At 43.2% G+C, this 71,820-nt stretch overlaps 5 protein-coding genes across 5 annotated transcripts; 4 read left to right on the top strand and 1 right to left on the bottom strand.

Annotated features, from left to right (window-relative positions):
- Nucleotides 1–2,689: 2,689 nt before the first annotated feature.
- Nucleotides 2,690–5,806, top strand: LOC109735722 (BTB/POZ domain and ankyrin repeat-containing protein NPR5). Its single transcript, XM_020294924.4, has 2 exons — nt 2,690–3,581; nt 4,598–5,806. Exons 1-2 carry the CDS (start codon nt 3,030–3,032, stop codon nt 5,588–5,590), a joined length of 1,545 nt encoding a protein of 514 aa, XP_020150513.1. The 5' UTR covers nt 2,690–3,029; the 3' UTR covers nt 5,591–5,806.
- Nucleotides 5,807–23,189: 17,383 nt separating this feature from the next.
- On the top strand, nt 23,190–24,156 carry LOC109735733 (protein CYSTEINE-RICH TRANSMEMBRANE MODULE 12). Its single transcript, XM_020294934.4, has 3 exons — nt 23,190–23,423; nt 23,571–23,670; nt 23,806–24,156. Exons 1-3 carry the CDS (start codon nt 23,378–23,380, stop codon nt 23,852–23,854), a joined length of 195 nt encoding a protein of 64 aa, XP_020150523.1. The 5' UTR covers nt 23,190–23,377; the 3' UTR covers nt 23,855–24,156.
- Nucleotides 24,157–42,282: 18,126 nt separating this feature from the next.
- Nucleotides 42,283–47,985, top strand: LOC141020765 (uncharacterized). Its single transcript, XM_073495710.1, has 6 exons — nt 42,283–42,934; nt 42,966–43,187; nt 43,274–43,372; nt 44,420–44,538; nt 44,676–46,256; nt 47,752–47,985. The coding sequence occupies exons 1-6, from the start codon at nt 42,283–42,285 to the stop codon at nt 47,983–47,985; spliced, it is 2,907 nt and encodes a 968-aa protein (XP_073351811.1).
- A 6,726-nt stretch (nt 47,986–54,711) lies between these two features.
- LOC120976079 (uncharacterized) lies at nt 54,712–55,425 on the bottom strand. The gene has a single exon (XM_040402896.1). It carries the CDS (start codon nt 55,423–55,425, stop codon nt 54,712–54,714), a length of 714 nt encoding a protein of 237 aa, XP_040258830.1.
- A 1,238-nt stretch (nt 55,426–56,663) lies between these two features.
- On the top strand, nt 56,664–57,751 carry LOC109735732 (uncharacterized). Its single transcript, XM_020294933.4, has 3 exons — nt 56,664–56,836; nt 57,003–57,108; nt 57,198–57,751. The coding sequence occupies exons 1-3, from the start codon at nt 56,794–56,796 to the stop codon at nt 57,244–57,246; spliced, it is 198 nt and encodes a 65-aa protein (XP_020150522.1). The 5' UTR covers nt 56,664–56,793; the 3' UTR covers nt 57,247–57,751.
- Nucleotides 57,752–71,820: the final 14,069 nt, after the last annotated feature.

Here is a 71,820-nt window from a genome sequence, read left to right as displayed (position 1 = left end):
ATGAACACAATTATAAAACACAAAAGTAATTAACAAAGATCTGTTCCTATAGTACTTTATTCACTCCCTAATCATCACTTAATAATGGCCTCCTATCATTTGGCCTGTTAACAAAACATGATAGGAATCTTATGATCAAGGTTAGTCAACAGAAGGAATGATCATGGATAGCTGTATACGTATATACAAACAAACGTATACGTGCACACGCATCTCCAACGGATGCGTGCTCTCTTCTTTCACGTCATTTACCTGCTGGAAGGTGCAGCATCTCTGGCCTATACGTTAGTACGTTACCCGCAGGCTCTTTTGCGGTCTTCCATTCTTTTCTACTTTCGGAAGGTGGGACGCAATTATCACCAAATCAATTTTGGCAGCGTGTCACTGCGTTTGTCATATTCTTTTGACACCTATATGTTCTGACTTGAACCACATCTCTAATTTACTACGATTGTATTGATTTAATAGCTGCAAAATGTGTTGATACACTGAAATTGTGATGTATCACCTACTACTACTGATTTGTTGACCACCGGAGAAAGGAAATGATACACAATTTTTTTTCCTGATGAGCTAACAATCGGTGATAATTGCTCAGTGGAGCTAGGGTTATGATACACGTTCAAGCTGGCTTGGAAGTTGGAAAGACGAGGAGGTTTTTTTTTTTTGAGACAATCTCGCGAAGCTTTTATTCGAACCACCATAATGTTTATAGGGATGAAATGAATACCATCGGGTTGGCCCAACCAAACATGGCAGCCCGGCCCGACGACCAAAGCCCAGAAGCCCAACATCCGGGCCATAGATGGGATTAGCTCTTCCGCCCGAAGCCCAGCCCGAAAATACCCGATGAGGTTAAAATAATTATTTTAATTGAAAATAAGTAGAGTGATGTATTTAAATACCCTGAAAACTATTATATTGACTAGAAAAGTGCATTGTCCACATGGTTTGGGGTGGGCACGGCTCGGGCTTGGCATTTTCACTTCGCGCTTTGTCAAGCCCGGTCAAAAACCCATCCTGACCTTGGGTATGATCAGGTTTAGGCTATCTCATGTCCATGTGTGGCATAACAATAAGCTAGTTTGGAACGAAAGGTGAGGATAAATGGTGCGCTGTGTAAATTTAATGGATGTAAAATGTTGATATTGTTATAGGGTCGTATCACCTACTACTATCTTGGTAACAACTGGAAAAATGATATCATCAGCAAATATTCCTTTCTATGATATAAAATTGTCGGACCAATTGCTCAAGAGAGTTAGGGTTATCATGGAGACGACGGTTGTCCACATGTGGCATAACGATAAGCTAGGTTAATTAGGCCTAGGGGTCGGGTAAGGGAGGAACTCTGAATTAATATAGAGAGCATCTATGTCCCCCACAACTAAGAATAAACTAACTCTTATTAACTTTACAAAATTGTTATTACAAAACAAAAATCAGTTACCGTGTTTAAATATATATTTTCATCTAGGTAGTAGAAAATATACAACATTATCTCAATCGACAAAGAATTAACTAATTCTCATCTGATTTTTACCAATGTGCTCGTACAGATTAAAAATATATATACATGTAATGTAATAATTCAAAAAAATGCAAAATCTTGCAGGGATCTCAAAGTTAAATTGATGGAGTAATTAGAATTAGCAACTTTGACAAATTCAATAGCTATAAAATATGTCTTTCTAAAAACTCTGCACTCACATCCCTTAAATTTTTTCAATTGTAGAAATGGAAGTTGCCATGGCTCTATGAAGGGTATAATTTGGAATTTACAATATTAGCATACCATGGGATGGTGTAACACGACATTGTAGCCATGCATTCTTCTTTTAATTTATGCCCCTCCATTCCTTTATGTAAGATGTATTATTTTCAGCACGGTGACCAAGGCACATAATTGTAGACGAGTTAGGACGAAATTACCCTTGACAAATTTGTCGGTTAGTGACAAGTAAATCAGTTAGTCCAAAAAAGTAAGAGATACATGCAATCGTAAAAAAAAAAAAGATACATGCAATCGACATAGAGATACTTTCTTCTTTTGCTACAAAAAAAGATACAGACAATCGGGAGAGGGATACTTTCCCTTTTCTGGAGAGCTAACAAGGAAATTATGCGGAATTAGAAGAAATGCATCTTACATTCTGAAATTTTATTAAAAAACAAATACACCTTATATAAAGGAATGAGGAAGTATAAAGGAAGACATGCATTGTCTTTAATTTTGCTCTGCTCTCCTACAAGGCAAGCAGACACTTCAATCACACATGATTTATGACTTGCATCAGTCAAAGCATGGCACACTTAATTTTCCCCACCCCACCCCAATTGGAGGGAGGGCTCACCCTCTCTCTGTCCAAATTATTCCGGGCCCCTGAAGTGTGGACACATACATGCTCTGTTTGGCATATATGTAAGGTTAATTTCCACCCTCCCATTTTAATCCCACCAATTATTCATGCATGTCCCCAGCCAGCCACCCGTATTGCCCTCCCTCCTACCTAGCTCCCCCAACACAGGCCCAAAAAAAATCTCAAGCCCCCATATAACCTTTAGAGAGAGAGGGAGAGAGAGACAGGAAGAGAGAGAATGGGTGTGTGCTAGAGAGAGAGAGAGGCACCAGCACGAGCGCCCTTCAAAAAATACTGCATAAATAAAGGGGGCAATAACTGGGGAGAAAGGGAGAGAGAGAGAGAGACAGAAGTGAAGAGGGGAGAGAAGAAGAAGTGGTCACTGCAGACAGAAGAGAAGATCAAAAGAGATCGGGCGATGCAGCACAAGATTGGAGGGCAACAACAAGCGCAGCAGCAGCAGCAGCAGCAGCAGCCGGCAGCAGGAGCAGAAGAGCAAAGCAGCCAGCAGCGCCAACGGCTTCTTCCCCCACTCCTCTTCTTCAAGCTCCAGCCGCAGCTCTCGATCTGATTCATCGAGCTTCTTCTTCCTCCTCTCCCTCTCCGAATTGACTGATAGAGGAGGAGGAGGAGGATTAGCAAGAAGCAGGTGCGGCGCGGCGGGCGGCCATGGATGATACCCTCAAGTCGCTGTCCATGGACTACCTCAACCTGCTCATCAACGGCCAGGCCTTCAGCGACGTGACCTTCAGCGTGGAGGGCCGCCTGGTGCACGCGCACCGCTGCATCCTCGCCGCGCGCAGCCTCTTCTTCCGCAAGTTCTTCTGCGGCGCCGCCGCGGACCAGGCCGCCGCCGCAGCCGCCGCCGGCTCCCCGGGCGCGGTGCTCATGGACCACCTCAGCCCGCGCTCCCCCTCCGGCGCATCCGCCTCCTCCCCGCGCGGCGCCGGAGGCTCCGGGTCCGGCTCGGCCTCCGCAGCGGCGATGGCGCCCGGCGCCGTGATACCGGTCAACTCGGTGAGCTACGAGGTGTTCCTGCTGCTGCTCCAGTTCCTGTACAGCGGGCAGGTGTCGCTGGTGCCGCAGAAGGGGGAGCCGAGGCCCGGGTGCGGCGAGCGCGGCTGCTGGCACACCCACTGCGCCGCCGCCGTCGACCTGGCCCTCGACACGCTCGCCGTCGCCCGCTCCTTCGGCGTCGAGGAGCTCGCCGTCCTCACCCAGGTAATTACTTACTCTTCCTAGCTAATTAATCCCCAATTCCCAATTCTCGCTCTTCGCCCCTCTTTCCCCATGAACCAAAAAATCAAGAAACTTCTAATCTCTCTCTCTCCTGGGGCTGGGGATCGACCGATTGTGGGGATCAAGATGGGTTGGTTATGTTGGGATCGGCGAGCATTCTGATCTCTGCGGCAGCATTGATTTGATCTCTGTCCGTACCTTTTTAAATGAAGTTACTCGAGTGTGGTAGCAGTATCGTCGACGTCTTCGTCGTCGTCGCCGTCGACCCGTCGTGTCGTCTGCAGGCTGCGCACGCACGCGTGCGTCCGTATATGCATATGCATACGTACGTGCGCGCTTTCTTCCTCCTCCTGCCGCTCTTTCCTGCTCTCTCTTTATCCGTCCATCCATCCGTCTTTCCGTCACCCATCCATCCACCCCCCTTGCTTTCAGCTCTCCTTGCTAGCTAGGGTTCGTTAATGGTAAATTTCTCCTTTCCTTTTCGTCACTGTTCCTCCTTCTCAAGCCACCATGGCCGCCACTGTTGCGGCACGAGCAGCACACCACGGCTGCAAGTAGCGGGCGATTCGGCAGCACTCGGAAAGGCACACACTTTCTTGCTTTGTTTTTGCTCCTGATTTGCGATTTTGCGCTAGGGTTTTCTTTGTGAGCCGGTTAATTTCCCTTTTTCCAAAACTTTTTTCGCCAATCCCTTTAATCCTGTCTCCAATCAGCGCCATGATGCTGCTATACATACATACTGTTGCACCCTTCTGTTCCTCCTCCTTATATTTTATGCACAGGGACAATCCACTATGCACACACATCTCATATATGGGTAGAGATCTTTTCCTTTATATCGTCTCCTCTTGCTTATATTACCGCCGCTCTCTCGGTCTCTCGCTCCATGCCATACCTGTGAGCTGTGTGTGAGCTTTTGCAACTTGTGAGTGTACATATGATGGATGTGGAAAAAGTATTGAGCTTTTTGCGACGGTGATGGCTTTGTGGTTTTGCAGAAGCAGCTGGCGGGCATGGTGGAGAAGGCGTCCATCGAGGACGTGATGAAGGTGCTCATGGCGTCGCGCAAGCAGGACCTGCACCAGCTCTGGAACACCTGCTCCCACCTCGTCGCCAAGTCCGGCCTCCCGCCGGAGGTGCTCGCCAAGCACCTCCCCCTCGACGTCGTCGCCAAGATCGACGACCTGCGCCTCAAGTCCTCCATGTCCCGCCGCTCCCCCTTCCTCGCCCACCACCAGCAGCACCAGCAGCACCACCACCAGGGCTCCGTCATCGAGGCCTCCGCGGCCGAGCTCGACGACCACAACAAGATCCGCCGGATGCGCCGCGCGCTCGACTCCTCCGACGTCGAGCTCGTCAAGCTCATGGTCATGGGGGAGGGGCTCAACCTCGACGAGGCACTCGCGCTGCACTACGCCGTCGAGAACTGTAGCCGGGAAGTGGTCAAGGCGTTGCTGGAGCTGGGCGCCGCTGACGTCAACCACCCGGCTGGGCCCGCCGGGAAGACGCCGCTGCACGTCGCGGCCGAGATGGTCTGCCCGGACATGGTGGCCGTGCTCCTCGACCACCACGCCGACCCCAACGTGCGCACCGTCGACGGGGTCACGCCGCTCGACATCCTCCGTACGCTCACCTCCGACTTCCTCTTCAAGGGCGCCGTGCCGGGGCTCACCCACATCGAGCCCAACAAGCTCCGCCTGTGCCTCGAGCTCGTGCAATCGGCGGCCATGGTCATGTCCAGGGAGGACGCGGCCGGCAATGCGCCGGTGCCCATGTACAGCGACCACCACCCGGGCGCTGGCGGCGGTGGCGTGTACAGCGGCACCGGTGGCGCGAGCACGAGCATGAACCTGAGCTTGGACAACAGGATGGTGTACCTCAACCTAGGGATGGACGTGATGAACCACGGCGACGGCGGGGGCGACGACGGCGGGAGCAGATCAGGGCAAGGAGGTCCCTCTTCGTTGTTCTCCCCTCATGGCTTCCCATGAGACATGGCTGCTCTACTATCTCCTTGTAAGGCTTAGAACTAATTAATCATATGCTCTATTTTATATCCACATTATCACAGGAGATCAGTCGATGAGAATGCATGATCAGATCAGATCAGATGATCCTTTTGGGCTGTTAATTAAGTAGCGTCTTTTGTAGAGAGATCATGCATGCATGGATGTTGAATTTCAATAGTTAATTTCCTGGTGAGTTGATATGTGTTCGTTAGGGTCTACATTAATTTTCTTTTTTCCTTAATTGGTGACGTGTTCTTCTGAGAATTTTGAGAGGTGATGTTTTAAAAAAATTGAAAAATGTTTCTGTTTTGTGCATGTGTGTTGGTGTTGGTGGGTCATGTTCTTTGATGCACTGAAACATGGACAAGAAAGGTCGATTGGTACTTGATTTCATATCATGTCTTACTACTTTTTTCTGCTCAAATGATCCTTTTGAAATCACACAAGGTCGATTCGGCTATACTATTATTTACTATATTGTCTTCCTATATGCGCTAGTACTCCCGCTGTACACAAATGTAAGACGTTTTGGTAAATTGTCAATCTTACATTTGTGAACAGAGGGAGTATTACTTATCGTGTATAATATCTTAGTGTACGTACTCCATATTTAGCGCCATTGCAGGACTGGTTTTTATTTTTCCTTACTGGAATTTGTTTGGCCAAAATTCGTATTTTCGGCCAATTAACTTATAAAACTTATTTTACTTATAGCAAAGTGCATTTAATAGAGGTCATCATGTATATGTACTACTTACCTACATACTTTTTGCTATCTCAACCGATAGCAGTACTGTTCTTGAAAAAAGAAAAACATGTAGTGATAATTTTCTCTTTGGGAGTTATTTGAGGCTGAGAAAATTTTGAGATTATTTGGGCGCAATGAGAGGGAGAGGGAGGGGCACACAAGCATGTGGGGGTTGGCATGAAGAGGGGAGACAACGGGAATCTAACTTGAGCTTATGAATGATGGAAGCGATCGATGCTGGTCAATGCTTTAACCCCACAACCCCTCCCATTTTGTTCTTATTGCAAATTCGGCCGGCCTCCATGTTTCTACAACCTATGCAAATGGGCAGAGGGGGGAAAAGGGAGATGAGTGCAAAAAGGAAAATCACCCTTCATTTTTACCTCTCCTTTTTCTCCACTTCTTTTGTTGACCTTGGTGTTGGTTTCCTCAGAGGTGTGGGTTCCCCTCCTTTTCTCTCTCTACAAATTTACCTTGCCTTTTATCTATTGGTGTCTCTTGGCTGGGTGTTGGATACTGGGGTGAGAGAGAGAGAGAGAGAGAGAGAGAGATTGTGTACAAGTATCTAGCTTTGAAACAATGGCAAATCTTGAGTCTTAACTATAAGCCGGAGGCCATATCCTAGTGAGGGGAAGGGCTGTCCCCCCTCCTCTCACACACCAATCTTTCTCTCTCTCATGGATCTATAGTGCATGACTATTGCATGGTATTGATTGTCTCTCTTTCTCTCTCTAGTGCATGCAACGCTTTCCATGCAACAATGGCCTATCTATCTGTCTTTATGGCCCAATAGTGCTTGGGCTGGCCTCACGCACTGCCCCATCCCACGCACAAAATAGTTGTAGTGGGGCTTGCATTGGGCACACAGCGAGGCTGTGGACAAATGTATCCCTTGTCTTGCATGAGTGCAACATTGTGTAATGTCACTGTGTGGCCTCACGCATAAAGTCACCACCTATACATGTGTAGATCAGTAATGTTGTGGTGCTGCTGCATCAACATGGATCTCCCCCTATGATGGTTCCTTGCATGTATGATGGCCCTGCTGCTGATCTATTCTTTCCTGGCCTCGCAACCATTCACTTTCCATTTGTGTGTCTCTTTTAGCGTCTTCGTGCAAAGCCTACATATGTATGTACACGGCCACTGTTCTGGCCTCTGATTTGCTGCTGTAGCGAGCCAGCAGCCAGGTTAATTAATTTGACTGCGTGCATGCGTTTGACTAGATCCATGCATACCCCATTCCCTTCGAGAGAAAAAAAAAATAGCAAGATCAATATGTTCAGGTGCAAGCATGTGCATTGTATATATGTATATATGTGTGAGTATATTCTTTTGCGTATGTGTCTGAATGTCTGATAAGACGACAGCTAGAGAGGTAATAAGACACAGGGTGATTTGTTCTCTTCTTTCTGTGAGTACAAATATTTATTATATAAGCCTAGGTCTTCCCTGCGGTCTCCCAGCTCCTAGCTAGCGACAATATATTATCATAGCTAACGTACAGCTAGCCTATGCAGGCACACAATTGACAGGAATGTTTTTGAATATATACTGGTTTCGAGAAGGCACTACATATTTATATGACATGATTTGATCTGCATGCATGTATGCGCTGTGGCTTTAAACTGATACTATAATGAAATGTTGTCCCCTAAAGATACAAATGCATGTGACCAGCACCTCAATAATGGCCATATTGTTTTTATTATTTTGCTAGGAAATAATGGCAATAACGATTCATGTCACTATATTCAGCTTATATATTTAGTATTGATGTACCTTTTAAATAAAGGTTATGTTGTTTTGGATATATAGTTAGGACAATATGATTAACGCTACACTTGTGTTGTGATGCATTTTATACCAATGTTTTTTACGTCCAACAAAGGACTCACTTCATCCATGTATGCAAAAGGCCTTGAAAGGATTTATTTATAATGCTAATCAAGCTTGAAACGGTTTGGTTTTATAAACATGATCACAACATAAAGGGCGTGAACAGAGACAAGACAAGGCTGAGAGAGAGAGAGAATTTTGATGGAAAATGGTGTTTGCTAGCTGGCTTAGTTGCTAGTGGACAGACATCTTGCATAATTGGAATCATGCATTTAGGTTAGTTGAAGCATAATTTTGTATTTTATATCTGTGATCTTATGTGTAGGTTAGCTGATATCATCCAGTCATATGCTCGCATAGCCCCCCCCCCCCCCCCCCCCTCCCCCCATGTTTGTAATGCGTATTACTCCGTCTGACTCCCAAAAGAGGGCATGCATGTTGTCCGTGTATACCAATGTCATTCCAAGCACACCTATCATATAAGTGTTCACCCACTCAATTCGGCTTGTAATTGCTCCAAATGACCATGAGCCTCGTTTTTGGAGAAAAGAGAAAAATAGTTTAGGGCCTTATTTTTTTATAACAGAGAAAGTACCACACTAGCTTTACTAGCAAGAATGTATTAATTTGCTCTCATGGGGCACGTTCTCCCTCGATTTCACTAAAGAGTGATGTTTTGGACATGATACGGGTTTAAAAACAGAAATTATTACTGTGGTCTGCATATAACCACCAAACTTACTAATACTTTTTTAGGATAAAAAAATAGTAATAGTTGTTGGTACAATGTACGCATATGTTTTTCAAGTTCCCAATCCATATATTTGCAAAAATAATCTTGGTAAAAAGAATTTCAAAACTCCCGAATGTATTTCTATGAAATGTAGGGAGCACTTTGCATTTCTATCCATCATGAACCAAGGATATCCATATATGTTGATCTTCCAATATATAATTGTTAACTGGTATAACACATTTTTTGGCATTTGCTCTTAAATGTGGCACCTATTTACTAATAAGTGCAACCAGTATGTGCGCATACAAAGGTTATTCACCTTAATTTAATTCTCTTTAAAGAAACGATAATATTCCATCTTCAGATATCATATAAGTCTATGTAGGGGAGTGGGAGGGGGGTGGGGTGTGCATATACTTATGTCGCAAAGAACATTAACCCATACTGCTTGAGTTGCATCCTAAGATCTGTTGTCCTATCACTACTATAGAACCATCCTCCAAAGACTCATACCTAAACCCCTCCACTGTGGATTTTGCACCTGCCAATGACTATACATCGACGGAGAAAAAGAAACAACTAACAAGTAGCCTCGTTATCGGTATCTGCCTTGCATGCCCCCACAAACTCATTTTAGCATGTTCCGAGCATTGACACACCCGCCTGGTGAGGGCGAGCTCAAGGACAATGACATGGTCAATTAGGTTGTGGAGGAGGAATGTGTGCAGGACTATGTCAGTAAGAAGGTAGAGAAGAATGTCGAAGGTAGGTGGGGAGAAGGGGAAGTGATCAAATTTGATCAAGGGAGGGGTCATAGTGGGAGAAGGCGAAGGGGTGGGAGTGGCATTGATGAAAGGTGGGAGGGGGTGGCGACATCGACAACAGACTAGAAAGCAGGAGGGGAAGAGAGGACATATTCACTTCTTTACGAATTACAGTGTCATGCCAGTTCAAACGAGGAAAAAAAACTAGGGGAGCTCCCTCCATTTTGACAAAAAGAGAGAGGGGAACAAGTAGTTTATAGGATTTTTTTTAGTGTCCAATTAAGCTCTTCCATTGCGAGATGAAGTCCTTATTGGCCTAATTTGTCTCGGCCTTTTTTTTCTAGAGGAAAGGCTGTGTTGTTGTTACCATGGCTTGGTTTCCATGCTAATATGGGCATCAGTATCACTGAAAAGCTAAATCTCGCTGATTGTGGGATGGAAGTCGCGCTCGGCTCTAGCGCACCCGCTATAGGTCAGTCTAATAACTTGCGGTTATCGAACCTTCCAGGGAATGGTTTTAGGAACATTTCGTCGGTTTTACTAAGCTTTTGGACCGTTTTCTTTTTCATTTTCTTGTTTACTTTTTTCTATTGGATTTTGTTGTCTTTTCTTTTTTTCCTATTGGTTCTTCTTCTTTTCCATTCTTTTTTATTTTATGTTCTTCTTCATTTTCCCTATTTTCTCAAATATATGTCACCTTTTTTTAAAACACGTTGAACATTTTTTAAACCATTCTGCACATTTTTCAAATGGGCATTGAATTTATTTGAAATGCAAGGTCAACAGCATTAAACACACACTGGGCATTTTTCATAAATCGCATGATTTTTTTAAATGTCCAAAAAATATTTAAATCTTACAAATATTTTCTAAAATACACTTTGATCATTCTTTAAACACATGTTGAAACTTTTCAACAATGCATGTACTTTTAGAAAAACATGCCAACATTTTGAAGTGTTATGAACATTTGTTTTAAATGTCATGAGCATTTTTTAGTTGTACAAATAATTTTTTCATAATTACGCAAATAAATTTTCACATTATTCAAACTTAGTTTTTAAATATCATAAACATATTTAAAAATTCGTGAGTATTCTATAAATGTGATGAATATTTTGTTGAATGATATGAACATTTTTGATAAATTACTCAAAAAACAAATATGTTATGAGAATAAAAAATGTTGATTGAACTTTTTAAAAATTAACTAAAGCCTATTTTATAACATATACAATATAATATTTTAAGATTTAAAGAAAACTCAAATAAAAAAGAAAAATTGAATGGTGCAAAGGAACGACACAAGCAAACAAACTAAACCACCAGCTCCCTAATGGGCCAGCCTCCTTGAGGCAAGACAAGCTTTTGTTTCACTAAAAGCGAGACTTAGTCATGGGACCTCGTATATGACGCATTTTGCGTCATACAGGAGCTAGACGCACGGGGCGATGCACGAATGGGCTGGCCCAACATGTTTCCTATTGCCCGACACAAAAAAAGCTGAACAACAAGAGAGTGTGCCAGGTTTTTATCCCACGACCTCACACACCGTTGCAGTGGTGGCGCTAGGGTCTTTCTTGGACTTCCATGGAATACCAAAAATTTGCCCTAAAAATGACTACATATGTTATACGACTTGAAGCCCACGAACTCAAGTCCAAAACGTCATAGCAGGCTAGCAACCCATATCCAAAACTAGCAACGGAAGCCACACACCAAACCTGACGTCTTGGTGCGGCGTGCGGGAACCTCATCTCCCATTCTCCCTCTCCCGATTACGAAATCCCAAATCTAGTTTAGGGCATCTTCAAGGCGGACCCTTAAACCTCCACTATATGTCCGGACCACAGTGTCCGGACCAGTTTTATCAACGAGAATTTGCATATGTCCGCTTAGCTGTCCGGAAGTACGGATTCCGGTATCTAAGAAATAAACGTGGGGGACTTTGCCGGAGTCCAGACATGCACTTGACCAATCACATGCATGGTCCCCGTCTTCCCTCTCTCTTCCCAACTGCACATGCAAGGTCCCCTCTCCCCTCTCTCCTCCCAACCGGACACAAAACCACAAATATCCCACCACATGCATGATCACCACCTACTTTTTCTCCTCCCAACCGGATACTTTATGATTAACATTGGATGGCTCATTCCGGCATCCTGTCCGCGAACCACGTCCTGAGATAAAAGCAGACATGTACCGGAGATATTTGCGGGTCAAGCCCAGATGACCTTACTGCTTATGGCGGCGGCGGTGGCAAGCCATTCCAAGTCCGACGGGCAATGGCTGGTCCTCTCCCTCCCCTCCGGCCCTCCCCACTGCGGCTCTACTAGTTCGCCACCGGCCTTCCCCTACAGGCACCCTCCACGGTCGACAGCTCCACCTCTAGCAGCCCGGCCCCCGTCGCAGTGTTGCCACCGGGCTCCACCTCTGTCAAGTCTACATCCATCCAGTAATGCATCCAACCATCCCCCGTCCATCTACAAGCAGCAGCCACCAAGGTAATTTCCCTCTGTTTTTACACAAATCTGATTTTTTTTCCTGTAAACTACCACTGCTACTGAATTCTAGAAGGAGTGGAAGGCACTGATTGTTTGTGAATTTTAATTGTTTATCCAATGTCCATCAGTCCATGCCACTTTGGAAAAAAAAATTACAAGAATACCGAGGAGCAAATTTCTGGCTCCGCCACTTCAGCGCAGACAATTAACCACGAGCCGTTAGCCACTACACCAAACAACAGCAGCTGGACATCAAGTTGCAAACTGTATAAGAACACACAATAGTATTGATATTTGCAAAACATTTCTTGAAAATTCAGAGCACTATTGAAATGCCACAATTCTTTTTATATCCCAATTTTTTGGAGAAGTGAAGATATTTTGTAATTCTGATTTATAAAAGAAATACGAATTTTTTTGCACATCCCGAACAGTTTTTTAAACATGAACATTTTTTCAAAAATTTAACATTTTCTGAAAAAACAAACAATTTATGAAAAACACGAGCATCTTTTGAAATTTCTGAATATTTGAGATTATGAACAGCTTTTCATTTCTCAACAAAAATGGTAAACATGAATACTTTTTAAATATATCATTTTTTAAATGCGAATAAATTTGTATTGTACGTTTTTTTGGAAATGCGAACAAAATTTGAAACAAGGGAACACTTGTTAAAATTGTGAACAAAATTTTGAAACCGCAAACATTTTTTGAAACACAAACAATTTTCTGAAATTGTGAAAAAATCTGAAATGAGAGCATTTTCTGGTTTTTGAAATGCTAACATTCTTCTGAAATTGTGAATAAATTTTAAAATGAGAACATCTTTTTAAACACGGACATTTTTTGAATTGTGAACAAATTCTAAAAAAAAATATTCTTCGAAATTGTGAAAAAAAATCAAAACGAGAATTGTTTTTAAAATTCCTGAATATTATTTCAAACATGATGTTTTTCGAAATTGTTAAAAAACAATATAACTAGAACATTTTTAAAGGTCAAACAATATTTAAATTTCTGAACAAAAGAAACATCGAAAAGAAATAAATTATAAAGGGAAGAAAAAATGAAACAGAAAAATAAAAAGAAAAAATATATAAACTGAAAAAAGTAAAAAACAATAAAAAAACCGGTTCAAGAACCTTCTAGAACCAATAAAAACCGGATGGGTACCTCTGAAAGGCTCCTAAAACCGGAAACGCTGCAACCCATTAACGGGCCGGCCCAGCTCGCCGCTCGATCGCCAGCCTGTGTGAAATCTCGACAGTTTGGCGCAGAATGCGTCCAATAGGATATTCCCATAGCCACACCTTTACTACCCCCTCCGTTCCCAAATATAAGTCTTTTTAGAGATTTCAACAAGTGACTACATACGGAGCAAAATGAGTGAATCTACACTTTAAAGTATGTCTACATACATCCGCATGTTGTAGCCCATTTGAAATGTTTAAAAAGACTTATATTTAGGAACGGAGGGCCTCCGTTCCTAAATATAAGTCTTTTTAGAGATTCCACTATGGACTACATACGAAGCAGAATGAGTGAATCTACACTCTAAAATATGTCTACATACATCCGTATGTAGTTTGTAGTAGAATCTCTAAAAAGACTTATATTTAGGAACGGAGGGAGTATAAAAAGTTAAAGACCTAACAACCTTCCTCTGTTAACCCGTTATATGCCCTTTTGGTGAGCCCACTTAGCAACTAATTGTCTGTTTTTTTTTCATTTTATAGTATGTTAGTAAAACATAAGTTTTGTATCATGTTATTTAAGACAATCAATTATCATAGTGTTCTGCCATCTATCAAAAATAGTAGTGTATGTTACAAAAATACATTCTTGTCCAATAAAATAATTATTCTCCCTCACAAATTTTTTTATCTGCTTATAAAAAATGAGTGAAAAAAATGGCCACTGTCTATGAAAACTTCTCATGTCTATCAATTCAATTGTTTATATATGTAAATAGAAAATTACACTACTTCTAGAAAGAGTAGTACTACATATTAAAAAAACACGCACTGTTTTTAATTACTACAGTTAAAAAGTACAAAAAGGTTAAAGAATATATACAAGTTTTTCTGTCCATGAAACATGTTAGTTATATATCATAAGATTACTTTATATTAACAAAAATCAGGCACAAACTTTTATTAACTGGAGTCAAATTGCAAACAAAATCATGCAAGAAAACACATATAAAAAAATTAATCCAAAGAAAAACAATTTCTTAAAATGTAACCTAACCAAATAAACATAAGACAAGAAAGGAAAAAAAATATGGCTAGCAGAAGATTAGACATGACGTAAAGATAAACTAAAAAAATAATTAGGAATCCCAAAAAGAATGTAAACTGAAACAAAAACGAGGACAACAAACATAAAATTTGGTAGATCAAGTGTGCATGATATTAATCTAAGAGCCACTTTTTAAAACCGTGGGCATCGGATTCGAGCCGTGGAACTGCGAGCGGGTGCACGCTCCTTCCCTACTAAAATTTAAGATAGAAAGTGAACACAATGTATCTCGCGTGCAAATGCCATACGGTTGTTAAGACCAAAATCAACATTGTGCTTCAAAGGAAGCAACTACGACGATATGCACTGAGCCAGAGGTACACGAATATTTCAAGCCGGGAGAATTGAATCGTTTGAAAAAAATCTATTTTATTAACTATATAAGATCACTATATTACAATATATTTTCAAAAAATCATGCACAATTTTCTTAATGAGAGTCAAATTGTACAGAAAAATCATGTAAAATTTAAGAAAATAGGAAACTAATAACAGAAAAAACAAAGAGAAAACAATTTTCTTAGGATGTAACCCAACAAAAATAACATAAGAGAGAAAAGAAAAAATAAACACAGAGAAAAGGTTAGAGAATTTTCCCTTTACGCGCAAGGACAAAAGAACTGACACAATGAAAAGGAAAACTAAGAAAAATCATTACGAACACGTAAAACAAAGTAAATGAAAATAGAAGCGAAGAGCAACAAACATAAAATTTGCGAGATTCTATTTCTATGAGATGCATCTAAAACCGCCTTTTTCTTTAATGTCGGGCGCCGGATTTGAGTCGCTGAACCGGGTGAGGTTCCAGTCTCCTTAGCTGCTGAAATTCAAAAGATACAGAGAGAACCCAATGTATCTCACATGCCATACGGTTGTCAAAACCGATGAATCTAGTTAGCCAACGTCGTGCTTGAGAGAAAGCAGCTACAGTGATATGCCCAGAGGTAAAAAAATATCTCAAGCCACGAGAATTGAATTTTTCAAAACCAAAGTCTATTTTATTAACTACTTAAGATACTATATATTAACAAAAATAATGCATAATTTTTTTTAACAAAGAGCAAAACCATAAAATTTGCCGGATCCACTGTCCATAAGATTAATCTAATGCCCATTTCCTTTGTCAATGACGGCCATCGGATTCGAGTCACGGAAATAGGTCAGGTTTTCAGTCTCCTTGACTGCTGAAATTCAAAAGATACAGAGAGAATGCAATGTATCTCCCCTTTGCTGCCGTACATGCAAAGCAACACAGGAGCTGCATGGCTGACTTTGGAGGCCCAATAGTTTAGACAGGGCGGATAGAAAACAACTGCGCCAATCAGGACGTGCTTGTAGTTGAACATTTTTTAGCTCTTACGACTATATTCTAGAATACAGTACGATCATTTCGAACATGATTTAAACATTTTCAAAAATACATGTACATTTTTAAACAGTCCAACATTTGAAGTTTTACAAACATTTTTCTGAATGTGATGACGATTTTTAGTAGTATGAATCATTTTTGTAAAATTACTCAATATTTTTCTACATTATATGAACATTTTTTTAAATATGGTTAACATATATATTAAAATGCATGAATATTATTTTAAAATGTTATGAACACTTTCCTAATGATACAAACATTTTTTTTTACAAATTACGGAACACAAAGTTACATTATGTGCAGAAAACATTGTTGGATAATTTTTTAAAACAAATAAAGTAAATTTTGCAAGATATATATCAGAATAATTTAAAATATAAATATAAATAAAACAAATTGGAAAAATTTAACGGAGCAAAGGATCGAAACAAGCCAACCAACCAAACCACGAGCTCCCTAATGGGCAGGCCCACTACAGGCTCCCCTTGAGGAAGTGAAAGCTTCTACTTTAGTAAAAGCGAGACATAGACACTCCATGAGTGTAAAAAAAGGAAAAGACCCTATTTAGTTTTTTTTGAGACATAAAAGACCTTATTTAGTGGGGAAGGAAAATACCTAGCAAACCTCTTCTGTTACCCCGTTCATGCCCGCTTGGTGGGCGGGTTATGGGGCTTATTTCTCTGTAGGCCCATGTAGCCTCTAATTGTCTGGTTTGTTTGCATTTTACAATATGTTAGTAAAACATAATTGTTAAATCCTATTTTGTGTAAAACAAGCGATTATCATAGTATTCTGCCATCTATGAAAAATAGTCCAGTATGTTACATAAATATTATCATGTCCAATAAAATGCTTATTCTCCCTTGTAATTTTTTAATCTGCTTCTTAGAAAAGGGAGATAAAAAATGTTCTCCGTTTATGAAACCTCTCATATCTATCAATTCAATTGTTCATATATGTAAAATAGAAAAAATTAACTCTACATCTAAAAAGTGTTTCAGCATTTGTAAAATAGAAAACTTACACAACTTGTAAAAAATCTTTCGGTATATTAGATTATCCTATATAATGTTTCAATCACTAAATATACTTTACGTTCCATGGTAAATGTTCATGTATGCGTAATAAAATGTGCACCCTATTAATATATGTGTAGAAAGGGCTTCAAATAACATAAGACGGGAAAATCAAAAGGCAGTGAAATGATTAGAGATTTTTCCTTTTTTTGTGCAAGGACAAAATAATAGACTCGATGAATTGGAAAACTAACAAAAATCATTAGGAATCCGGAAAAAAAGTAAATGAAAATAAATGTGAAGAGCAACAAACATAAAATTTGCGAGAATGAATGTCCATGAGATTAATCTAAAAAACATCTTTTTAAAAGTTGGGCATCGAATTGAGTCACAAAAGCGAGTGAGGCTCCAGTCTCCCTAGATGTTGAAAGTCAAAAGATACAGAGATAACCCAGTGTATCTCCCCTGCCATACGTTTGTCAAGACCGATGAATCCAACCAACCAATGTAGTGCTTGAGAGAAGCGACTACGTTGATATGCCTAGAGCTAGAGGTACACAAATATCTCAAGCCACGAGAATCATGTCAATTGGAAAAAAAATTCTATGTGATAAACAATATAAGGTTACTATGTATTAACAAAAATCATGCACACTAATTCTTTAAACTAGAGTCCAATTCTATAAAAAATAATGCAAAAATTTGAAAAATAAATACAAAACTAAAACACAGAAAAAAGAAAGAAAATAATGCAAGAGAAAAAAAATCCTTAAAATGTAACCCAACAAAAAAATAACATAAGACAGGAAAAGCAAAAAAATGGCAAATAAAAGATTCGAGATTTTTTAATTTTTACACAAAGACGAAAAAACTAAGAAAAATAATTTGGTGGAAAATAAAGTAAATGAAAACAGAAACAAAGAGCAAAACCTTAACATGTGCTGAACCCAGTGTTCACAAGATTAATCTAAGGCCCGTTTCATTTTTGAATGACGGGCATCAGATTCGAGTCGAAGAACTGGGTGAGGCTTCGGTCTCCTTGGATGCTAATTGAAAAGATACAGAGAGAATGGAATGCATCTCCCCTTGTCGTCGTACATGCAAAGGAACATAGGAGCTGTATGGACCGACTTTGGAGACCCAATGATTTAGACATGACGGATAAAAAACACGTTACTGGGCCAATCTGGAAGCGCTTGTAGGCTAACATTTTTTAACTCTTATGGCTATTTTTTAAAATACACTAATATCACTTTTTAAAACCACATTCAACTTTCTCGTAAATGCATGTACATTGTTTGAAATATGCAAACAGTTTTAAGTGTTACAGACATTATTCTAAATTTCATCAGTACTTTTAAGTGATATCAATTTTCCAAAATTATTACAATTATTTTATATTAAATAACATTTTTTAAATATCTTGAACATATATTAAAATATGTGAATATTTATGAAATGTGATGAACACTTTGTGACCAGTTTAAACATTTTTTACAAATTAAAAGAGAACAAACCAAACGACCAGCTCCCTAATGGGCCGCTACAATAAAGCGAGACATTCCCTCAAAAAAAAAAAAACTAAAAGCGACACATGGCCACGCCTTGTGTATTACAAAGAAAAGACCTAGCAACCTTCTTCCGTTAACCTGTTACGCGGCTGATTTCTCTATCGGGGCGCTTAGCACTTAATTGTGTGGTTTTTGCATTTAACAATATGTTAATAAAATATAATTGTTAAATTCTATTTTTCAAAACAATCGATTATCATAGTGTTCTGCCATCTATGAAAAATAATCATGCATGTTACAAAAGTATTTTCTTGTCCAATGAAATGTGTATTCTCCCTCATAATTTTTTAATCCACTTCTAAAAAATGAGTGATAAAAAAAATGGCCAGTGTCTATTACAACATATCACGTCTATTAAATCAATTGTTCATATATGCGAAACAGAAAATTAATTCTACTTCTAAAATGCGTTTCGGGATATGTATAATAAAAAACTTACTCAACGTTTATAAAATCTTTTGGTATACAAAATTGTCCTATACAATTTGAAATCAGGTATACTTTACGTTTCATGGTAAATGTTCATGTATGCATAATAAAATGTGCATCCTATTAGTAAATGTGTACATAGGGATTCATCTAAAAAATGTTGAACTTGTTTTATCGTCCATGAAACATGTTAGTGTATTATCAAAGAGTAGATTATTACTTAATATTAAAACAAAAAATGTGCACTATTTTTTAATTAACAAGAATCAAATAGTATAAATATATTTGGTCAATTAATGTTAAATAAGCTTTGTCGTCCATGAAACGTGTTAATTATATACAACGGAATATAAGATTACTATGTAGTATTTAGCACTTTTCATTAACTCAATTCATATTGTAAGATACTAATGCAAGAAATAAATCAAATAAAAAATAAAAAATGTAAAATTAATATAAAATAATCCAAGAGAAAAATAATTTCCTTAAAATATAACCTAACCAAATTAACATAAGACATGAAAGGAAAAAAAAATAAAGGCAGACAAAATATAAGAGATTTTTCCTTTTTTTGGAAGGACAAAAGAGTTGACATGATGCAAAGAAAAACTAAGAAAAATAAGTAGGTACAGTAAAAAGAAAGTAAATTGAACCAAAAATGAAGAGCAACAAAGATAAAATTTGGTAGGTCCACTCACAATTATTTTAAACCCCAGGCATCGGATTCGACCCGTAGAACTGCGTGCGGGTTCAGTCTATTCCGTGCTGATATTCAAGATACAAAATGAACAGAATGTATCTCCCCTGCAAACTTCATACTAGCCAATCAAGGTCATGCTTGAGAGAAAGCAGCTACAGTGATTTTCTCAGAGGTGGAGGTACCCAAATATCTCAAGTTGCTAGAATTGAATCATTTTTAAAAACTATATTTTATTAACTGTATAAAGTTACTATATATTAACAAAAATCATGCAGTTTTTTAAAATAGAGTCAAATCGTAAATAAAAATCATTTAAAAATTTAAGAAAACTGGAAACTGAAACACGCAGAAAAAATTGAAAGAAAACAATTTCTTAAAATGTAACCCAACAAAAATAACATAAGAGTGGAGAGCAAAATAAAGCAAAAAAATAGTAGAGATGTTTACTTTTTCGCACAAGGACAAAAGAATAGACATGATGCAAAGGAGAATTAAGAAAAATCATCAGGAACCCAAAAAATAAAGTAAATGGAAACAAAAGCGAAAAGCAACAAACATAGAATTTGCGAGATCCTGTGTCCATGAGATTAACCTAAGACCATTTTTTCCCGAAAGACGGCATCAAATTCGAGTCACAGAAGCAGGTGAGGTTCCAAGTCTCCTTAGTTGTTGAAATTAAAAAGATAAAGACATAACCATGTATCACCCCTGCCATACGGTTGTCAAGACCAATGAATGCAGGCAACCAACGCCATGCTTGAGAGAAAGCAGCTACAGTGATATGCCCAGAGCGAGGTACACAAATATCTCAAGCACGAGAATCGAATCATTTGAAAAAAAGTAGTCTATTTTATTAACTATATAAGATTACAATATATTAACAAAACAAATGCACACTATTTTCTAACTAGGGTCAAATTATAAACATAAATTATGTAAAATTTTGAACAAATATGAAACTACAAATTAGAAAAAAAGAAAAGAAAAGAATATAGAGAAAAACAATTTCCTTAAAATGCAACCCAACAAAAATAACAAAAGACAAGAATGCTAAAAAAACTAAAGGTAGAGATTTTTCCTTTTTTTTGCGCCAGGACAAAAGAATATGACTTCCAAATACAACACGGACGCACACCTAGCCGCCGCCTCCAAGAACCCTAGCTTTCTGCCTCCCACCGGCGCCGGCGCCGGTCCATCCCGTCTCCGGTGGCCCTATGGCCATGGAGGCGGAGTGGATCTCGGCCCTTGCCGGTGGGAGGGCTCCGTTTTTAGATCTTTTTTCGAGCTTTGTTAGGGTTTGTGTCCTGCTCAGGAAGGCGAGACGGTGGCGGCTCCCTGAAGATGGAATAAAGGTCTCGCCGCCTAGCCCCCGTTCCGGTGATGCGTCTTGCATCGTCGGTGGGCGTGTGGAGTTGTGTCTCCGGCGGATCTGTCTTTGGTGGATTTGCTCGGATTTGTTCGTTGTTCGTCTTCGTTCGTGTGTTTTCAGGTTGGATCTTTTTGATCTACACTCTTCATCCGCGGCGGTTGCTGTTCTGGTGCGTTGGTTCTACGGGGCCTTAGCACGACGAATTCCCGACTGTCTACTACAACAAGGTTTGCCCGGCTCCGGCGAGGGAGGGGCGATGACAGCGGCGCGCCTTCGGCTCGCTTCAGTGCTTGTAGTCGTCGCAGGTGGTATACGGATCTGGATGTAATTTTTATTATTTCTAGTGTTCGTTGTACTACCATGATTGAAGATGAATAGATTGGAAGTTTTTCCCACAAAAAAAGATATCATGGAAAAGAAAATTAAGAAAAATAATTAGGAACCCAAAAAAGAAAGTAAATGTTAATGAAAATGAAGAGGAAAACTATAAAATTTTGCCAGATTCAGTGTCCATAAGATTAATCTAAGGCCCATTTCTTTTTTGAATGACTTGCATCGGATTCGAGTCGCAAAACTGGGTGAGGTATCAGTCTCCTTGGCTGCTGAAATTCAAAAGATACAAAGAGAATTCAATGTATCTCCCCTTTGCTGCCGACACGCAAGCAGCACAAGAACTGCATGGTAGCAGTTATTTAGTACCACCTCGGCTAAAAGATGAGGCACATATACAATTTAATGAAACATATAACCTTTGGCGATGGACGAAGAAATCATATATGTGCGACTGGCAAAAATTTCAGAGAGACGCATCATTCTTTATTATTAATAGATACTACATCCATCCTGGTTTACTAGTCCTTATCGTATTTTGGATGGTTTGACCATATATTTAATTGGCAAAATATTAATGCATGTCACCAAAAATAATATTGTAGGATTCGTATTCGAGTGTAGTTTCCAATGATACTATTTTTGCTACATATAACATATATTTTATTAGTTATTAAAATCATGGTCAAAATAAGACCTAGAATACGAGCGGGACTAGTAAACCAGGACAGAGGTATTATAGATAGAGACAATAGGAGAGATGAGAACACTAGGGTCAAATTGTAAACAAAAATCATGTAAAAATAAATAAAATACAAAAATATAACACATATATAAAGAGAATAAGAAATAATCCAAGAGATAATTTCCTTACAAGTAACCTAACAAAGATAACATAAGACGAGAAAGAGAGAAAAGCTAAACGCAGGATTAGAGCTATTTCCTTTTTTTGTGGAAGGACAAAAGAATAAGAATAGGCATGGTGAAAAGAACAACTAAGAAAAATGATTAAGAACCCGAAAAAGAAAGTAAATAAAAACAAAACTAAGAGCAACAAACAAAAAATTTGCCAGATCCAATGTCCATGAGATTAATCAAAGTCCCATTGTTTCTTAAATGCCAGGCATCCGATTCGAGTCGCAGAACCAGGTGAGGTTTCAGTCTCCTTGGCTGCTGAAATTCAAAAGATACAGAGAGAACGCAATGTATCTCCCTTGCCATGCCCATACGGTTGTTGAGACCAAAGAAACCAACCAGCCAACGCCGTGCTGCAGAGAAAGCAGCTACGGCGATATGCCCAGAGCCAGAGGTAGACGAATATCTCAAGCAGCGGGCGGGAATCGAATCGTTTGAAAAAACCCTGTTCGGGGTTACACGAGCAGAGCAAACCAGAATCAATCGATAGATTGCTGTATCCCGGATGACCTTTTGTTCCTGTTCCCGGTGTGAACATGTATCTTCCACTCGAGGCGCTTGCTTGCGATCGAAGATTTATCTGCCCGCCGGCCGGCCAATCTTTCCTCCCCGGAGAGAACCTGATTCCCAACTGACCCCGATGATCTCACACACACTGTTGGGCAAGGAATATCGGACAGAGCAGCCGTCCTGAAAATCTAGTCAGAAAGCGCCGCCTCTGACGCGGTGCTTTGCATCTCATCTCAAGCCTTGGACTTCTCCGGCCGCCGACGGCGCGACGCGGACCGTCGATCAGCAACCCACCAAACCCATGGGCGGACGTGTCGAATCCCGATCTTTCGTGCGCGTGTGTGTCTATCCGCTCGACCAACTAACCTCGGCTATTCGAGGAGTGCTCGCTTTCGATTTGTCAGCTAATAAAGGTGGCGCTGAGGCGGGATCGAATCAAATTACTTGTCAGCGACTGCGCGGTGTGGTGTCAAAAGTTGGGGGAGAAGCTTCCGTGCTCTGCCTCTCTGTGTGTGCTATCCGTGTGCCTGAGCCTGACACCAGTGTGGCTGGCGTGTATATATAGAGGGTGCTGGAGTTGGAGACAGGTATCCATCAGCCGAATCCGATCGATAGCACAGCACAGCACAGCAGAAGCAACTCGTAGCCAGAGGACATACCTGATGGAGAACAACAGGAGCAACCAGCAGGCTCCTCCACCACCGCCAGGTATTGGTCGATCTACTACGCTACGGGCTCGTTGGGGTTCAGTTCCCTGCAGTCTCGTCTTCAGATAGATAAACTTGTTCATGTCTGCCTGCCTGCCGCTTTCGATTTGTTCATGAGTTTCTTCATTCGTTGGTGTTGGTGTTGCAGGGTACCCGACGGCGGCTGCGGAGCAGGACCAGGTCGGCGGGAAGAAGGGGCGCCGGGCGAGCACCAAATCCAGGGGCGAGAAGGGCTTCATCGAGGGATGGTACGTACGCCTCACCACCACCACCAGCTACCTGCTCCATCGATTGATACCACCTCGTTTGGACAGTAACTTGCTTATAATTGTCGCCAGTGATTTCCGGTCTGATGATGTCTGAATTTGGTCCGTTTCTTTCAGCCTCGCCGCACTGTGCTGCTGCTGGATCTGCGAGATGTGCTGCGACTAACCGGCCGGCCGGCGAGGCCGCTGCTGGCTGGCACAAGACCTCGGTGCTATAGTACCCACGAGGAGGAGGAGCGTATGCGTATACAGAGAGAGAATTGTTCTTAATTTCAGTGCCCGTTGTTTTAGGTTCTATACAGTATATACTCCTAAGTTGATGGATGCATGATCAGTACCAGTGTGAGATATCGATTCATGTATCCGTGTTGGGTGCGATATTCATGCACCTCGTCGTGTGTAATTAATCGGTGTGTACGAGACCCACGAATATACTTACAAGTACTGTCTACTGTGATTGAGTATTCACTTAGGGTGCTTCCACTGCGTATTATTCACCCATTTGCATCTTCTTACTCTAGCGTCAAAGGCCCCACAAGAAAACATATAATCCTTTAAAAACTCTCTTGTTTATATTTATTAGTACATGAACGAAGAACTCGAATCCTCCTTTCATCATCAAAACTAAAAAAGAAGAGCTCCAATCCTGGTGGGTAGTGTCGACATGCATCACCAGAGCTCCCTTGTAGTTCAAGTTTTAGCCGGTTTATCTTATCTTTTCCGGGACAAACCTGATTCCCAGTGCTGTCACACACTTAAAAAAATATAAAGTTCCCAACCCCACGTCGACATGATATGACATAAAAAAGTTTACCCCCTCGATAGAGCATTTTTGTCTCCCGGGCTCCATGGAACCTGGCATTTTTTTTTCAAAAATCAACTTTGAAGTTCCAAATAAATTCTGAAAACAAGTACACATGTACTTATAGCATTTTTAGAGAATGCTAGCGAGGCGAATGCGGTGACGTGTGTTTTTCCTGTAGTGAGATGTATACTACATGTGCGTGTGTGTGTAAATTTTGATGATGAATGCATTTTTATGTGAGCTAAGGCGAAGAAAATCACATGATATTTTTTTGTATCTAGCTCGCGTAATAATGTATTTCACCATGGAACTTTACAGACAAGTAGTATACATCTATAGCTCAGTGTATAAATTTTTTTCAGAATTTTTTAACACTTAAAAAATAATATCAGATTTTTGTTTTTTCAAATCCAGGCTCCATGGAACACGGGAACCAGAACCTATTTGTGTTACTCCATACCTCCACAAAATGAGATACACCCAACCCATACAAAATGACAAGAAGTTTATATTCTGGTCCTCATTGGAGCACGCAAGCCGCTTTCAATGATGACTCGTGGAGAAACCCTACATCGTTTTCACCATCATCTTCCCTCCTCGTCATCATCGAAGGAGGTTGCCGGTCAAAGCACGAGCGGTGGACGACGGTGGTGAGGTCTTTCCCCGTAGTCAGTTCATCGAGCGATCCAGGGTGTGTGGTGGTATCAATCAGTGTGCATCAAGCGGAGGAAGGGTGGCAAAACCAGGGTTTGGTCACGGAGGTGCCCACAATCCACATGGAGCAACGGAGGCCTGAGAGGTGATCATGGCGGCTTGTTCTCCTCGGAGCGGTGGCGACATTTTAGGGCGCAACTGATCTAGGGATAATGTTCCCAAATTCAGCATGAAAGTGAGAAGTTCCAGCAATGGCTCAAGGCGGCAGTGCAGAATGGCAGGGGGTCTTGGCCCCGCATAGGGTGTGGTGGGTTCTACTCGTGGTGTATAGTATTTTTAAAGAATGCTAGTGAGGCGAAGGCGATGACTTTAGTGAGTTGTGGTGAGGTGTGATCTTGATAAATAATGTTTGGTGGGGCTACACATTAACCTGCGAGGTGCGGTACCTCACTAGCCAGCTAGCGAGATGGTGATGGTGGAGGGGCCTTTGTGCTCACAGAGCAACAATGAGGGCAATGGCATGGTCAGCGAAGGTCGGTTGTGGTGTGATTCGTGAGGCTACCACAAGATGGCCCATCGCTTCACTAAGACGTGTTGAAGTTGGAGTTGTCATGTCACAAAGGGTGACACGGGCGGCGACCATGATAGCCGATGAAGGAGCCTCCTAAACAACTTTGTAGTACCCATTTTGTGGTCTATTTGTGTGTGTGTGTGTGGGGGGGGGGGGCTTATAGTGTTCCCTATGATGATCGTCGAGTCGTGGTTAGTCAGTGGTGAGGTCAGAGTCAACGAGTCACGAGGCGATGGGGTGACGATGATGATGGCTAGATGGGTATGACTGATAAAATCTTCTTAGTGGCGGTGACAAGTTTTTATCTCCGTGACCATTCAGGTTGCGATGCCATGAGTAGTGTTGTGGGTGTGTTTGTTGTTCCGATTCCCAACAAGTGTTCTTTTAACTAATGGATAATTGTGTTCTTCTTAATTAACAGAAAAGATGAAGCTCGTGCCTTAGTTTCAGAATACAAATGAGAAGCTTAAGACAATTTTTTTATAAAGATAGATAGCCTAAGAAAAAACTAGAGGACCAACTACATTCCATCCATGTTGGGTAAAAATCTCCTTGACCACCCACTCCACCTTGGTATGTGGCATGGTAAGGCCTCATGGTGCTCCAATCACCATCATGGAAACCAAGTACAAAGACAATGCATACATAAATAAACAATTCGCAGTGGAAAAAAAGATCTATTTTTTGTCCAAGTAACATCATTCCTACAAAACCACATCAACCAACATAGCCTTTCGCAGTAAGATAATAGCTTTGAGCTTAACAATTATCCCTGCAACCAGTTGCCAATGAAACACTGGAGGATGGGTATAAACTTACAAGCTAATGAATTGTAGCACAATTGGCGTGAACGAGCGGGCGTGCGAAGGATGGATGTTCAATAGTCTCATCACGAGAACAAAATCAACATTGCTTGCTCCCATGTCTGTTACACTTCGTGAGGTTGTACCATGTTAAGATCAACCCTTTTAGGAGTGTCTCAAAAGTACTTATTGTTGACCGGTACATCATATTGGATAAGTGCAAGGTATATCGAGTTGACCGAGATTTTTTTTACAGCTTTGCTAAAGCACATCGAGATGTGTTATAAGTATTGCACATCTAAGTCTTGTGTCATTGATTTTACATGGAGACTCGTGTGAGTATTTTCTATTCCTTTTCTTTTTTCTTTTATGCTTGATTGAGTCACTTAGATGTGCATAATTAGGGCACATCTACATGTGCCTAGACAAACCATTGTATTAACTAGACTGATTTGAGGTGTTGCAATATAAAGTTCCATGCTGCAAGCCACGACCAAATTATGTCACATCTAAAGGCCACATCTTGTGATCCGGCACGTAGGACTTACGTGATTGTGACATGTTTATGATACATAATATGGAGAATTCTTGGTACAATTCACAAAGTGGTGTATTTTCTAACCATGGGTCTGCTCTCTAAGGGCTATATTTAGGGGATCCTGTAAAAATGTATTTAAGAGGAAAATATTCGTTTAGGAGATTAAGCATCAGATCCCTCATAAAGTTTACTTCCTCGAATATGACTTTCCCCCACAAAACTTCCCCCCACTTGCTCAAATTTAGTCTAGCCACGGCCCACGGTCGTTCTCACGACAAATAAGGCTAAGCCGCGCTGCTTCCCGCTCGTCCGCAGCATTCACGCCCAACCCCGCTGATGGCCATCCCTGGCCCCGATATCAATGGAATGGAAAGCCCCACCCCCCTCCACACACATGGCCACCCTCGGCACCGCTGAAAACCCAGTGCCGATCACAAGCTAGACCATGTCTATGCACCAGACAGAGAGCATGGGCAGCCGACACCATCATGACTAACACATAGGACACGATGAAAGCTTCGACAGGAGCATGTGCTCCTCTCGAGGTCTCCCAAAGCTTTGTGTGCTTCTTGTCTCCCAAAAAAGTGTTAAATCAGCGACTTATGTTGACCTCTGTAGATATTGATTTCCTATGAAACCAAAAAACAAGCAGAAAAGAGGAACTGACATTGGGCACTAAACTAATAGGTTAGTCCAGAAAAATAGTATAAATTGCTATAAAATGTATATAAAAATGATAATATAATAGCATGAAAGAATCAAAAAAATATAGATACGTTTGAGACGTATCAACGACTTGCATGATCATCCTTGTGTCCTCATCTAAATCCTCCATCTTCAAGGCGTGAGCATCTTCGTGTCCTCCGAGGCAGCTGCAATCCCTACCTTCTTCTTCTCGAGGATGGTCTTCTTTTCTTTGAGCTTGAGTTTCTTCTCAGTCGCCGCCATCAACATGGTAAGCATCTCGGCCATGCATGCTTACTTGACGTCCGAGCCTTGACGTATGCCCCCTCTTTCTTTACCAAGATGTCTCCAAACCTCCCTGTCATCTTGTCCGCCACACCTTCTCACTTCGCCCTCTCCTCCTCCGACTTCTTGTCCCGAAACCCTCTTCTAACCTTTTTGGGCGGTTCTTTTGTTTGGTCGGTTGGATCACCGGTTTCTTCCTCCGTACCATGGGCGACGGTCTTAGCAATGTATAGGTTCCACTTGGGTTGTCCATTCAACTTCAACCAACAATGCATGACGACGAAGTTTTTCTTCTCCAACTTCAAGAACACACTACACGCACGGGGAGGCTACAAAATAAAACATTGTCAACAATGCATATCCAGCAACAAAGGATCAACAAAACAATGCATATTCGGCTACAAATGATCATCTAAACAATGCATATCCGTTACAAATTATTAATAAAACAATGCATATCTGGCTACAAATGGTCAACAAAACAATGCATATGAGGCAAAATTCCTGGTTCAGGAGGTTTAAACAAGACTTTCGTCTTCTGAAATATAGATCATCTGTTAAACTTGAAGGCTACATTAACACCTTCCTGCAAAACTTAGTTTAGGACCTTCCTTTTGATTGTTTTTAAGCCCTTCTTCCCCTTCTTATCCTTTTAGTTCCTTTAGTCAACCCCCATGGGGGTGCCGGTGTGTCTGCTTTGTAAAACCATGTAAATCCTACACATTTACCATGTTTGCTTAATACAATGAGACCGTAGGAAACTCTCTTATAGTCATTTAAAGCTTTAAAAGAATGCATATCCGGCTACAGATGATCAACAAAACAATGCATGTCCAACTACAAATGGTCTACACAACAATGCATATCCGGCTACAAATGATTTACACAACAATGCATATCTGGTTGCAAATAATCTACACAATCTTGTAATGCGCGGTTGGGCGACGGCGGGAGGACCCACCGCCCGGGCCCCGACCGCCACCATGTCCCCCACCAGCACCCGCACCACCACGACCACCACCTACGCCTCCACCAGACTTCTGATTCTTGAGTGTTGCCGCCTTTGCATCCTTCGCTTTGATGTGAAGATTTTGCCGTCTCGACGAGTTGATCTTCCAGACGAGCATGATCCCCCAACCTACTGGTCCATGCATCGACGGCGGGAAGAAAGAGAGAATGGGCGAAAAAGGTCGGGAATTGGGTGAAGAGCGGTGTGACGAAAGAAAAGACTGGGGGCGGGGAGAGACTGCTCGAACTGACGGCTGGCACAGTGCCGGGCGGGGCCATGCTCACGCCGGCTACTGCTGCTCGATCGATCGTCCATGGCGCATGTGGTGAGATTCCCGGCTGCTGCTGAAAGGAGACGGAGCTCGCGCATGGTGACCGTGCGTGCTGATTGGCACATCGTCTATTCTAAGCTTCCAACCTACGCGCACAGCCGCGCTCCTGTACCGGGACGTGGGCCGTCGCCGACGGTTGCAAAGCTAGCACTGTAGGGATGGTGAGTCAGCTTCGAGATGGGGCCGATCGTAACTGTCACTGCCTTTCGGTTTTCGCTCCTGGCCCTGCCATTGCGGTGCCCCATGTCCACTAGATCCGGAATGCGCCTTGGCGCGAGGGTACCCGTTCCAACGACATGGCAAAGCAGGTAAAGATCAAATTGGACAGTAATTGGCTATGGCTCCTAGGTGCATATGCATCCATTGTCTAAATACACAGAAATTCTGAACAAAAACCCCGCGTGTATATCTGAACATTCTATGTGCGTGCACAAAGTTTCCAGTGAAAACCGAGGTTTTTTGTGGCTTGTGTAAAAAAGACAATTTCTGATGCTTCATTATAAGTATTCATGAGGCATTTCTTTATCTTTTTTACACAAGACACAAAAAAAATCGTTTTTCACCGAAACTTTGTGCACGCACATAGAATGTCCGGATATACCTATTGGATTTTGTTTCGAATTTTTCAACTTTTCAAAATATGTATTTAGACAACGGGTGCATATGCACCTAGGAGCCAAAACACCGCGTCCTTAGAGGTGTTGCAATATAACGTTCCATGCTGCAAGCCACGACCAAATTATGTCACATCTAAAGGCCACATCTTGTGATTCGGCATGTAGGACTTACGTGATTGTGACATGTTTATGATACATAATATGGGGAATTCTTAGGTACAATTTACAAAGTGGTGTATTTTCTAACCATGGATCTGCTCTCTAAGGGCTATCTTTAGGGGATCCTGTAAAAAATGTATTTAAGAGGAAAAGATTCGTTTAGGAGATTAAGCATCAGATCCCTCATAAAGTTTACTTCCTCGAATATGACTTTCCCCCACAAAACTTTCCCCCACTAACTCAAATTTAGTCCAGCCACGGTCGTGAAATAAGGCTAAGCCGTGCTGCTTCCCGCTCGTCCGCAGCATTCACGCCCAACCCCACCGATGGCCGTCCCTGACCCCGATATCAATGGAATGGAAAGCCCAACCCCCCTCCACACACTTGGCCACCCTCAGCACCGCTGAAAACCCAGTGCCGATAACGGACTCGGTGCTTCAAGTACCAAAATGCAGCGCCATGGCACGAACCTTATAGAGAGCTCTTGTCGGCGCTAATTAGAAAACGGGACCGCTGGCCGTCGGCCAAGGCGGCGGACCGCATGGCAGCTGTAGTGAAGAAGGACGTGGACGCCGCGGCGGCCCCCCCGCTCGGCCTTGAGTGGCACCACGACTACCCCACGGCCTCCTGCAGTCGGGCCGCCACCCCTCCACCTCTGGCGGCCGACAATGACTTGAATTTAGACGAGACAAGGAGCGAGACCGACGTGCTCGAGGATATGCCTGTAAGGTAATACTTTTTTTTCTTTTTTTTTTGCAATTGCTCAAGAGATTGATGCATGCTGTGATACTGATTGCTACGTTCTCTCTTTGCTTTTTGTAGTGAGCAATTGAATGATGATGTGGTGGATTTCATGGTGGTGCCGACAGTGATGGTACAAGTGCATGAGGCCATGTGAACTACGATGGTTTTTGGTACACCATGTGTTGGTGTTCTTTTCATGAACTTGTTCATTTGGTGCTTTTGGCAAAAAATATGCTTATGTTTAGAAGTTCGATGGATCCGATTAACTTTATTCGTACTCATAGTTGAATTATAATGTTGTGCATTTGAGTTGTCTATGTTTGTTTCGAAATGTCGTGAATTTGTTTCAATTGTTTGAGCAAATGTTTGAAAGAATTGGGATTTTTTTTGAGAGATTAAGTTTGTTGGAAATCTACTAGGTAAATAAACGTTTAATCACTGTAAACTTGTATATAAAGAAATAGAATAATGAGGAGGTTTTGGACTTTTAGAATAAAGGATATGCTAGAGACGACATTTGATGGTGACTGTTCCAAAACGGAAGATAAATTGCTTCGTCTCCGTTAACCTGCTCCAAAAGTGTGAGTCCTGGAAAAAACGAACTTCTGGTGACCACCCAAAATAAGTGCCTAAAAGATTTGAATTTTCTACAGGAATACGTATGTATATGCTCTAAGTACTCCCTCCGTTTCTTTTTTACTCCGCATACAAGATTTGATCAAAGTCAAACTACACAAAGTTTGACCAAATTTATATAAAAAAGTATGAACATCTACAATATTAAACTATATAGTATGAAAATACATTTCGTGGTGCATCTGATAATGTTGATTTTATATTGTCAATATTTATATTTTTTAATATAAAGTTAGTCAAATTTTACAAAGCTTGACTTTGACCAAACCTTATATGTAGACTAAAAAGAAACGGAGGGAGTATCTGTGAAATTTTGGCCCATTATACTGCACTACTATACATGCACGTACACAAAAAATTAGAATTTTTCAAGCCGTAAAATCTGTTTTTTTTTTTAACTTCACAAAAACGGGCACCGCTGCCCCCCTGGTGAGATGTCACTTTTGGAGTCCCGTAAAACGAACTTTTGGTGCACGGGGGCAGCTGCCCCCGTTTTTTACTTGTGAGTGTGTCTCATATTCCAAGTTTAAATAACCCTTTACTAAGGAGCACCATCTTATCTGACTACACCACCTTGATCTTTCGCGACAAAGAAGGCTCCATCTAGCCAGATAACTTTTTTCCTGGCCAGCGAATATCAAACAGCCGAGCCCGAAAAAACAGTCAGAAAGGGGCGCCGGAATTTGGTTGCTTTGCATCTGATCTCGTCATCTCGAGTTAGCTTTCTCCGGAGTCCGGACAGCCAGCCGGCGACGGCGCGACCCGAACCGTCGATCCCTTGCACCAACCCGTGCATGGCCGCCTAGCTTCTCGATCACTGTACGTGCCTACCATGTCGATCACCAACAGACCTCGGCCATTGATTCGAGCAGCACACTTTCCATTTGCCAAGGTAGTAAAGGCATGTGCTGTTCAGTCAGTCCGAATCGAATTCGGCTAATGTGGTCAATCCGCAAGCACGTGGCCTGGTGTGAAAAGGTGGGGAGACAAACTTTTTTTTGTTCGAGAGTACGCCTAGGCGCACCACAGCTTTATAGAAGGCAGAATTGAAATTACAAGAAACTACCACTCGCTGCGAACAACGAGCGTAGCACACACCACACCACTCACGATCAAGATTACAGGCGGACAACACCGCAAAGCAAGCTACAACATGGAAGAGCCTATCCTCAGCTAACACACACACCGCGTCTCGACCGACACCGGACACCTCCGAAGACCACCACTTTTCATAGAACATCGCTTGTCGACGCACCATCCACTCTGAGCGCCTAAGAGGAAGTGGCAAGTGGAAGGCAGAACTTGCTCCGATCTAAGAGAAGCACCGTCTTGAAGACACCAGCGACGAGCGTACATAGCGCCGCAAAGGACCAACAGAGGACAGCGGCGAACACCGGAGGAGAGCAATAAGGACCCAACCATGTCTTCACACACAAAGCTCCCAACAGAGATACGACGCCGAGGACGCCGCCAATGTGCCGATCCAACATCGAATCGAGGCTTTCGCCCGGAGACAGCCACCAACTCCAAGTGAGCGAGGGGCATGGCGCACACGCCTCAGCGACGCCTCCAAGAAAGGAATGACACCCACGGATGCCATCGCCGCCGGCCCGACATAAGCCGCCTCCAAGAAGGGAGACAAACCTTAAGAGTGTTTAGATCACTATACTTTAATGATCTGAATACTCTTATATTTCTTTACGCAATACTATGCTCTATCTATGTGCTCTCCGCATGCCCCTGTTGCGACGGTGGGGGTTGGCCAGCGGCTAACCGGTGTGTATATATGACCCGGACCTTGGGGCATCATCAGCCAGCTGAATCACTTGGATCGCCCGCCGGCCACAACATTACATGTAGTGTGAATATTTGGACTTGATTTGAAGACCATGATTTTATTATCTCATTGTAACGTATGTGCCTTTTTGCTCATACATATTAAAATGAGTGAACATACGAATTAAGAAAAAGTTAAAAGATATTATATTAAGGAACGGAGGGAGTAATTCCTAGCTCAACAGTAGTGAGACCTTCACCAATACTCCCTTAAATAGTATGAATCCGTAGATGGGCTCTTGGCACGGTGGCTTATCCTGGCAGGTGCATGTTTGAACCAAGTGGGCAATATTTATTCGTTAATCTTGTGGGTTTAGGCGTTTCCTGTCACATCTTCCCTTTTTTTAGAAGAGGTATGAGATTATCTCTCAGGTCGTCTAGTTTTCTAATAGTACGAATTTAATTGGATACAAATACACTAGAAACAATGAGCCGGGCAAAGACGCAAGCTTTTACATTTGTAGTCTTGTACATTAATATCAAACCAGAATGGTGAATTTGATAGGATGTTTAGATCTCTCTACTTTCTCCACCTGCATTGGGTTTTTCATTTGTACCTAGTGATCAAAAATATGTGAGTGGAGACGTGCCTCCTTTGAAGAGGTTGAGCAAGGCCATATTGAAGAGACGATGGTTGAGATCATCAACTGGCGCTGACTGTTGAGGGGCCAGCAAAATAACCACGCAGGTAATATCATAACTAGCCGGTGGGGAATACATGTTAATGAAAATATCTCATCTCTCATTTTACCAGACTGAACTGAAGGACATCACCCATGTGACTTAATTTCTAATAGAAGAGGATTCTTTTTGGAAAACAAGGAGTACCTCCAACCTCTGTGTCATCAAGATATATTAGTTTAAAATATGAACCTTTTTAGGCCCAAAAGATATGAGCTCGACCATCTAGGAATGGTCCATTTTTATAAAGCATGTGCCATTGTATCGTTTAATCGAGCTAGCCTTCGCCTCTACCACTCTCCCCGACTACATTTGCCCTTTGGACCTGAATAGTCATGAACTAGCGATTCATGAGAGATGGAGCTGTAGCAAATGAGAAAAGTGGAGTTGACTAGGTGGATTTGGACGCCTGCATGGAAATGAGAGGCATCTGGATGTACATCACTTGCTGGCACCGTGACACACGTTTAGTTTCAGAACCACATGTTGCAGCTCAGCGAGTGGCACATGCGCGCCCTCTCAATCAGGTCTCTCTGACAGATGCAGAAAGACTCTTGTTCTTGTTGGAGAGGAGTCTGTCCAGGTGCTAGTATGGATATTGTTAAAGTTGCAGGACAACCTTCACATGTTGGAAGGTATACCCGTTGTCCGCAGTGCGTAGGAGTGCTAGGATGCGTTCGGCTAAATTTTTTTACGATGAACTATGAAAGGAATCTTTTGGAATAGCAGAGGTCTGAGAGACTTGGCTAAAAGAAGGTTTCTTGCTGAGGCGTCTGTCGAGCATCGCTTAGATTTTATCGCTCTTTTGGAGATGGGGAGAGATAATTTTGCGCCACAGTTTCTAAATTCTTTGTCGGGAGGTATTGAATTTGATTGGCATTGCTTGCCGCCGAGAGGGCGATCGGGTGGAATCCTCCTCGGCGTTAGGTGCGAGACGCTTGAGGTTCGCAGTGTGGTTATGGGAGACTTTGCAGTCAAGTTCAGGGTGCGGTCCAAGGAAGATGGGTTTAATTGGGCTCTGGTTGCGGTTTATGGGGCTGCGCAGCCCGAGCTCAAGCCCGATTTCTTGGCTGATCTAGTTCGGATGTGTGGTTCCGAGCAGCTGCCGTACCTGGTGGGGGGTGATTTCAATATTATTAGAAGGCGTGAGGATAAGAACAATGATAACTTCGACGGCAGATGGTCGTTCATGTTCAATACTATCATTGAGAGTTTGAACCTGAGAGAAATTGAGCTCTCGGGCAGAAAATTCACCTGGGCTAATGCGCTGCCAAATCCGACGTATGAGAAGTTGGACCGTGTGTTGGCTAGTGTCGATTGGGAACAGAAGTTTCCTCTAGTAACGGTCCAGGCCTTATCCCGTGGTATCTCGGATCACACGCCGCTTTTTGTGGACTCTGGTCAGCCCTCCCACTTGGGGAACAAGAATGTGTTCTCCTTTGAGATGGCTTGGTTTGAACGTGAAGGCTTCTTTGATCTTGTAGCTAGAGAGTGGGCTAAGGATTCAGGAGGAATCACTGCGCTTCAGCGCTGGCAGAATAAGATCAGGCACTTGAGGAGTGTCCTGCGTGGATGGGCTAAGCATCTTAGCGGGATTTATAAGGTTGAAAAGGAAAGGCTTCTGTCACTTATTCAGTCCCTAGATGTAAAGGCAGAAACCACGCTTCTGCCTGTCGCGGAGCTTCAAACTAAGCTGGACGCGGAATTGAGGCTGAAAGAACTTCTTAGGGAAGAAGAGTTGAAGTGGGCGTTGTGGGCCAAGGTACGGAGAGTCGTCCAGGGGGACGCGAACACTGAATTTTTTCACATGATTGCTAATGGTAAGCATCGAAAGAAGAGGATCTTTCAGCTTGAGCAAGATGAGGGAACAATTGTAGGACAGGAGAACCTAAAATTGTACATTACTGAGTTCTATAAGCAGTTGTTTGGTCCTCCAGCAAATACCTGTGTGTCTCTGGATGAGTCCAGGGTTGAGGATGTTCCTCAGCTCACAGTTGTTGAGAATGAAGTTCTTACGGCTCCTTTTACCGAGAAAGAGGTATTTGAGGCTGTTTCACAGATGGAAACTAACAAAGCGCCGGGCCCAGATGGATTTCCAGCGGAGTTTTATAAGAAATGCTGGTGTATCATTAAAGGTGATTTGTTGCCTTTGTTCAATGATCTGTTTGCTGGGCAGCTTCATCTTTTTCAGCTAAATTTTGGAACGATCACACTTCTTCCGAAGAAAACAGAGGCTGTGAGAATTGAGCAATTCAGGCCAATCTGTCTTCTTAATGTTAGTTTCAAAATTTTCACCAAGGTCGGGACCAATAGGCTCTCACAGATCGCGCATGCTGTTGTGCAGCCTACCCAAACTGCTTTCATGCCGGATAGGAACATCCTTGAGGGTGTTGTGGTCCTACATGAAACGCTCCATGAAATCCACACGAAAAAGCTGGATGGGGTTATTTTCAAAGTGGATTTCGAAAAAGCGTATGACAAAGTCAAATGGCCTTTCCTTCAACAGGCTTTACGCATGAAGGGTTTGATGAGGCCTGGCGACGCCAGATAGAATCCTTTACGCAAAAAGGTAGTGTTGGAATTAAAGTAAATGATGATATAGGTCATTATTTTCAGACACACAAAGGCCTGAGGCAAGGAGACCCAATGTCCCCTATATTGTTCAATATTGTAGTTGATATGTTGGCCATTCTCATAGGCAGGGCAAAGGACGCCGGTCAGGTAGGTGGCTTGGTGCCTAACCTAGTTGATGGGGGTGTATCCATATTGTAGTACGCTGATGATACAATCATCTTCATGGAGCATGACCTGGCAAAAGCGAGAAACATGAAGCTGGTGTTGTGTTTATTTGAACAATTGTCCGGTTTAAAGATTAACTTTCATAAAAGCGAGTTGTTCTACTTTGGTAGAGCCAAGGAGGAACAAGAGGCTTATAGACAATTGTTTGGTTGTGAATTAGGGGCTTTACCTTTTACTTACCTGGGTATACCCATTCATCATCGTAAGCTCACGAACAGAGAGTGGAAATGTATCGAAGATCGGTTCGAAAAGAAACTTAGTTGTTGGAAGGGCAAACTTCTGTCTTATGGAGGCCGGTTAATTCTTATTAATTCGGTGCTCACAAGTTTGCCGATGTTCCTACTATCTTTCTTTGAGGTTCCAGTTGGGGTCAGGAAAAGGCTGGACTTCTATCGGTCAAGATTTTTTTGGCAGAGCGATGATCTTAAGAGAAAGTATAGACTCGCCAAGTGGGATATTATTTGTCGTCCCAAGGATCAGGGGGGGTTGGGTATCGAGAATCTTGAGATCAAAAACAGATGTCTGCTTAGTAAATGGCTATATAAGTTATCAGTTGGGACTGATGCGAATTAGGCACAGATACTTCGTAACAAGTATCTGCAATCCAAAACCTTGTCACAGGTGACAATGAGACCAACTGATTCGCCATTTTGGAAGGGGCTTATGAGAGTTAAGTCAACCTTCTTTAATAGAACAAAGTTTATAGTCGGAGATGGTAACGATACTCGCTTTTGGGAGGACACTTGGCTTGGTGAGACACCTTTGGCATTACAGTACCCATCTCTGTATCGTATTGTGAATCGTCGTGATGCGCTTGTGGCGACGATTATGCAGGCCACCCCTCTTAATATTCAGTTTAGGAGGGTGCTTGTTGGTAATAGATGGGAAGCTTGGCTTCATCTGGTGCGTAGACTGATGGAGGTTCAGCTGCAACATTAGCCCGATCAGTTGTGTTGGAAACTTACTAGGTCTGGACAATTTACCGTTAAATCGATGTACATCGATGTTATTAACTCGAGTGTCATTCCTAACTCCAAACATGTTTGGAAAGTCAAAGTTCCTTTGAAAATCAAAGTGTTTATGTGGTTTGTCCATAAACAGGTTATTCTAATAAAGGACAACTTGGTTAAGCGCAATTGGACAGGATCTACTAGGTGTAGTTTCTGTGATCGGGATGAAACCATTAAGCATCTATTCTTTGAGTGCCCGTTGGCAAGGATTTTGTGGCGCTCAGTGCAAATTGCTTTTAACATTACTCCTCCGAGTTCGGTCGGGTCGTTATTTGGAACGTGGCTGGATGGGATAGAGTCCGTTACAGCTAGACACATTCGTGTAGGAGTTTGTGCGTTGTTATGGGCAATTTGGAACTGCAGAAATGATTTGGCTTTTAACAGAATAAACACTATTCATTTTTTACAGATTGTATTCCGTGCTGCGTTGATCCGTATGTGGTCCCTACTTACTCCGACGGAGGCCAGGGAGCGTTTGGTTACTGGATCTGTCCGGTGGGAGATGGTAGCGCGGGATATATTCAACCGGTTTGGATGGCGGTCATGTAATAGGATAGGCAATTAGTTTTCCTACCTTTATTTCTGCCAGCCGGTTGTGGCTTCATAACTTTTTTGTTTTCATGTCGAGGTCTATGTGAGCTCGACGTTGTTTTCTTTTACGACTCTTAGACTTTGTTGAACCTATTTTATTTATATATGTGGCCGTATGCATCTTCCTGATGCAGAGGCCGGGGAGTCCCCCCTTTTCAAAAAAAAAAAAAACCTTCACATGTTGGATGAACGGGCTGTCAACCATGCTTATGTGCCTCAATGGTTCAGCAACCCTCGTTCATCCACCCTAATTTGGTTATCTTAAAATCAGTGTTAGGAGTGTCATAGTCTGTACGAGTTATCAGAGTTTTGCGGGATTAATTACCAATGTGCGTCATAATTTTTCCATTTTCTACTATGTCGTTAGTCAAATGGTGGTCATCTTTGGGAAAGAAGCCTGTCATTTGCATCCTATTATATTATGGCGGTATGTGTTCTGAGATCTGTAAGTTTTGTACCTTTTGGTCAAGAGCATCCCTGATTATGTGAGGACCAGCAGCATGCACAGATTTTTTTGAGTGGAAACACGTAAGAAACATTGGCAGATTTTTTAGTGGAAACATGCAAGTATATATTCTGTAGATCGCAGTTGGCAAGTCCAACGTACGCCCAATGTTCTCAAGGCAGTGAGTGCAGGCTCCTTGCATGAGTCATTTGTAGTGGCAACACTACATAGCGGCACATCTGTAACCGGTCAAATTTGTTGAGATTCATGCGGTAGCTGGCCCATGCATACGTATAGTCTATGTATTGCAATGCCATAGATAGGTATTGGTTTTGTGTCAAATCAAGTCACTGGTCCTACCACAGTTGTGGAACGAGCTAATGCGCTTGCCCCCACTGCCCCACTATCATCATTTCTTCTTGGGCAGCTAGTTCTTTCTTCCTTGGGCGTCTGCCGCTTTGGGAGCAGCTCGCCGGATTTGGACTTGATGGCCCGGTGAAGACGACACTCTGGACGGAGAAGGGGCAGGGGAGGTGAGACGGGAATGGTGATCTGCAAGGGAGATGACGACAACGTGGTCACCAGATGGTGGGTGCAGAGAGGGGAGGCAACATTGGGGAGAAGCAGTCATGGCGCGCTGAGGGATGACAAAGTGGCAGAGAAGTGGCAAACGAAGAGGGGCGGGGAAGGTGCAAACGGTGCCGGTGAAGACCATCTAGGGTTACGGCATTGGAGACGTTGGTGGGATGGGAAGACTCTGTGTGCATGGGTCCAATACGATAGGGGTGGTTTTTTTTTTTCTCTTCGAGCGGTGAGGAGAGGAGTTGGACTGGTATTCTAGGTCATGAACATGTTTGCCGGATTTGGTACCAATGGGGAAGTTCTTGGTGTTTAGTGGGAAGGACAAAAAATATGGCTATGGAGAAGGTAAGAGCATCTCCAACGCTGACCCGTGAAACAGACATTGTATTTGTGCGTGACGAGCCGACATACACTAATACGGGAGCCAACCATTCAACCACATGTGCATACATTTCGAAGCGAATTTTAATAAACCAGCCCAATTTCATGCAAACCGGGTGATTGTCATTTAAACCGGAGCAAATTCTTTATATTTTTGACATATCTCAACTAAACAAAAGCGGACGACATATTTTTAACCTAGTTTAAAAATTTTGCCGACCATGGAGGCGTCAATGTTCCACGTCATGTCTTCCCCATGTTCGACAAGATCAACGGCTATGAGCCTCAGAAAGTGAAGTTGCGGGAGGGGAAGAATAGGACGTGGGACACGAGACGGCTCCGCATCCATGTTCCACCTCCTACTCTTGGTCTCCTCGGGCCTAAAGGCACTAGTAGTCGGACCAGCAAAAAGATTGAGCCATTGTGCAGGGGCATTGAGCTCAAGGTTGTTTTGGTAGAATTTTGCACTTCTTAGCCCTCACCTCGATTTTACAAAGTTCCTCATGCCTCCTACTCCTATTTACTTAGAACAAGAAGAAATAGTGTCCTGGGTATTTAATTTTAAGATCTCATACAAGAATTTTGAAGATTATATAACCAATCTAGATGATAATCAGCTCCTTGTTACACACAAAGTGGTATATTTGGGCGCTATCTTTGTGAAGACATATGTGAAGAGACAACGGAGGAGGGGGCACCTTTTAAAGACCAAGACGGTACCGGTTTGCACATAGGTCATAAATACCAGAAGATCTTTACATTGCAATTGCCGTGTTTGTGTTGCAAGGGCTATAAATAATGGCTCATTGCTACATCCACATGTTAGCTTCATATATCGACCAAAACAACCACATTTATAAACTTTAAAAAGAGTTGGCAGATAAAATCGTTGGCAAACAAAATTGTGTTTGACCATACGTAAAATACTGGAATAAGAGAGAGATTAGAATCAGGAGTCTGGTGATTGAAATTCGTTGTTGCTAGCTTGACTTGTCGTAGACACATTTTTTTGGCTGTGACCTGCAATGGTGTAACACCCCAACTACTTACAAATTGGCAGTAGTTATGCATGACGACACAACCCAACAATACTCTAAGTCAAACATGATTGACTAAGAAGTTCTCACGCGATGCATCACGGCCACGGCGAAGGCCGCCGACGAGGAGTGCATGGCGGACGATGAGTATGGCGGTGGCCATGGAGGACCGGGAGGCGAGGGAATGCATCACGGCCATGGCGGAGGCCGCCGACAAGGAGTGCATGGCAACCCGCGCCGCCAGTACCCCAAGCTCGTGGAGGCGGAGCGGAAGATCTTCGCAGAGCACGTGGTAGACGGGGAGGTCATCATCCTCTCCGACGATGAGGTGCACGGCGGCAATGACGAGGAGGACTTTGACGTGGAAGAATGGGGGCGCATCTTCCCCGACTGCGGCAACGACGGCATAGGGCTGGACCCCATAGGCGATGGGATGTCGCGGGCGGATTGGCTCACCCTCTACAAAGGCGATGATGAAGATTAGTTTCGTTTAATTTCATGCTTAGTTTTGAGTTTAAGTTTAAGTTTAGGTTTAAAAACTCAGGTCCCGTGGGATGTGAAGACAAGGCGGATGATTAAGTGTCGAATTTCGGTTGTTTAAACCGAATCTAGGTTGAACTTTTGCAAATTTGGTTTTTACTCCGTTAAATTTAGGTGTTCGGTTAGGTCCGACCCAAATTTGCATAGTAAAAATCCTTCACTAAGTTTTGCTCGGTCGGATCCTCCTCTCTTTTATAGAGGATCGGTTAGAGTTGGCCTAAATTTAAGAGCCCTCTTTGATGGTGACTGTTCCAAAACGGAAGAAAAATTGCTTGGTGTCCATTAAGCTGGTCCAAAAGTGCGAGTCCTGGGGCTTTTGAACTTGCGGGTGTGTCTCATACTCTCATATTCCAAGTTTAAATAACTATTTACCGAGGAGCACTATCTTATATCTCTACAACAGCTTGAATGCTTGATCTCTCACGACAACGAACGCTCCATCTAGCCAGATTATTTTTTCCCCGGTCCCATCATAAAAACTGCACGCACGCTTTGGCCAGCGAATATCAAACAGCCGAGCCCGAAACAGCTGTCAGAAAGGGGCGCCGGAATATGGTCGGCATCTGATCTCGAGATTGTTAGAGTTTGAGTCATATACTTTATGTAATCTTAACTATCTTCCCTCCCGTATCCTTCTCTGTCTCTCTCTGTTCACGAACCCGGATCGATCTCTAGCTATCGATCTATCTTGTACGCTACGGCACCGGGTGTTTTTCCCTCTATATAATAAACGCACGCGGCTCTCCAAGGAGAGTAGGAACGCTTCCCAACATCGTCTTACATGGTATACAGAGCCAGGCTCTTCCAAAACATCTAGTGACACAGAAAAACAGAAGCTATCGCTAGCGATCGTACCATGGCGTCCTCCTCAAGCGCTACCGGCCTCAATCTCGGTGCTCCACCAACCGAGAGGCTGACAAGAGCGAACTACCTCCTCTGGAAGGCGCAAGTCTTGCCGGCCCTGCGAGGTGCGCAGGTGACCGGCCTGTTAGACGGCAGCGACGTCGCACCACCAAAAACAGCGCAGATTGAGCAAGCAGACAAGACCACGGCGATAGGGCCAAATCCCTTGTATGGGCCGTGGCTTTTGAAGGATCAGCAGGTTCTGAGCTACCTACTGAATTCACTTTCCCAGGAAATCCTCGCACAAGTTATCGGCAAAGAAAGCACCTTTGATCTCTGGATTGCCCTCACGACGTTGTTCGCATCGCAGTCACAATCTCGGATTAAAAATCTAAGAATCGCCATCGCCAACACAAAGAAGGGCAACATGTCAAGCAACATCTTCATCGCCAAGATGAAGAGCCTCGGTGACGAGCTAGCTGCGGCCGGTCGTCCGGTGTCCGACCCGGAGATGGTGGACTACATCCTCGCGGGACTTGATCGGGACTATGATCCCATCGTTGTTGCGGTTCGTGCTATCAAGAATTCAATTATCGTTGATGATCTCTTCTCGCAAATCTCCGCATTTGACCAGAGGATGGAGATGCTGGGCGATGGACCAACTGGTTTTCGCTCTTCTGCCAATGCCATCTACAGAGGGCCTGGGCAATCTCGTCCCAGAGGAGGCCGTGGGCGAGGGAACAGAGGGCGCGGTCGTGGTAATCGCCCCTCTCCCTCTCCTGCTCGCGGCAGTGGTGGCGGCGGCTATCAACAACATCAGCGACAACCGCCACAACAACAGCAACAACAGCATGAGGGAGATTATCCCGAATGCCAAATCTGCTACAAATACCATGCCGGCGGCGCAAGGGCCTGTTGGCATCGCTATGATGAGGATCACGAAGAAAAGAAGAAGGCCAACCTCATTACCAATTCCTATGGGATTGATACAAATTGGTATGCAGATTCTGGAGCCACCGAGCACATCATGGGGGAACTCGACAAGTTAACGATGCGGGAAAGGTACCACGAAGGTGACCAAGTGCACACGGCAAGTGGAACCGGTATGGATATTACTCACATTGGTAACTCAATTGTTAAAACCCCCATAAAAGATTTACATCTAAATAATGTCCTACGTGTTCCCCATGCATCAAAAAATCTTGTCTCCGTTCATCGATTTACCCTTGATAACAATGTTCTCATAATATTTTATCCATACTCTTTTATGATTAAGGACTTGGCAACGAGGAGAGTCATTCTTAGAGGAAAGTGTGAAGGAGGTCTCTATCCACTTATATCATCATCATCTTCATGGTCAAATAAACAAGCCTGGAGTGTCACCAAACCATCTTCGGCAAAGTGGCATAGACGCTTGGGTCATCCATCTTCAATTATCGTTCAGCATGTTCTTAGTAGGAATAAACTCCCTTATGAGTCTAGTAGTGAGTCAATTTGTGATGCATGTCAACTACCTAAAAGTCATCAGTTACCATATCCCATCTCTACCAGTGTATCTACTGCTCCTTTGCAACTTGTTTTTTCAGATGTTTGGGGGCCAGCCCCCACTTCAGTTGGTAGATTCTCATACTATGTAAGCTTCATTGATGACTATAGTAAGTTTACTTGGATTTATTTACTAAAGAAACGGTCTGATGTATTTCAAGTGTTTAGCAATTTCCAAAATCTTGTTGAACGCCAACTGAACTCCAAAATCCTTGCCATGCAAACAGACTGGGGTGGTGAGTATGAGAAACTCAATTCTTTTTTTCAAAAGATAGGAATTTCACATCACGTCTCGTGTCCTCATGCTCACCAACAGAATGGTTCTGCTGAACGGAAACACCGTCATGTTGTTGAAGTAGGACTAGCATTGCTAGCTCATGCATCCATGCCTCTCAAGTTCTGGGATGAAACTTTTCTCACTGCTACATATCTTATTAATATTTGTCCTAGCAAAGTGATAAAGTTTGAGAGTCCCATAACACGTCATTTTGGTGTCACTCCAGATTACAAGTCTCTTCGCATCTTTGGTTGTGCATGTTGCCCAAATCTTAGACCATACAATACACGCAAACTTGCCTTTCGTTCTAAACAATGTGTCTTTTTAGGCTACAGTCCTATGCATAAAGGGGTCAAATGTCTTGATGTCTCTACTGGCAGGGTGTACATATCTAGAGATGTTGTCTTTGATGAATCAGTCTTTCCTTTCCAGTCACTTCACCCAAATGTCGGTGCCCTTCTTCGTAAAGAAATTCTTCTCCTTCCATCCAATCTTAGGGATTTTGATCAAGGGGGCGATAACAATTGTGCTGACCAAGTGCTAATATTCCTGCTAGTTCTCCTCTTGGTGTTATGCCTGTGCAGGTACCTGAAGAAAACAGAGGGCAAAATGATCAAAATCATGAAAATCCAGCACAAAATGAGGTGTTATTTCATGTAAACGAAGAAGGAGCAGCAGGCGTGGAGCACGAGGAGGCCTTGGCGGCTCCTGCGACTCCTGCGCGGCTGCCAGCGTCGGATCGCGCGCGTGAATCCACCTGGGATCAGGCGCCGGTCAGCAATCAGGAAACTGACAGCGCGCAAGGCTCAAGGAGCCACTCCGTGGCTGCCACGTCTCCACGCGGGACCCAGCAGGCCACTCGCGTCCAACCGACAGCGAAGGCGGGCGCGGGCATCCACCCGACATCGAGGACTGGCACGCCTGGTCGCATGCAGCAAAAGGCGGGCGCGGGATCTCCTGCGGCTTCGAGTTCTGCGGCCCAGACCAACTCCAGTTCGGGAGAAGACACACAGATGACCACAGGATCTACTGCATCGACTCAGGCTGCACATGTGGAGGATTCTTCAGGATCTTCTGCGTGTAGTCAGGCTGTACAGCCCCCTGTGCAACCACATCCTACTACCACAACAAGGGTTATGACCCGGCTACGAAAAGGTATTAGGAATCCAAAGATAAGGACTGACGGTACTATACCGTATGGCATGCTATGTATTTCAGGTGAACCAACAAATTTAGGTGATGCACTTGGAGACTCCAGATGGAAAAAGGCAATGGATGAAGAGTATAATGCACTGATGAAAAACAAGACATGGCATCTGGTGCCAAATCAGAGAGGTAAAAATATTATTGATTGCAAGTGGGTATATAGAATCAAAAAGAAGGCAGATGGCTCCATTGACAGGTACAAGGCACGTTTAGTTGCAAAAGGCTTTAAACAACGTTATGGCATTGATTATGAGGATACTTTTAGTCCTGTGGTAAAAGCTGCAACTATACGACTTGTTCTAGCTATTGACATATCCAGGGGGGGGAGTCTGAGACAGCTAGATGTACAAAACGCGTTCTTGCATGGTGTTCTGGAAGAGGAGGTCTATATGAGGCAACCACCAGGGTATGAAAACAAGCAAACACCTCACTATGTTTGCAAGCTTGACAATGCTCTTTGTGGTCTGAAACAGTCACCTAGAGCATGGTTCTCAAGGTTGAGTTCACAGCTGAGGCATCTTGGTTTTGTTCCATCCAAAGAAGACACATCTCTCTTTATTTATAACAAGGAAAACACTATGATTTTTGTGCTCATATATGTTGATGACATTATAGTTGCAAGCTCCTCACAAAACGCCACTAATGCTCTCTTGCATGATCTGAGTTCAGAGTTTGCTTTGAAGGATCTTGGTGATTTACATTTCTTCCTAGGTATTGAAGTTAAGAAGACTCAAGGTGGTATTGTGTTGAATCGAGAAAAATATGCCATTGAACTTCTAACTCGTATGGGAATGAAGGATTGCAAACCTTCACCCACACCATTGTCTTCTTCAGAACAACTTTCAGCATATGAAGGAGAACCACTTAATGAGGAAGAGAGCACAAAATATAGAAGTACAGTTGGAGCCCTGCAATACTTGACTTTGACACGACCAGACATATCATTTGCTGTTAACAAGGTTTGTCAATATCTGCATGCTCCCACCTCTACTCATTGGACATCTGTCAAAAGGATTGTATGATAAATTAAGCACACTGTGAGTTTAGGGCTTCAGTTTAGACGTTCTAGTTCTACACTTGTCAGTGCCTTCTCCGATGCTAACTGGGCAGGATGTAGTGATGACAGAAGGTCAACTGGAGGATTTGCAACGTTCTTTGGTTCAAATCTCATTTCTTGGAGTGCTAGAAAACAAGCCACAGTGTCGAGATCAAGTACAGAGGCTGAGTACAAGTCGCTAGCAAATGCAACTGCTCAAATTATTTGGGTGGAATCATTGCTTCATGAGTTAGGAATCAGGCAACATCATACATCCTGTTTATGGTGTGATAATTTGGGAGCAACTTATCTCTCTGCTAATACAGTGTTTCATGGCAGAACCAAACACATTGAGATTGATTTTCATTTTGTGCGTGAAAGAGTTGCAGAGAAAAAGTTGGACATGCGGTTCATTCCATCCAAGGATCAAGTGGCAGATGGATTCACTAAAGCCTTGTCAGTCAAGATTTTTGAAGAATTCAAAAGAAATCTCAATATAGGATAGTTTAGATTAAAGGAGGGTGTTAGAGTTTGAGTCATATACTTTATGTAATCTTAACTATCTTCCCTCCCGTATCCTTCTCTGTCTCTCTCTGTTCACGAACCCGGATCGATCTCTAGTTATCGATCTATCTCGTGCTACGGCACGGGGTGTTTTTCCCTCTATATAATAAACGCACGCGGCTCTCCAAGAAGAGTAGGAACGTTTCCCAACATTGTCTTACAGAGATAGCTTTGTCCGGAGTCCGGAGAGCCAGCCGGACGACGTCGGGACCCGAACCGTCGATCCCTTGCACCAACCCGTGCATGGCCGGCTATCTTCTAGATCACTGTACGTGCGTTCCATGTCGATCGCTCGCTAGTGTGTGTGTGTGTCTGCTCAACAAACCGAATCGAACCCGTGCATGGTCAATCTGCAACCGCGTGGCGTGGTGTGGAAAGGTGGGGGAGAGAACCTTGTGTACTATCTGCTACTACTATGCTCTATCCATGTCCTCTCCGCGTGTGCCTGTTGCGACGGTGGGGGGTGGCCAGCGGCTAGCTGGTGTGTATATATAGGACCCGGACGGACCTTGGGGCATCGAGAAGAGCAGACAAGCACCCATCATCAGCCAGCAGAAACCATCGATCAATCGCTCGCCGGACACAGCATCTATTCTGCTCGCACACGCACATACGGATTCAGTCGATCGACAGGTATAGTGATGGAGAATGAGAGGAACAACCAGGCTCCACCCCTACCCCCAGGTTTGTTCATTTCGACCAGTTTTGATCTCCATGCTCATGTCTGAAAACTAAGGCTGAACTCACTTCAGTTAGCTGCGGTGTCGTCTTCAGATGAGATAATGATAGGCTAGCATACCTCAAGCTGTTGAATTTAGTTTGCTCATGTGTGTGCCTTACGTATGCGTGTGCAGGCTACTACCCATCCGCGGCTGCGGAGCAACGGCAAGGCGGCGGCGGCAGGAAGGGATTCATCCAAGGATGGTAAGCCGCCCCACCACCAGCTGCTCCATCGATCGATAGCACCTCCTTTGCAACTTGCTTCATTGTCGCTGGTGATTTCTAGCCTGATGGTGTCTCTATGTGTCGTGTTTTTCAGCCTGGCCGCGCTCTGCTGCTGCTGGATCTGCGAGATGTGCTGCGACTAACCGGCGTGCGAGGTCGCTGCCGGCACAAGACGTTGGTGCTAGTATAGACCTATGAAGAGCATACACATAGACACACACACATAGAGAGACAGAGAGTCGTTGCTTAGTTAGTGTTTGTTTGTTGTTTTAGGTTGTGCAGAAAATAACCGAGAACGGCGTGCGTGAGTTGTGTCCATGTATACGCGAAGACTGGTTTGGGGAGATTTGATTGGAAGAAAAAAATGGCCCTGACCCCACCACGTGAAATTCGGGGAAAGAGAGAAGTAGATTACGAAGTTTAAGTAAGTTTACCTAGATGGTACATAGGTGTAGGATTAGAGTAATGCTACACCTACGAATGGCTTAAGGTAATCCTTACGGGATAAACAGCTCGCAAGTTATGACTGGGACTAGAGAGAAGGCAGGCCACACCCCACTTAAAATCAGGGGGGAAAGAAGTATTGTTGGAAAGTTACGTATAAGTTTATGTTAGTCTTCGTAGGTGTAGAATTATGTTGGTGTGGCGACCACTTCGTCGTGTGTAATTGTGTGTCCGAAATATACTCACGTACGTACACACCATACTCGATTTAGGCCTTGAAACGTGCATCATTTTTTTAATGAACCCTCTCATCTATTCATAACATGTCATCAGTACAAAGAACATTAAAAATGATAAAAAATACATATAGCTCCATAAACCACCTAACAACGACTACAAGCACTGAATCAACCCAAAAGCTCGCGACCGTCATCGTCCCTTTCTCATTGGAGCTGGGTAAAATTTGTTGTAGCACACATTCGGGAAGTCGTCGTGCTAAGGCTTCATTTGAACAACACACAAGAACGGCAATCGCCGCTGATGAAGAGAAGTGTTGATCAGAAAGATCCAACCTGTAGATATATGAACAAACAAGAACGAAGACTAGATCCACGGAGATCAATCGAAGACTAATACAGAACGAATCCCGTGAGATCCCTGAGTGACACAACTTCACACTCCCTCTGGTGATGCTCTGATGCTAGATGCATCACCGGGATGGGACTAGACGTGGTGAGGGGATCTTATTCCATTTTCAAGGAGTCACCACCGCCACGCTTTCCTGGACAGGAAACAAATCCTAATCGACCTCAAAAGAACACCTAAAAGCGGAGTAGGAAACCTCCCGCCAGCAAGAGCAAGGTTCCATCGCGCCTCCATAGCCGTAAGGCCATCAGAGATAAGGCAGACCGCGGCGGCTCTGGCGGGAGGTCAAGAAACCCTAATCGCATGTGCACTCGCGTCAGGAGGCGAAGGGGTACACAATTGACGGCACAACATTGAGTCCTCATGTTCAACCTCCATAGTTTGTTTGTCTAAAGTCAAAATTTATAAACTCTTAACAAATTTATAAATAAATATCAACATATACAATACCAAACCAATATCGGTAGATTCATCACTGAATATATTTTCACATCATGTAGATTTATTATTGTAAATGGTCATATTGTTTTATATAGACTTGATCAAACTTTATATAGTTTGACCTCAACCAAAGCTAATATGGGGAGTACATAAAAACAAAGTTTTTTTTAAAAAGGGGAATATATTAATATCAAGCAAATACCAATTACAACCAACCTCTGCGCTAACAAGATGCCTAAAACATCAAGGATGCACACACCCAAAAAGTAAAATAAAATAAGGAATAAATAGGAAAAGGACCCTGCCACAGTGATCAACCATCCGCAGTAGCAGCACTCTAACCATCACCAAAGACAACACCCGGACTAGAAAGACTCGACTAGATGCAAGTCGTTCGTCGGTCCGATCTTTCACGATACTGGCAGCAGCACAAGAAATTCCAGCCAAGCAAAGATGCGAGACCGTCAGATCAAAAACTGACGTCGAGCAGACTAAATCAACTCCACGCGTAGCAACGACAAAATCCAAGCTGGATCAGCAAAAACAAACACAATATTTGGTGTCCCCGACATGGGACGTTTTGTAACTTTTTATTCAACTCACGTGAAAACTAATCTGCCCTTATTACATAGCCGAAGCCTTTATTTATAAGCGTGCGCGCAGGCACCGAACCAAAACCGACTATGACTCTTTAACTCACGCAAGGAAATCTACTAGTACTTCCTTTATCTAACACCACACGGTTTCCTAGTTGAAAGAAACAAACTAATTAAGGATTCCACTAATTAAATATACGGCCACGCTGATTACTAGGATCACAAAACCAAACCAGGACTCTTTTTCTTACCAAAACAAGACCGAATCAGCTACGCTAGTTGAATTGGAATAGCACCGACCAGCGTCCAACTCGGAGTAAGAAAATTAGGATTGACTTCTTCAGCTCGTGGTTCTGGCGATGGTACTCGCATTGTAATTTGACCGATTGTCAAAATATTTGAATTAGTAACTTCATCTCTTTTTGCACTGCTGGTCACATCATCCCCTCCTTCTTGAAACAAAACCGTCCTCGGTTTTGTGCCAAATTTTACGACCTTCTTCTTCAGTGAAACATTTGTATCTATCTTAATTTCTCCCGCAAACATAGATCGCAGCACACATCTTCTTCCGTCACCCCAAAAAGTGTAAGTGTTGGACCAGCCCTCGTGTGTGGCACGACGGTCATATTGCCATGGTCTTCCCAACAACAAGTGACATGCATCCATTGGAAAGACATCACAAATTACTGTATCTTTATAGTCACCAACTGAAAATTTCACACATACCTTGTGAGTAACTTTCAGTCTACCAGACTGGTATAACCACTCAATACAGTGTGGTTGCGGGTGTTTCCACGTAGGTAGCGCTAAAACATCCACCAGTTCTTTGCTGATAGCATTAGTGTAGCTTCCTCCGTCTATGATCAACTTACAATTAGTGTTGTTGATTTTGCACTGAGTTTGAAAAATATTTCGACGCTGCCCTTTATCCTCAATGCGATCCTCTTGCACTCGCTGCACCATCAATGATGGGTATGATTCAGCAGCTTCAAAACTCGCAATCACCTTTTCAGTATCTTCAGATTTTTCACTAGATGTGTCAGAAACAACCTCTTCATCGCTAGCGGATGCATAGCCATCTTTCGTTAGCAACACTCTTTTCTCATTAGGGCATTCACGCTTCATATGTCCTCTTCCTCCACACTTGAAACACTCGATGTCACTAGTATGTGTGGTAGACTGCGCACTAGAATCAACCCTCGACAGTCCTGATTTTGAAGCATCCTTTTGCACGGAACCATGAGAACGATTTGATGTTGTCGTCCTGGAGCTAGGAATGACATCCTCACTCTTATGCTGCGAGCGTCGCCATGTGTTCAAAGTGTTACTGGGAACTGTGCTGACTTGGCGCCGCTTAATCTGTTGTTCCGCACGCATAGCTTGGTGCACAAGATCTTGTATGTTGTAGTAGACCACCATCTCAACACGATCCTGCACCTCAATATTTAGCCCGTTAAAGAAACGTGCCATTGTCGCCTCCGGATCCTCCGTTGTCCCTGTACGTATCATAAGCAATTCCATCTCCTTGTAATATTCATCAACACTCATATTACCTTGAGAGAGCCGCTGCAACTTGTTGTACATATCTCTTTTATAATGCTCAGGAACAAAACGTCGCCTCATAAACTCTTTCATCCCTCGCCAAGTCGTCGGGCGATGTCTTGAACGACAAATTTGATTCCACCATATTAGCGCGTAACCGGTAAACTCAATGCCAGCAAGTTGAACTTTCTTCTCCTCGCTATAATGATGGGCATCAAAATTTTGATCCACACACATCTCCCACTCTAAATAGCCTTCTGGTTCGCACTTGCCGGAGAACGAAGGGATTGAAATTTTTATGCGCCCAATTCCATCATCCACAGGCACACGCACAGCTTGACCAACTCGGTCATGCACTCTGCCATGAACGGAAGTTTCAGGACGAGGCTCATAGTGTCGTGGTCGTGGCGCGTACCCCACCTGGTCAACGCCGTCATCGAGACCTTCATCTCCAGCATGAGGTTGTGCCGCCAAACGGCGATCATGCACGCCGGCATGTCCATCGCGAGCAGGTGGTGCATAATGCAGTGGAGCCGCCGGAGCAGTCTGTGGTGAGGCAAAATTCGTCGTCGGCATATTGATGATGTCCGCCAAACCATCAAACCGAGTGATCAGACATCTATCCTTTTGCCGAGCGCATCATGACATTGCTTGATGTAGTTGCATGTGTGGTCAAAACCAGCTCGAATATTTTGCGGAATATCATCTGCATACACTGGACGTACTATTTCCTCAGAATCAGCAGCAACCTCATCACCCTTGTTGACCGAGGTTGACATCTTGATCAACACAGTACCGTGAACAACCTTAGCTCTGATACCACTTGACAAAGACTCGACTAGATGCAAGTCGTTCGTCGGTCCGATCTGTCACGATACTGGTAGCAGCACAAGAAATTCCAGCCAAGCAAAGATGCGAGACCGTCAGACCAAAAACTGACGTCGAGCAGACTAAATCAACTCCACGCGTAGCAACGACAAAATCCAAGCTGGATCAGCAAAAACAAACACAATATTTGGTGTCCCCCGACATGGGACGTTTTGTGACTTTTTATTCAACTCACGTGAAAACTAATCTGCCCTCATTACATAGCCGAAGCCTTTATTTATAAGCGTGCGCGCAGGCACCGAACCAAAACCGACTACGACTCTTTAACTCACGCAAGAAAATCTACTAGTACTTCCTTTATCTAACACCACACGGTTTCCTAGTTGAAAGAAACAAACTAATTAAGGATTCCACTAATTAAATATACAGCCACGCTGATTACTAGGATCACACAACCAAACCAGGACTCTTTTTCTTACCAAAACAAGACCGAATCAGCTACGCTAGTTGAATTGGAATAGCACCGACCAGCGTCCAACTCGGAGTACGAAAATTAGGATTGACTTCTTCAGCTCGTGGTTCTGGCGATGGTACTCGCATTGTAATTTGACCGACTGTCAAAATATTTGAATTAGTAACTTCATCTCTTTTTGCACTTCTGGTCACATCAGCATGAGGCCCATGTGAACTACGATGGCTTTTGGTTCACCATGTGTTGGTTGTTTTTATGGATTCCGGCGCCTTTTTAGCACAAATTATGGTTATGTTTAGATGTTAGATGGATCTGATAAACTTCACTTATGCTCGTAAAGTCATAGTTGAATTATGATGTGGTGCATTTGAATTGTCTAAGCAAATGTTTGAAAGAATTGGCAAAGGACCCTAATAAGTGCCACACGTATAACACGAACACATGACAACTCCGATCGTTTTTTAGGCAAGTTTAATGACGCAAGGATGGCAACTTTTGTTGTCGAGGATGGCAACTTTCTTTTCGGATGGCAATTTCAGTTTATCTTTTGGATTTTTTACGGCAACTTTAGTTGTAAAAAATGTCAGAGCCAGAGTGCTTCATGTCACACGTGTGGCACTTATCATTTGGGTTGGCAAAATACATTTTTTAACATAGTACAGACGCAAGCTCTCATACATACGCACATACACTCACCCCTATGAACACACACACACCCTATGAGCACCTTCGAGAGGCTGACCCGACATATCATCTTGAGATTTATGAAGTCACTGTAGGTGCCTTATCGTCGACGGGAACATCTACTCCCACTAAAAGCGCATCGCCGGAAATCCTGAAATAAATCCTGGAATAATGTGAACACTAGGACTTGAATCCTGGTGGGTTAGGGATACCACTGTCCCTTGTTTTTGCGGGAAAAACTTCCGATCTGTTCATTTTCAATCACGGTAGTAGAACGAACACTATAAATAATGAAAATTACATCCAGATCCGTAGGCCACCTAGCGACGACTATAAGCACCGAATCGAGCCGAAAGCGCGTCGCTGTCATCGCCCCTCCCTCGCAGGAGCCGGGCAACCTTGTTGTAGTAGACAGTCGGAAGTTGTCGTGCTAAGGCCCCATAGAACTAACGCACCAGAACAGCAACCGCCGCGGATGAAGAGTGTAGATCGAAAGGATCCAACCTGAAAACACACGAACGAAAACGAACGACGAACAAATCCGAGCTAATCCACCAAAGACAGATCCGCCGGAGACACACCTCCACACGCCCACCGATGATGCTATACGCATCACCGGAACGGGGGCTAGGCAGGGAGGCCTTTATTTCATCTTCAGGGAGCTGCCGCCGTGTCGCCTTCCTAAGCAGGGCACAAATCCTAACAAAGCTCAAAAAAAAATCAAAAAAAGGAGCCCTCCCACTGGCAAGGGCCGAGATCCACTCCACCTCCACTGTCCCTCTAGCCATTCAACCACAGGATTCCTGTTGAGTACGATAGATTAAGTTTGTAGGAAATCTACTAGGTGAATAAGCGTTTAATCGTTGTAAAACTCTTATATAAAAAGTAATAGGATAATGAGGAGGTTTCAAGCTTTTAGAAAAGGTATCTGCTAGCAGTGGCGGAGCTTGAAAGAAATCTTTGGAGGGGCGAAGCTGTAAGAAAACAAATACGAAATCATACGTATACAAGAGGTTAGATGTTGCAAATATCAAGTAACTTAGATAATTATATTGATCTTCTCCAGATTAGCTTACAAAATACATTTCTAATCAATAGAGAATTCGGTTCACTACAAAGTGCTATTTAACCGTGGAACATTCAGTTCACTACTGACCAGCTCCAGAACAAAAGAAAGTATACCCAAAATACTATTTAACCATGGAGCATCCAGTTCACTAGAGACCAGCCCTTCGTTTCTTTACACCCTTAAAGTGCACAAGAACATCTTCATAGCTGTACTTCTCCACAATTTCACTCTCTATGTTTACTAGCAAGCTATTGGCTAGATAATCATCTTCCATAGTATTACGTAGCCTTGTCTTGATGATCTTCAAAGTAGAGAATTCTCGCTCGGCACTTGTTGTAGAAACTAGAAGAGTTAGAAGCAATCGCAACAATCGATCAACCAAATTGTAGATAGAATGCCTCCCTGTCTCAAAGAGATATCGACAAAGATTTGTTAAGGTTGACACATTTTTCAACTCTTTATCATTGGAGGCGTCCACAACAAAGTGTTTTAGTTGTTGCTCCAATCCATAGATTTCCTGTTGAGTGAAATCTGTTGGATAATATTTCTTCACCAACTCGCAAATATCATCAGCTTTGAAAGATCTGAATTTATTTTTGGGGATCAGAGTAGCACTTGTGGTCAAAAGATCCAGTACCTTGTCATTGAACCTGAATTCTAATTCATGTAGCTGAGTATCAAGTGTTGCACGAAATACTTCCACCCGGAAATAATGTTCCTTAGTAAAACGATCTGGTTGGCGACGAGCACGACCACCACGCATAATGTAAGTTTCCCCCAGACCTGGAATATCAATGAAATGATTTACACAGAACTCAACAACCCTATCAAAAAAGGCTTCCCAACCATCGTCTGATCTCATTTCCTTTGATGACCACTTCCTTTGATGCAGCCACTAGCGCAAGTTGCAAACGATGAGCATAGCAGTGGACATAGTACGCATACGGGCATTTTCTAAGAAAAAGAGCTTGCAAACCATTGAACTCCCCCCTCATATTACTAGCCCCATCGTAAGGTAACAAAACTACAGAATCACAATATTCTAACTTTCCACAATTTCCATAGGGGAGAGATTGAGAGAGATACAGCCATACAGGGTGGGGAATCTGCTCACCGAGGCACTGCGCGGGGTCGACGGGGCCTAATGCTGTAGCGGACAGCCACAACCGAGGCAGAAGTCGATGAACCTGAGCGGAGGAGGAAGTAGCCGACCAACCCTAGCCGGCCACCCGCCAGCCGGCCAGCGGTCGCCCCACGCCGGCAGGCCACAGCGGCCAGCCTCCCAGTCGCCGGTGCCCCACGCCCACGCTCAGCCGTCCGCGGTCGCAAGTCAAAGGGGAAAAGGATTCTGGAGTGTGGAGTTGGTCGCTGCATCCAGGGCTCCAGGCATCGTAGACTAGTCATAGTTGATAAGTGGGCCTGTGGGCTGTATGTATACATAGGGGTAGTAAAAAAAAATCATTTTTGCTGGGGGGCGACGGCCCAGGTTGGCCCCCACGAAGCTCCGCCGTTGTCTGCTAGAAATGCCCTTGATTGAACAGCCGTCAGGCGACTGTTCCAAAACGGAAGAAAAACTGCTTCGTCTCCGTTAAGCGGGTCCAAAAGTGCGAATCCCGGGGCTTTTGAACTTGCGAGTGTGTCTCATATTCCAAGTTTAAATAACGAGCCCGAAACAGCAGTCAGAAAGGGGTGCCGGAGAATATGGTCAGCTACCTGGCGACGGCGCGACCCGAACCGTCGATCCCTTGCACCAACCCGTGCATGGCCGGCTAGATTCTCGATCACTGTACGTGCGTGCCATGTCGATCACTACCTAGTAGCTAGTGTGTGTGTGTCTATCTGCTGAAGAAACCTCGGCCATTGATTCGAGCAGCACACTTTCCATTCGTCAAGCTCGTAAAGGCACGTGCTGTCTAGTCACCTCGAATCGAATCCGGTTAATGGTCAATCTGCAACCGCGTGGCGTGGTCTGCAAGGGTGGGGAGAGAAACTTGTGTACTATGCTCTATCTATGTGCTCTCCGCGTGTGCCTGTTGCGACGGTGGGAGTGGCCAGCAGCTAGCCGGCGGTGTGTATATATAGATAGGACCTTGGGGCGTCGAGAAGAGCAGAGAAGCGCCCATCATCAGCCAGCTGAAACCATCGATCGATCGCTCGCCGGAGCCGGACACAGCATCGATTCTCCTCGCACGCGCACGTCGGAGGTGGTCGATCGATCGATAGATACGTGATGGAGAACGACAGGAACAACCAGGCGCCGCCACCACCCCCAGGTTAGTTAATTTCGATCGTCATTTTCGACCTCCATGCTTATGACTGAAACTGTCGCTGGATTCGCTGCATCGATTCAGTTAGCTGCAGTGTCGTCTTCAGATCAGATAAGTACCCCGAGTTGCTGGCTTGTTTGCTCATGCTTGTGCCTTTCTTGTTCGTGTGCAGGCTACTACCCATCGGCGGCTGCGGAGCAAAGGCAAGCCGGCGGCGGGAAGAAGGGCCGCCGGGGAAGCACCAAATCCAGGGGCGACAAGGGATTCATCGAGGGATGGTACGTACTACCACCTCCTTTGTAACTTGCTTAGTTGTCGCTAGTGATTTCCGGACTGATAATGGTCTGAATTTTGCGCGTTTTTTCAGCCTGGCGGCGCTGTGCTGCTGCTGGGTCTGCGAGATGTGCTGCGACTGACCGGCGAAATCGCTGCGGCCCAAGACATTGGTGCCAGTGCCTATGAAGAACATACACATACAGAGAGAGAGAGAGAGAGAGTCGTTGCTTAATTACAGTGTTTGTTTGTTTGTTGTTTTAGGTTCTGCGTAAATAACCGAGAACCCGTGCGTGTGCGATGTCCATGTACCTACCGTGCGTCACACCTATAATCAATTTTAAGGCCCCAAATTATCAGGCTACTGTTGAGTTGTGTGCATCCTAAATATGCAAATCGTGTGGGGTTATCGTCCTCTAAAAAGGGTCTATCTCTTTTTTTTTGGCGACGATAAAGAGTTTTATTCTATAGATGCAGAGTTACCGTCGGCTAGCAAAAGCTCAGCGATACAAGATGGACAATCCTGTAGCCAACAAGCCGTGGTACACTCTATTCTACCATAATTCGCCATGCGATCGGCTACTCTGTTTTGACCTCTAGAAACTTTTATAGGAACAAACTCTCTACCAACAAGTAGATGCTTAATCTCCGAAACTAAATGGCTGTATGTCGATTTGTCAAGACTATCTGTGTCGACAAGGAAGAAAGCGCTATCGAACAATCAAATTGGATAATCACCGGAAGGTTTGATCATTCCAAAGGCAACGCAAGACCCTCTCTTATTGCATGTAGTTCCGCTTCCAAAGCGTCATTGCAGAAAAACAGATATCGGTAAGCAGCAAAAATCATATGTCCATCTGTATCTCTCAGAATCATTCCTTCTCCTGCCGACCCGTCTGAGGCAAACGACCCATCGACCGACAAGGCGACCCGCCTGACATCCGGAACAGGCCACGATGGAGATGGTGCATTTCCCTTATTTCTGGCTTCAGACCAGCCATCACCCAATGACATCTTACCTTTTAACATCTCCTCTGTGCTATGTTGTTTAGCATACCAAATACAGGTAGCTATCCAAATAGTCAACTGAAAATTGTACTGGAGCATTCTCTTTCCCATGCACAACATCTGTCCGCAAGCCCCAAATCTCTGATCGCTCGTTTGGTAGCAAGAGAGAGCATGTGTAGCATCGTTGATCGGCCTTGGTCTCTTGACAGCCCGAACTAAATTTGCAATCCTTCCCACAATTTTGCCATGAATAAATGGAAACAGCTTTGTCTCGCTTCATGCGAGACCGAAGGAGGTCTCCCCGTAAGGGCGCCCTCCTCGTCGCTAGTATTGGGCCGGCCAAGTAGCTTCCTGTGTGTTTGTTAAATTTTGTAATATGTTTTTCTTTTTTATTATTTTAAAAATATTCTAAATGCATATATTTCAAAACTTATTTTAATTAAAAAATTAGAAAATGTTCACTGCACATTAGAAAAATGTTAATGCAGTGTACAAAATTAGTTCACGTAACTTTTAGAAAATGCTGATAGTTTAAAAAAAATATTGGTGCCATTTAAAAAAAGGTTTGACAATTAAAAGAATCTTAATGTAATTCATTAAAAAATGTTTCGTGGGACATTTAGAAAAATGTTCAAACGTTTCGAAATATGTTGATGATATTTTCAAAACAAATATTTATAAAATTTTGAAAAATGTTCACATAGTTAAGAAAAATGTTACGCACCATTAAAGAAAATGTTCAAAGTGTTTCCGAAAAATGTTTATCATGTATTCCAGAAAATATCCAAAACATGTACTCCCTCCGTTCCAAAATATAGTGCGTCATCGGTTTCCGTGCTTCAACTTTGACCATAAATTTAACCAATGAGACGACTGCGGCGGAAACAAAAGTTATACAAATGAATTTGTATTCAAAACACATTTTCAATTATATAATTTTTTATCCCACCGCAATCGGTCTCGTTGACTAAATTTATGGTCAAAGTTGAACCTCGGAAAGCGCGGGCGCACTATATTTTAAAACGGAGGGAGTATTTAAAAAATATTTAACGTGTATCTGAAAATGGTTCTAGATGTATAAAAAATGTACAACCTGTATTAAAAAAAGTATAGATATGTAAGAAAAACACAAGATATCGTCTCGCAGTAGACGATCACGAGATGGCCGGCACAATATGGATTCATGAGGATCGAGTTTTAGTTCGTCTCACAGTAGGTAAGATATACCTAATAGTTTCATATGCAGCGGTGGTGCCGCTGCTCCCACTTGGCTCGACGGATTCCTGTCTTGTGTGTGCCCCGTGGCCCGTGCGTCAAGGGGAATGTATCTGGTGCACTGGGGCAATTTGTGCTACCGGTGCACCGGTCGCCCGTTGCACATTCAAAAATGTTCGAAAAAATCCGGAAAAAAATCTAGTACATTGACACAACATCAATGTACGTTGTCACAAAAAAATAATCAATATTTGAAACATTGCTCGAGATACAAAAATAACAAATTTGACACTGTATAGTACATAACACAAGTTGGGCTTCAGTTTTGGCTCATTAGCACATTGAGGTCAAATTTGTCATTTTTATATCTTGAGCATTATTTTGAATTTTGATTTAATTTTTTGTGACAACATACATTGATGTTGTGTCGATACACTAATTTTTTTGTGGTTTTTTAAATATTTTTAAATGTGCAACGAGGTCCGGTGCACCGGTAGCACCAATTGCCTTGGTGCACCGGATACGTTCCCGCGCGTCAAGCGGCCGGATAATTGAAGCAAGCAGATAGCAACGCCCCAGCCCCCGCGTCATCCTCCCCGGGGCGACTCGGGCGACGGCGAATCCACGCCGATCAAGACCCCCCCCCCCCCCCCCCCCCCCCCCGTGCTCCCCCTCACCTCGCCGCCGCCCCATGGTCTTCGACGGGCAAAGCTCGCGCGGATCCGGCGGCAGCGGGGCTCAAGCGTCATGGGCAGCTGTCGTCGAGTTGGAGGCTCTGACGTGAAGGAAATATGCCCTAGAGGCAATAATAAAGTTGTTATTTATATTTCCTTATATCGTGATAAATGTTTATTATTCATGCTAGAATTGTATTAACCAGAAACTTAGTACATGTTTGAATACATAGACAAACAAAGTGTCACTAGTATGCCTCTACTTGACTAGCTCGTTGAATCAAAGATGGTTAAGTTTCCTAGCCATAGACATGAGTTGTCATTTGATTAGCGAGATCACATCATTAGAGAATGATGTGATTGACTTGACCCATTCCGTTAGCTTAGCATTTGATCGTTTAGTATATTGCTATTGCTTTCTTCATGACTTATACATGTTCCTATGACTATGAGATTATGCAACTCCCGAATACCGGAGGAACACTTTGTGTGCTAACAAACGTCACAACGTAACTGGGTGATTATAAAGCTGCTCTACAGGTGTCTCCGATGGTGTTCGTTGAGTTGGCATAGATCGAGAATAGGATTTGTCACTCTGATTGTCGGAGAGGTATCTCCGGGCCCTCTCGGTAATGCACATCACTATAAGCCTTGCAAGCAATGTAACTAATGAGTTAGTTACGGGATGATGCATTACGGAACGAGACTTGCCGGTAACGAGATTGAGCTAGGTATTGAGATACCGACGATCGAATCTCGGGCAAGTAACATACCGATGACAAAGGGAACAACGTATGCTGTTATGCGGTTTGACCGATAAAGATCTTCGTAGAATATGTAGGAACCAATATGAGCATCCAGGTTCCGCTATTGGTTATTGACCGGAGACGTGTCTCGGTCATGTCTACATAGTTCTCGAACCCGTAGGGTCCGCACGCTTAAAGTTCTGTGACGATCGGTATTATGAGTTTTTGTGTTTTGATGTACCGAAGGTAGTTCGGAGTCCCGGATGTGATCACGGACATGACGAGGAGTTTCGAAAAGGTCGAGACATTAAGATCGATATATTGGAAGCCTATATTTGGACATCAGAATAGTTCCAGGTGGAATCGGGATTTTACCGGAGTGCCGGAGGGGTTACCGGAACCCCCGGGGATTAATGGACCTTGTTGGGCCCTAGTGGAGAGTGAGGGGCCGGCCAAGGCAGGCCGCGCGCCCTCTCCCCTTGAGTCCGAATAGGACAAGGAAGGGGGGGGGGCCCTTGCCTTCCCCCTCTCCCACTCCTTCCTTCCCCTCCTAGTGGGACTAGGAAAGGGGAGTCCTACTCCCACTAGGAGGAGGACTCCTCCTCCTGGCGCGCCCTGCTAGGGCCGGCCGGCCTCCCCCTTGCTCCTTTATATACGGGGGCAGGGGGCACCCCAGGACACACAAGTTGATCATTGATCTCTCTTAGCCATGTGCGGTGCCCTCCTCCACCATAATCCACCTCGGTCATATCGTAGCGGTGCTTAGGCGAAGCTCTGCGTCGGTAACTTCATCAACACCGTCAACACGCCGTCGTGCTGACGAAGCTCTTCCCCGAAGCTCTACTGGATCGTGAGTTCGCGGGATGTCACCGAGCTGAACATGTGCTGAACGCGGAGGTGCCGTACGTTCGGTACTGAGGATCGATCGATCGTGAAGACGTACGACTACATCAACCGCGTTTTCATAACGCTTCTGCTTACGGTCTACGAGGGTACGTGGATGACACTCTCCCCTCTCGTTGCTATGCATCACCATGATCTTGCGTGTGCGTAGGATTTTTTTTGAAATTACTACGTTCCCCAATAGTGGCATCAGAGCCAGGTTTATGCGTAGATGTTATATGCACGAGTAGAACACAAGTGAGTTGTGGGCGATACTAGTCATACTGCTTACCAGCATGTCATACTTTGATTCGGCGGTATTGTTGGATGAAGCGGTCCGGACCGACATTACGCGTACGCTTACGCGAGACTGGTTCTACCAACGTGCTTCGCACACAGGTGGCTGGCGGGTGTTAGTTTCTCCAACTTTAGTTGAATTGAGTGTGGCTACGCCCGGTCCTTCTGAAGGTTAAACTTGCAACAACAAAGTAGAGGACGTCTAACTTGTTTTTGCAGGACATGTTGTGATGTGATATGGTCAAGAAGTGATGAGATATAAATTGTTGTATGTGATAATCATGTTTTGTTAAAGTTATCGGCAACTGGCAGGAGCCTTATGGTTGTCTCTTTATTGCATAAGATGCAAGCGCCAAATAATTGCTTTACTTTATCGCTATGCGATATCAATAGTTGCAACAACAATAGTTGGCGAGACGACCATGTAACGACACGTTGATAGGGATCAAGATGATGGAGATCATGGTGTCATGCCGGTGACGATAGAGATCATGACGGTACTTTGGAGATCGAGATCAAAGGCGCAAGCTGATCATGGCCATATCATGTCACATATTTTGATTGCATGTGATGTTTATCTTTTATGCATCTTATTCTACTTTGATTGACGGTAGCATTATAAGATGATCTCTCACTAAATTTCAAGGACACGTGTTCTCCCTGAGTATGCACCGTTGCTAAAGTTCGTCGTGCCGAGACACCACGTGATTATCGGGTGTGATAAGCTCTACGTTCATATACAACGGGTGCAAGCCAGTTTTGCACACGCGGAAATACTCGGGTTAAACTTGACGAGTCTAGCATATGCAGATATGGCCTCGGAACACTGAGACCGAAAGGTCGAGCGTGAATCATATAGTAGATATGATCAACATAGTGATGTTCACCATTGAAAACTACTCCATCTCACGTGATGATCGGACATGGTTTAGTTGATATGGATCACGTGATCACTTAGATGATTAGAGGGATGTCTATCTAAGTGGGAGTTTTTAAGTAATTTGATTAATTGAACTTTAATTTATCATGGACTTAGTCCTGGTAGTATTAGCATATCTATGTTGTAGATCAATAGCTCGCGTTTAGCTCCCCTGTTTTTTTTGTTCCAGAGAAAACTAAGTTGAAAGATGTTAGTAGCAATGATGCGGATTGGATCCATGATCTGAGGATTGTCCTCATTGCTGCACAGAAGAATTATGTCCTTGATGCACCACTAGGTGACAGACCGATTGCAGGAGCAAATGCAGACGTTATGAACATTTGGCAAGCTCGATATGATGACTACTTGATAGTTTAGTGCACCATGCTGTACGGCTTAGCATCAGGGATTCAAAGACGTTTTTGAAACGCCATGGAGCATATGAGATGTTCCAAGAGTTAAAATTAGTATTTCAGACTCATGCCCATGTCGAAAGGTATGAAACCTTTGACAAGTACTTTGCCTACAAGATGGAGGAGAATTGCTCAGCTAGTGAGCATGTGCTCAGAATGTCTGAGTACTACAATCACTTGAATCAAGTGGGAGTTAATCTTCCAGATAAGATAGTGATTGACAGAGTTCTCTAGTCACTATCACCAAGTTACTAGAACTTCGTGATGAACTATAATATACAAGGGATAACAGAAACGATTCCCAAGCTCTTCGTGGTGCTGAGATCGACGAAGGTAGAAATCAAGAAAAAGCATCAAGTGTTGATGGTTGACAAGACCACTAGTTTCAAGAAAAAGGGCAAAGGGAAGAAGGGGAACTTCAAGAAGAACGGCAAGCAAGTTGCTGCTCAAGTGAAGAAACCCAAGTCTGGTCCTAAGCCTGAGACTGAGTACTTCTCCTGCAAAGGGACTGGTCACGGGAAGCGGAACTGCCCCAAGTATTTGGCGGATAAGAAGGATGGCAAAGTGAACAAAGGTATATTTGATATACATGTTATTGATGTGTACTTTACTAGTGTTTATAGCAACCCCTCAGTATTTGATACTAGTTCAGTTGCTAAGATTAGTAACTAGAAACGGGAGTTGCAGAATGAACAGAGACCAGTTAAGGGTGAAGTGACGATGTGTGTTGGAAGTGGTTCCAAGATTGATATGATCATCATCGCACACTCCCTATACTTTCGGGATTAGTGTTGAACCTAAATAAGTGTTATTTGGTGTTTGCGTTGAGCATGAATATGATTTGATCATGTTTATTGCAATACGGTTATTCATTTAAGTTAGAGAATAATTGTTGTTCTGTTTACATGAATAAAACCTTCTATGGTCATACACCCAATGAAAATGGGTTGTTGGATCTCGATCGTAGTGATACACATATTCATAATATTGAAGCCAAAAGATGCAAAATTAATAATGATAGTGCAACTTATTTGTGGCACTGCCGTTTAAGTCATATTGGTGTAAAGCGCATGAAGAAACTCCATGCTGATGGAATTTTGGAATCACTTGATTATGAATCACTTGATGCTTGAAAACCATGCCTTATGGGTAAGATGACTAAGACTCCGTTCTCCGGAACAATGGAGCGAGCAACTGACTTATTGGAAATAATACATACTGATGTATGCGATCCGATGAGTGTTGAGGCTCGCTGCGGGTATCGTTATTTTCTGACCTTCACAGATGATTTGAGCAGATATGGGTATATCTACTTGATGAAACATAAGTTTGAAACAATTGAAAAGTTCATATAATTTAAGAGTGAAGTGGAAAATCATTGTAACAAGAAAATAAAGTTTCTACGATCTGATCGTGGAGGAGAATATTTGAGTTATGAGTTTGGTCTTCATTTGAAACAATGCGAAATAGTTTCGCAACTTGTTGGGGATATAAATAGCGAGTATAAACCTCCCAGGAAGGGCCGGGTTATGCTCATAGTAATTTACCCATATCTGAAGCCCATGAAGACATGGAAGATGGCGCTTTACGGGGAGACTTGATAAGAAGGCCCAAGACCCAAGGGCGGATTAAGGCCCATAGATGTAAACCGCCATATGATGTATGACTTGTATTGTAAGGAATATGAGATGAGTCACCGAGCCGGAGACGTTATATGAGCCGGCCGGGACTCTGTAGACCGCAGGGCGTCAACCCATGTATATAAGGGGACGACCCGACGGCGGTTTAGGGACAAGAAACAACAGATCGAGAGCCAGGCAAAGCGTATTCGCTCCCTGGTCATCGAAACCCTAGCAATCCCACATCAACTGGATTAGGCTTTTACCTTCACCGCAAGGGGCCGAACCAGTATAAACTCCTTGCGTCTTTTGTCCCGCTTTAACCCCTTTAAGCTAACTACATTGCGATGGCTCCACGACTAAGTCCTCACACTAGGACATCTGCCGTAACAAAACCACGATAGTTGGCGCCCACCGTGGGGCTACCGCACGATGGTTTCGAGTTCTTAGAGGGCAGCTTCGAAGGACTCAAGGGATACGTTGTGGGCTGGATGAACAAGAGTCGTCGCGGCAAGATCTACATCGACGATGCAGGCTGGGGCCCCGAGGCCGGCTCAATTGAGTACGGGTACCGGGTCCCCTTCGGCGGTATTCACGTCTTCATTGGCAAAATCGGCGAACCGAGCCCTGAGCCGGACATCTGCACCGACATCGTCGAAACGGCTCAGCGTGCGAGACCCGCCCGGGTTCAGCCTGCCATGAAGCGTGCCTTCGTGGGAGTCATACACGGAGCGGAATCTGAGGATAGATCGGCATCTGGTGGTGAAACCATCGTTTACTCTGATGACGAGTCATCTACCGGCGAGACCGAGTCATTGTACCAACTGCAAGACGGCCGGCTTGGGGGCTGTTCCGATGGCGACAGTATTCCGGACCCCTTCGATCCGCCGAGCCGGGTTGCGATCTTCATGGCCGGTACACAGTCAGTGCAGCACTCTTCTACTGCAGCAGCGATGATCTCCGGGTCAGCGGTGGCAATAGCAGCTGGGGCAGGAGGCCCTGTGCAACCGCCAACTCAGGTTTTGTCCGATTTATTGGACACTTTGGCAACGCTGCTGGCGGCGGAAGTTAACCCGACGAATCAGGATCAGCATAACGCAGAAGTTGCGAAAGTGAAGGATCAGATAGTTCAGGCCAAGGCAGACCTGGCAGCTGAGAACACCAGGATGGCTGCAGAGCGGGCCGAGTTGGATGCACAGGGTTACCGGCTTATGTTGGATCAGAACGCGTCAAATGATGTGATGAGGAGAAGGTACCGATCTCACCTTCCTCCGGTTTATGAGGCAAGGAATCTCTTTAACACACCAGGAGCAGGAACCAGTAATCAGCCAGTGGTAAACCAGGTGGAAGCACCTGAAACGGGGGAGCCGGTTCATCCGCGCATGATGGATCTGCCTCGTCAGAATGTCCCGTCACAACACACATCAACGCCTCCTGGTCATTACTCCAACCCCTTGGATAACATAGTCGCCGCCGCTTCACGATTGGCGGCCCTCCCAGTCGAAGGCGAGTCCCTAGTAGTGGTTGAGACAAGACGGGCTAGGGAGCTCCTTCAGACAGCCTTGACTCAGCAGCAGGCTTATTCGTACAGCCATGAGAGGATTCATTCCACCCCCCGCCCAAGCCGGAGTTACAGCAGGCATATTGATGAACCGGCTGTGTCTAGCAGTGCGCGGAAAAACCGTAACCCGCCTCGAGGGCACAACCCGGCGGGCGGTGGTGCTAATGCTCAGGACGTGGTGGATCACGGTAGAGCATGATACGTCTCCAACGTATCTATAATTTCTGAAGCATTCATGCTATTATATTATCCATCTTGAATGTTTTATGGGCTTTACTATGCACTTTTATATTACTTTTGGGACTAACCTATTGACCCAGAGCCCAGTGCCAGTTCCTGTTTTCTCCCTTGTTTCAGTGTTTCAAAGAAAAGGAATATCAAACGGAGTCGAAACGGAATGAAACCTTCTGGAGAAGTTATTTTTGGAAGGAAAGCAACCTGATAGACTTGGAGTGCACATCAGGAAAGAAACGAGGGAGCCACGAGGTAGGGGGGCGCGCCCTCCACCCTCGTGGCTCCCCTGACGTATTTCTTCCGCCTATATATATCCATATACCCTAAAACGATCGGGGAACATAATAGATCGGGAGTTCCGCCGCCGCAAGCCTCTGTAGCCACCAAAAGTCAATTGGGACCCTGTTCTGGCACCCTGCCGGAGGGGGGAACCCTCACCGGTGGCCATCTTCATCATCCCGGCGATCTCCATGACAAGGAGGGAGTAGTTCATCCTCGGGGCTGAGGTTATGTACCAGTAGCTATGTGTTTGATCTCTCTCTCGTGTTCTTGATTTGGCACGATCTTGATGTATCGCGAGCTTTGCTATTATAGTTGGATCTTATGTTGCTTCTCCCCCTCTACTCTCTTGTAATGGATTGAGCTTTCCCTTTGAAGTAATCTTATCGGATTGAGTCTTTAATGATTTGAGAACACTTGATGTATGTCTTGCCGTGCGTATCTATGGTGACAATGGGATATCACGTGATGCAATTGATGTATGTTTTGGTGATCAACTTGCGGGTTCCGTCCATGAACCTATGCATAGGGGTTGGCACACGTTTTCGTCTTGACTCTCCGGTAGAAAGTTTGGGGCAATCTTTGAGGTTCTATGTGTTGGTTGAATGGATGAATATGAGATTGTGTGATGCATATCGTATAATCATACCCACGGATACTTGAGGTGACATTGGAGTATCTAGGTGACATTAGGGTTTTGGTTGATTTGTGTCTTAAGGTGTTATTCTAGTACGAACTCTAGGGCTGTTTGTGACACTTATAGGAATAGCCCAACGGATTGATTGGAAAGAATAACTTTGAGGTGGTTTCATACCCTACCATAATCTCTTGGTTTTTTCTCCACTATTAGTGACTTTGGAGTGACTCTTTGTTGCATGTTGAGGGATAGTTATATGATCCAATTATGTTATTATTGTTGAGAGAACTTGCACTAGTGAAAGTATGAACCCTAGGCCTTGTTTCCTAGCATTGCAATATCGTTTGTGCTCGCTTTTATCTTTAGTTACCTTGCTGTTTTTATATTTCCAGATTACAAATACCTATATCTAGCATCCATATTGCACTTGTATCACCATCTCTTCTCCGAACTAGTGCACCTATACAATTTACCATTGTATTGGGTGTGTTGGGGACACAAGAGACTCTTTGTTATTTGATTGCAGGGTTGTTTGCGGGAGACCATCTTCAACCTACGCCTCCCACGGATTGATAAACCTTAGGTCATCCACTTGAGGGAAATTTGCTACTATCCTACAAACCTCTGCACTTGGAGGCCCAACAACGTCTACAAGAAGAAGGTTGTGTAGTAGACATCAAGCTCTTTTCTGGCGCCGTTGCCGAGGAGGTGAGTGCTTGAAGGTATATATTTAGATCTTGCAATCGAATCTTTTTGTTTCTTGTTTTATCACTAGTTTAGTCTATAAAAGAAAACTACAAAAAAAATGGAATTGAGTTTGCATCATACGCTTCATCTTTTTAATATCTTTCGTGAGTATGATGGAAAGGAAAATTGTGCCAAAGTGTTAGAAGAAGAATGCATTAAAATGTTTGGCACTAAATCTTTGAATGATGAGCATGATTGCAATGTTGTTAGTATGAACTCCTTGAATATCCATGGTAATAATGATGATTACACTAGTTATGATGAAAATGTCTCCTATAAACATGTCAATTTTTATGGAGTGCATTGGGTTTGCAAGTACACACCAAATAGGGAAGATAGATATTGCAAGAGACATAAGTACTTAGAAACTAAATTGTTGCAAGAAAGGCTAGATGTTTGTGCTAAAGATTTAAATTTTCTTAGCCGTACTTGTGGACTTTCCAATGAAAGTGGTCATTTAGCTATCCGATGCAAATTGTTTCATGATCTAATCGTGTCCAAAAATTGTGATGAGTTGATTTCCCTTGCACATTATAATGAACTTAGCTTGCTTATGGGTTGCGAAGAAATGAAACATATAACTAGGCATCTTCCAGAATTTGCCCGTTATAAACTTCTTGGTTTTGATCTAGAAGAAATTTATATGTATTGTGCGGTGAATTGCATTGAAAATCCTTATATTGCCAATTACATAAATAAAAGAAAACAAATAGAAGATGAAGAGAATACTAACGAAAGGGAAGAGACTTCCCAATATCCTCCTATTATTTCTTATGATGAATCAGGTAACGAGGAGGAGCCTTCTATTCAACCAATCTCATTAATAAGGAGCTCCAAAAAGTGGATTGAACCCACACATGATGTGGTGAAGAAGAAGAAAAGAAAAAGGAAGAGAGGTAAAAAGATATCTCTCCCAAATAATGTTGCTCCTACTATTGTTGTGCCCCATGAAAATGAATCAAAAATAATTGTGGAAGATGATGCACTTGATGATGATCTTGTTGTGCCTATTGCTTGTTGTGATGATTATGATTGGGAAGATAATGATACTTCTTATGATCTTGAAAATCTTTTTGGCACTTGCTTAGAAGAATATGATAATTGCTATACTATTGGTGCTATCCATACTATTAATGATGAGAGTGATTATGCTTATGATATGAAAAGGCCCAAGCTTGGGGATGCTATGTTTGATGAAGATGATGTTTTTGAGAATATATTTGCTGCAATTAATGTTTGTCCCAAGCTTGGGGATGCTATGTCTAATGAAGATGATATTTTTAGCCTCTCAAGTTTTGATATGCAAAGTTGTTATGATGATAGCATGCCTTTTACCTATGATGATTATATTGATGAAAGTGGGTTTGGAAGAGTGTCAACTTTAGGAAGTAATGATCCCACTATTTTGGAGGATGTTGAATCTTATAATATTTATGAAAGTGGATTTGGAGAGGTCATGACTTTATTTAGTGATGAGTCCACTATCTTGGAAGAGGTTTCAATCGATTATGATGAAAACAAAGTTGCTACTTATGATGATTATTTTGATGAAACTTATGCTATAAAAAGTAGTGATGATTATATTTATAAAACTTGTCATGATGATGATTACCCTTTTTCTGAACAGTACTCTTTTAATGTGGAAACAATTTATAGTATTCAAGTCTCTTATGATACTCCCACTATTCCGAATAAGAAGAATTTTGCTTATGTGGAGAGTAGTAAATTTTCTATGCAAGTAGATCATGAAAAGAATGCTTTAGGTGCTGGTTATATTGTTGAATTCATTCATGATGCTATTGAAAATTATTATGAGGGAGGAATATATGCTTGTAGGAATAGCAATAATATCAAGCTTCCTCTCTATGTGCTTAAGGTTTTGAAGTTATGCTTGTTTTGCCTTCCTATGCTAGTTGATTATTGTTCCCATAAGTTGTTTGCTCACAAAATCCCAATGCATAGTAAGAGGGTTAGACTTAAATGTGCTAGTCATATTCTTCATGATGCTCTCTTTATGTTTCAATTCTTATCTTTTTTGTGAGCATCATTGAAATCATCATGCTTTTTGGTTCTGTTTAGTAATAAATAATCCATCTAGCTTCTGTTTAGATGTGGTTTTATGTTTTAATTAGTGTTTGTGCCAAGTAGAACCTTTGGGAAGACTTGGGTGAAGTCTTTATGATCATGCTGTAAAAAACAGAAACTTTAGCGCTCACGAAATTAGCTTCAACTTTTTACTGGAGAGTGCTATTTAGTTGATTCTTTTTGCAGATGATTACTAGACAAATTCCTCAGGTCCAAAAATTTATTTTAGAATTTTTGGAGTTCCAGAAGTTTGCGTTAGTTACAGATTACTACAGACTGTTCTGTTTTTGACAGATTCTGTTTTCTATGTGTTGTTTGCTTATTTTGATGAATCTATGGCTGGTAAAATAGTTTATAAACCATAGAGAAGTTGGAATACAGTAGGTTTAACACCAATATAAATAAATAATGAGTTCATTACAGTACCTTGAAGTGGTGTTTTCTTTTCTTTCGCTAACGGAGCTCACGAGATTTTCTGTTAAGTTTTGTGTTGTGAAGTTTTCAAGTTTTGGGTAAAGATTCGAAGGACTATGGAATAAGGAGTGGCAAGAGGCTAAGCTTGGGGATGCCCAAGGCACCCCAAGGTAATATTCAAGGATAACCAAGAGCCTAAGCTTGGGGATGCCCCGGATGGCATCCCCTCTTTCGTCTTCGTTCATTGGTAACTTTACATGGAGCTATATTTTTATTCACCACATGATATGTGTTTTGCTTGGAGCGTCATTTTATTTTATTTAGCGTTGCTTGCTGTTTGAATAAAATACCAAGATCTGAAATTCTTAAATGAGAGAGAGTCCTCACATAGCTAAATAATTATTTAACTACTCATTGATCTTCACTTATATCTTTTTGGAGTAGTTTGTCATTTACTTGTGTGCTTCACTTATATCCTATGAGTAAATGGTTGAATGATTTGAATGTCATAAATTATTTATGTTTCATATGCCTTTATCATGGGGAGTAATGACTTTACATATAAGAAGTAGATGTGGTAAATTTATTGAAGGTTAGCAAACATTGTATTGGTCACTTGAACAATTCATGAAAGAATATTGAAGGAAGAGAGATTTCACATATAAATATACTATCTTGGACATCTTCTATGATTGTGATCCCCATTAAATATTTTCAAACTTGAGCAAATTAGTTGAAGTTGGACAAGGAAGACAACATAATGAGTTATGCTTGGGTATATTTGTATAAGTTATATTGTTTTGGATCCTCTAACATGTGGTGCTTGCTATTTAGAATCCCTTGCTAGCCAAATTATCTGTACTAAGCGGGAATACTGCTTGTGCATCCAAATTCCTTGAACCAAGTTTCTTCCATGAGTGTCCACCATATCTACCTTTATGCGGTATTTACCTGCCGTTCCAAGTAAATTTGCATGTGCCAACCTCT

The sequence above is a fragment of the Aegilops tauschii genome, chromosome 3, assembly GCF_002575655.3.
Source record: "Aegilops tauschii subsp. strangulata cultivar AL8/78 chromosome 3, Aet v6.0, whole genome shotgun sequence".
NCBI classification, from domain to species: Eukaryota; Viridiplantae; Streptophyta; class Magnoliopsida; order Poales; family Poaceae; genus Aegilops; species Aegilops tauschii.
The sequence above is the reverse complement of the archived record's forward strand: the minus strand, read 5'-3'. Positions and strand labels throughout refer to the sequence as shown.

Bases quoted from the DNA above. Each gene is read 5' to 3' on its own strand.
- LOC109735722 (XM_020294924.4), top strand. From the start codon at position 3,030: ATGGATGATACCCTCAAGTCGCTGTCCATGGACTACCTCAACCTGCTC. The intron at 3,582-4,597 runs GTAATTACTTAC...GTGGTTTTGCAG, and splicing joins AGCTCGCCGTCCTCACCCAG to AAGCAGCTGGCGGGCATGGT.
- LOC109735733 (XM_020294934.4), top strand. From the start codon at position 23,378: ATGGAGAACAACAGGAGCAACCAGCAGGCTCCTCCACCACCGCCAG. The intron at 23,424-23,570 runs GTATTGGTCGAT...TTGGTGTTGCAG, and splicing joins GGCTCCTCCACCACCGCCAG to GGTACCCGACGGCGGCTGCG. The intron at 23,671-23,805 runs GTACGTACGCCT...CGTTTCTTTCAG, and splicing joins AAGGGCTTCATCGAGGGATG to CCTCGCCGCACTGTGCTGCT.
- LOC141020765 (XM_073495710.1), top strand. From the start codon at position 42,283: ATGGCGTCCTCCTCAAGCGCTACCGGCCTCAATCTCGGTGCTCCACCA. The intron at 42,935-42,965 runs GTTTTCGCTCTT...TGCCATCTACAG, and splicing joins GCTGGGCGATGGACCAACTG to AGGGCCTGGGCAATCTCGTC. The intron at 43,373-44,419 runs GTATGGATATTA...GTGTCTTTTTAG, and splicing joins GCACACGGCAAGTGGAACCG to GCTACAGTCCTATGCATAAA.
- LOC120976079 (XM_040402896.1), bottom strand. From the start codon at position 55,425: ATGAGATCAGACGATGGTTGGGAAGCCTTTTTTGATAGGGTTGTTGAG.
- LOC109735732 (XM_020294933.4), top strand. From the start codon at position 56,794: ATGGAGAACGACAGGAACAACCAGGCGCCGCCACCACCCCCAG. The intron at 56,837-57,002 runs GTTAGTTAATTT...GTTCGTGTGCAG, and splicing joins GGCGCCGCCACCACCCCCAG to GCTACTACCCATCGGCGGCT. The intron at 57,109-57,197 runs GTACGTACTACC...GCGTTTTTTCAG, and splicing joins AAGGGATTCATCGAGGGATG to CCTGGCGGCGCTGTGCTGCT.